Source organism: Linepithema humile, chromosome 2, assembly GCF_040581485.1.
Source record: "Linepithema humile isolate Giens D197 chromosome 2, Lhum_UNIL_v1.0, whole genome shotgun sequence".
NCBI classification, from domain to species: Eukaryota; Metazoa; Arthropoda; class Insecta; order Hymenoptera; family Formicidae; genus Linepithema; species Linepithema humile.
Genome location: NC_090129.1, coordinates 11,801,999 through 11,857,428, shown reverse-complemented (window position 1 = coordinate 11,857,428; position 55,430 = coordinate 11,801,999). Strand labels below are relative to the sequence as shown.

Here is a 55,430-nt window from a genome sequence, read left to right as displayed (position 1 = left end):
AGAATCAATTGATGTCGATGATCATACAAAGGCTCTTGATCTAAAATGTGATTATTATTATCTAAAATTGTATTAGGGAGTATTTTTAGTGTTTCTGTTACAAGCTTGTAATTTATATCTTTAGTTAATAATAAATGAATATGTTGACGTATTATTTTCTCAGCACTCATACAGATGAAAATTACATCTTCGCAGGGGAAATGCAAACCACCGCGATTTTTTAAAATTGTCAATTTAGATTTGACACTATCACCTCCTTCTAACATGTCTCTACAAATTTCGCAAATTATTTTTTTCTTTAATGAATATACTATTGAACCAGCTGTATGCTTCACAATTTCTTCAAGATAATCAGAAACATACCAGCCTGCATTTCCGCAATAATTGTGATCAAATATACTATGATTACTTTTCAAAAAAATCAAACTGAAAAATTACTATTTTGTTTTTGTTGTGAGACTCTTTCTTTTTTTTTATTATGAGTTTCTTTATTATTTTTTGAAATAGTTTTATTTTGATTATTCTTTATTGTTTTTTTTATTTCGACAATGTTTGTTACGTCTGAAATTATTAATGTATTGTCTTGCGGGGTACAATTCGCTGAAGCAGGCACTAAAACATTCATATTATTAGCCAATAATTTGGTGTAAGCAGATTGATATTGTACTGTTGTTGGATTATTATTATAACCATTCATTCTTCTTATTAATGCAAAAAACATTTCAACATGGTCTTGAGATAATTTATAAGTTAAGACAAATTGAACAATATTATTTTCTATCAAATCTATACAAAGACTATAAACGTTTTTTAAACAAATAATAAATCCAAAAAATCCCGTTTTAATAGATTCGCTTTCAAGGACTGATTTACGAACAATATTTTTTATTACTTGGTCATAAACTATAGAATTTTCTTTTTCTATTGTTACGTTTTTTTTTTTTTTTTATATAATCGTGACAGGCACATCTATTTCTAATTTTTCAATATACTGAATATATTCTTCAATTTTTGTTTTTAATTCAAATTTTTTAACTTTAAATTTAAGAAAATATAATGCAATTGATACGCTTGAACTCAATACTTGTGCCGCCAGTGACACTTTCATTTTCTCATTATAAAAATAAATATGCCTATCTCGTATCTTGCATGCACAGTGCAAGCCTTCACTAATTTGCTTGTTGTGTAATTTTTTAATATACGTCCAATTAACAATTTCTTTTTTATCATATATTATAGGTCCTTTTAACGCAATAATTTCTTACTAACTTGAGCGCATGACACGAATCGAAAAACACGTAGACAGGTCTTAAAGTATTTGGGTGTTCAAAATAGGGCTTAAAATTGCTCTTATTTCTGTAATTAAAATTAGCGCCTACTTCACATGCTTTTGCATGTGCTTTATCACCATCAAAAGTAATACTAACTACTTCAATATCATTTTGGCTAAGTTTTATCAATAGATCTTTTAAAAGTACTGTCTTTTCTTTGCCTGTTAAACAGTTAATTAAATAATGTGCAATGGGTGTTTTAAACGACCCATTAATGCTGACTAACATAAAAACCAATGCTTTAGTAGCTATCTTAAGTTCATTGTTATTGTTAACTTCATCCAACTGTCCACCTAAATCGACAACACCTTTCCATTTGTGAGCTTTTTTATCCCAATGTTTCCATTTATGAATGTTCATCTCATCAAACGTAAGGTTGAAAATAAGTTTCTTACCTTTCTGAAATTCTTGCTTTACCATGTTTGACACGTGTCTTATTAGTTCATCAGAAATACCTGGTTTATAATTTTTTGAAGACAACCAATAATTGAGTGTTTCAACGCAAGACAAATATTTGAGATAGCTGCGTCTCACAAATTCGTAAGCAGCTGGAGAGTGAAAATGTAAGGTTCTAGCAAAATTTTTTAACTGAGCAGGAAACGAAGCTGTAACTTTATTTTCTTTCATACGAAATATCAACTCTTGTAAGTGTTGAGGTTATTCCTAATAAAAAAAAAATAATAATTAAAACAATTTTAAATATTTTAAGCTAATCGCAATCGTTTTATAATGTATAAAAAAATTATTTAAATGTAAGTACAATTTAATTATTATAGTAAAAAAATTACATGAAATTGTTCATAATAAATTGATTACAATTTATACTATATGTACATAATTACGAATGAACCTGTAAATATTCAGCAGCTTCAAAAAACTGTTTCTTCTTCATAGTTTTAATCATTTCTTTCATATAATTAATTTTTTTTCTGTTCTAATCATCTTCATATGGGAAGCAGATTTTTTAGATTGTTCAGAAGTCATAACTCTTACAAACCGCTCCCATGCTTTATTTGAAGTGAAGTTCTCTCTTGAAAAAGACTCTGACTGATTTCCGACCATAAAACAAAATTTTTTTGTTGGGGAAATGTTGACAACAGATGATTTTCTAAACATACATTAATACATACAATTAATAGTACAATTATTTTATAAGATATTAAGCTATTTTGTAATATAAAAATTATTTTAAATAAAAGTTCTAATGTGCCTTTTAATACTGTTTCTGGAACTTAAATGATTATGTGTCTTAAAGCCACTAGTATCTGTATTTGTTGAAAATGATGTATTTTCAGCACTTGTCATATCTTGATGATTAATTACATCGCCAAGTACTTGAGTAGGTACATTGTTAATTTGTAAAGATAATTGATTGTCGTTTTGATCAAAAGGAACAGCAGTTGAGGTTAACCGTCTCAAAGTTGTATATCCATCAGTCTGTTGAAACGAATTATTATGGAAGTGATCACTACACAGTCTGGCTGAACTTGAAATTGTTGTCACATCAATAGCTTCCCCATACAGCACACAAACGTTGAATCAATATCTAAAAAACGTAGAATTGTAACATTATGAATGTTTCAGCAACGTTGCGAAATATAGATTCAATGTTGAAAAAATATTGAAGAAATGTCTAATGTCCGCTGAATTGCAATGTCTGCAAGACAAAAAACATTAATTCAATATTGATTCAACATTTATTCAATGCAGAATTTATATATATTATGCATTATAATAATGTTTTGAAAAATTGAACGAAATAAATGTTTAAAATTAATTTTTATTTAAATATATATATATATATATATATATATATATATATATATATATAATTATATTATTATTTCTTATTAATAATTATTGTAATAATTATTATATTATTTCAAAAGATAATAATTGTTAAATGTTGTTTCTACGTTATAGCAACATTTAACAATTAATATAGCAAAATCAACATAGATTCAATGTTGAAAAAACCTTTATACTTCAACATTCAACATTGCAACGTCTCAGCGACGTTATTTCAACTTTCTGTGCTGTGTGGGTTCCATCCATTTCTTTTTTAACTCAACATTATCAGGAAATCTGTAATTTGGAAATAAAGATAAAATAATACTTTGCATTTTCACATGAATTTTAGGTTAAGTGATATTTTGGTTATATCATAACTACTTAGAATAATGATAAATTTATCAATAATATTTGATTACTGATCCCATACAGCACAGAACATTGCAATTACATTACAGCAATGTTACAATCTTGCAAGTTGCAATGTTATATTGTTGAGACATTATTGCAACCTGTAATTGTAATATTTCATGAGAATGTGACAGCAACATTCCAACAACATTGCAACAGCAATATTCGGTAATCGCTAGTTCGTTCGTTTACCGCTATGCGACGCGCGTTGCAAAATCTATCTCGTATTTAAGTTTTAGTCATGATGATTATATGAAACTTGCAAAGAGTGGCTAGTAAGATTAAAGACATAGTAATTATTTTTATCAGTTTAATTTTTCTGACACGACCTCAACACAGGGAATTCAGATATTGAACTGATTGTTCAAAAATCGAACAGATAAATGTCCGAATAAATAAAAATATATGCAACATTATTCTAAGATTGCAATAACAATGCATTATTGCAAATTCATTATATTGCAATATTACTGTAATATTTTGTTACAATCTTCCTAAAAGCGGACATTTTAATGTTGCTGCAATCCCACAGCAATGATGCAACAACATTTTGCAGTGAATTTGCAATATTGTGTTGTGGGTCCAAAGAACCACAACCAATCATTTATTAATAAAATATATATATATTAATAAAATATAAGAATATCTATTACATATCAGGTTAAGATATCAAATATTCAGTGCGTTTCCGGCTCGTGCGAGACACCGGAAAATCGCGCAGCGAAAATTAAAACCTAATTCACTTTTAACGCAACAATGCTGACGAACTATCGAATTTCGTCAGCAAGTTCAATCGAAAAGACCGTTAAAACTGCAATCAAGTGCAGTTTCGCGAATATAAAATCGCCGTTGCGAGATCACGACGGCGGGTCGAAAACTATCAGTCAAAAGGAACGGACGTATGTCCGTCGAGACTACAAATCTAGAAGATTGTAAATTATAACAAATCGCTAAAAGCGAATAAGAGTAGCTTGAGGCTCCGTAATACTAAAACTAAGGCAAGGATTCCTGACGAAACTTAGTTTATCTACTAGTAAGGGAATTTGTAATGAATCAAGAGATCAATAAATATGTGAAAGATTGTTTTATTACGAAAAAACTAAAAAGGATTATTCCCGGATTCCCGGCCTAACTCCTTGGCAGATCCCGAACCCGTGCCCTATCACCAAGGGTACAACAATAATCTGGTGGCAGCGGTGGGATCTGCCTCTCCTTCGGGACCACGAACCCGGAACGTCCAGAGCCTGAAACAAAAAAAAAAATTTAAGTGAGTGAAAATTAGTCGGCGGACAAGTTTCAATACGGAGATTATTGAAACGAGAAGACCACGACCAACGCAGCAGTAAGCAGCCGAAAATTGAGTGCAAAATAGTCGGCGGACAAGTTTCAATACGGAGATTATTGAAACGAGAAGACCCCGACCAACGCAACGGTAAGCAGAGTAGCAGCGCAGCAGCAGACTATCCAGAGCCAAGCAGTGCCAAGCGGAGTCAGCGAAATAGGAGCCAGCCACAGAAAGCAGCCGAACGACCTACATCTACAACCTACGATCTACAGCCGGACAGCGAACCGCAGCTAAGGACGAGGCAACATGCAAGCGATCATACTACTACTACTGTAAGTCCGAACCATTATATAATATATAAAAACGCGTGTACAAAAGCGAAAGCGACCCCGGTCCCATACGAAATAGGTCGTGGCTATTAAGCAACCAAGCGCGACACGCGATCCGCACAGCGTTAAACCCGATACGCATTATCGAAGACGCGACTCGCGACATAAGCGATAACGTACGCCGTACTTTTTTTACAATACACAAACTCGGACAGTGATACCAACGACGAATTAGATGCAAACATAGAAAATAAACGAGATTACACTTTCGAAGATATCGATTCGAGTTTAATTCCTGCTCTTAACGATACCGTGATAGAAGTAAAAACTAAAAAGACTAGACTTTACATTAGTAAAACACCAAGCCGCGTGTCAGATTACAGCGAGTTTGAGCTAACATCATACGATAGTAGCATATTTGATTCGGACGAAATCCGTGAAAGAAGAAACGAAAAAATGTCTCAAAGAAGAAAGAGTGAGGCAGACACCGAAATAGAGATATCCGCGTTAATGGAGCAAAATACAAGAGAAAACGAAGCCAGCGGACTTCGAACAGGAACACGCCCAAAAAATAAAAATCAGAATTCAGCAATAGAAGAAGCATTGCACGAAATGCGCGAACAGATCACAACATTATTTGAGTATCTTCATGCGCACCATCACGAACGAAATCCGCGACAAGAACGCGAAACCGAAATTTCGTACGGTTGAACTACTGAAGACGTACGAAACAGACAATCCACTGACGCACAACGCTACATGACATCAAAAAACGCGATAAATTTAATACCTATTTTTGACGGTACGTCACGAACAAACTTAAAATCATTTCTAAGCGCTTGTACATGTGCAATGAAGTATGTAAAGCCCGAGTTCGAAGAGGAGTTACTCGACGTCATAATGTCGACTAAACTGCAAGGCAGAGCATTAATAAATTTTGAGATCAAAGATATCAGATCGTTTGAACAGTTAAAAAACGAACTGGAAAGCTTTTACTACCCTAAGAGAAATCCTACATCGATTCAAATTGAATTTAATCATCTGAAACAACGACCCGGAGAAAGTGCAGTAGAATATGGGGCACGAGCAGACCATTTAGCGATGCAGCTCTACGAATCTCTAACAGACAGTTAGAAAGACACCGCAAGATAAACGCGCTATATTAGATACCGTTAAACAGCTAGCGCTACAAAATTTTGTGTACGGACTGCGCGAGGATATACGAATGGTAATACGCGCGCAACGATATGCAACCCTGCAGGAAGCCATCGAAGGGGCCAAAGCAGAGGAAAAATTAAAGAGACCACGTGATTCCGCGTACAACGCGAATAAAAGTTTTAATAATCCTAAGGCAATTCAATGCCATAAATGCGGTAAGCAAGGACATTACGGTCGCGATTGCCGAACGAGCCGCTACGGTAATCAATTCACTTTGCCTAAACCGAGCGGATCAAGATTTAATACGCTGGATAAACATTGTAATTATTGCAAGAAATCCGGACATAACCGTACCGAATGTTGGATATTAAACGGAAAACTGGAATATACTAAAAATAAGAAAATAAATAAAGAATCAAACACGCGAAATACCATAAATAAAACTAATAAAGCATCGCGAGACTGAGGACGACGATGCAGAAAGGAAAACAATTAAAGCAACAGCTAAGACAGTACGAGAACATAAGGTACTAACAGCTGATGAGATAAACCATGCACACACTGAGCTCGATCTGATTTCACTACCCATGAATGAAGTGATTGACGATAAAATAAATATGTTGATCGACACAGGAGCTACCATGAGTCTAATAAAATTGAATAAATTGAAAGATGAAACCATAATATATGATAAAAAGATAACAATCATTGGCGCAACAGGGCACAAAGCAGATACTATAGGCGTAATGCAAGCAACTATTCCGTTAAAAACAAGAGATGTTAAACACGAATTAAACGTGATAAAAGACGACTTTCCTATTGAATATGACGGAATCCTCGGAGCCGACTTCCTACAAAAATATCAAGCATCTTGGGACTATACTATTAAAAAACTACGCATCGATAAAAATTTATTTACGCTTTTCCCATGCAAAAAATTTACTTTAGAAGCTAGAAGCGAAACTATTATAACAGCCATAACTAAAGAAAACACAGCAGGAATAATCCAAGCAGTGGAAACTAGACCAGGAATATTTATCGGAAATTGCCTAGTCGAGCCAAAAAATAATAGCCCGATTAGCATAATAAATACTACCGAAACTAAAATAGAAATGCAAGCTCCAGTAGTAGAAATTGAAGAAGTAAAGACAGAAGGAAATGCCGAGATATTAATAGCTCAAACGTATATACCGAAGGAAATTCCCTTGTCACGCATGCAACGAATTAAAGAGGCGCTTCGTCTCGATCACTTAAATAACGAAGAGCGAAAAATTTTACTTAAAATCTGCGAAGATTTCGATGATGTATTTCATCTAGAAGGAGAACCACTGACGGCTACCGCGGCCGCGAAACATGAGATAGCGACGCGTGCCGATTCAGCACCGGTCAACACTCGACCTTATCGCCTGCCCGAGAAACATAAGACAGAGGTAAATCGACAAGTGCAGGAAATGCTAAAAAATAAAATTATTCAGCCGAGCAATAGCCAATGGTCTGGAATGCTCCATTGCTAGTGGTACCAAAAAAGACAGACGCTTCAGGAAAGGCAAAATTATGTGTAGTCGTAGATTTCCGAAAACTAAACGATTTACTCTCTTAAAGTCAATCAGTGAAAATAACGCTGATTGAATCAGTGAAACAGTATGTCACGGACAATCAGTGAGTATTTACTGACATTTAGTAACAATACTCCCACCTTGGTTCTCAGACTTACAATTTACTGATTTTAGCCAGTGGAAGTAAGATTTCACTGCAAATCTGTAACTTCGAGCCAATAAGAGCTCAGTTTGTTGCTGCGCGATATATCCGTTCTTTTGTCTGCGGCGTCCGCGATATGCGTGTGCTTGTGTCGTGTGTCGTGCCGGTCGTGTCGTGCATCGTTCGTCGTACGTCGTAACTGATGCAACACGATACTGATTACAACACGTTAGCTGCTATCCGTCTGCATTGTCCGCAACGATCGACGGTATTTGATAAGTTCAACGCTTTTATGTGGCATTTTATTATATTATTATAATTATAACATTTTATTATATTCATTATTGTGTGTATTTCGTTATCATAACCATTCTTGTAGTGTTTTATGTAATACGTAGTCGCAGACACACACGTGAACTTTTCTCTTTTTATCTTTAATATTTATTTCTCAATTGCAGACTAAAATGAGAAAAATAACAAATTTGTCTATTCAAGAATTAGGAACAAAAATCGAGGAAATAACAGATGAGGAGACACGAAAAAAGTTTGAAGGTTAATTTACATATATATCTTTTTTTTACATTTTTTTAACAAGCATTATAATATTTAGAAATATGAAGCATCAAATAGCAAAATTTAACATTTTATTATATATTTATTGTTACATCTCGGAATGCTATCTCAGACTTTATTCTTTTTGCAAATTATTTATACGACTGCCACATTCCTAGAATATATATTTAAATAATTTAAGCACATGCTTTTGTATCTTCTACTCATATTAATATTTGTAATACCACACCAATATCAAATGTGATAGATAACACATCAGATACATAAATTTATTCAGCAGTTTAATTTTATTTTATAAAATAAATATTTATGTTAGTTGTTTGCAAAATTCTATAAATTTATGGAAAAAAATTATTTTATCATTACAATTTATGTTGTTTTTCTTAATAATTTTTATTTTTGTTAAAAATGATATACTTAGTTTGCATTTTATATAATTTAATAATGCATAAATTTTTCATTTTTATTTGATATATTATTTATTTAGTATATAGTATTCATTTATTTAGTACATCATATAACTTTTTTGTTTCAATTTTCTTGCATATGTTGAAAATAGTTTTCAACTTAAAAAAATTTTGCAAACAATAATATTATTTTTATATTCATTTATTAAAATATATTAATCATATGCCCATACAATTATATATTTATGTATGTAAAGAGACACGGTCGGTCTCGCTATAGTTCCTGCGCTTCGCGTGAACTTGGCGCGAGACACGTGTCTCTTGATTGATATACATTTATATTATTGAATTAAATGCATTATATCAGCAACTGAAATTACCTGTTCATATTCACTGTTCTATTAGTTAAGGTTTACTGATCTAAGCAGTACATATTCACTGTTTTATTAGTTAAGATATACTGATCTAAGCAGTACATATTACTAATTTTACTGTGTATAACAACCATAGACTTATAGAATAGACTGGCCCCTACCGTAAGAGGTAGCGTTGAAAGATCTAAAGGATAGAGAGATGATTCCGGGACTCTCTGTCCTTCTCTTTCGTCTCGTGGTGGGAACTGAAGGGATAATATGGAAACGAAGCGAGCATGCGTATACGAGATGAGGAGAAAGCAACGTGACATCGCCAATTTTATTCGGTTACTTCGTATATGCTGCGTATACGATTAAATAATATGGTACGTTCCTGCTGCATTTGCCATAAGCTCTACGGAGCAGAAGGTGTTACTTTTCATAGGTAAATATTTAATGTATATTTTTTATAGGTTAGAAGAATGAATGCTCGAAAAATTGCACACACACAAATTCATTTAGAAATATTATCACTTTTTATTAAGAAACATTATTACATTAATTTGATAAACGGTATCTATTTCTTGTTCTAGTATACCTACACGACAAGAGTTAAAATTAAAATGGATCGATGCTATTGGAAAAGAAGTTTCCAAATATGCTTGTGTGTGCAATCAACATTTTAATGATAATGATATCATGTTTACTGGTATAATAAATGGAAATATACGAAGACACTTGCACTCTGAAGCTGTTCCTACTTTGCATCTAACGAATGAAAAGGAGATTGAATATGAGTGAGTTTTATTTTATTTCTGTTTTTTTTTAATTCTAATTTTACACACGTGTATAAGGATCATTAAGAAAAAGTTGTTTCAGTAAAACAAACATAGATTTTGTGAAACAAGTCTGTGCAGATAAAAAGAATCAACATGAAAATCATATATATCCTAATCATACAAGTGAATTACAAGAAATTGAAAATATAGCTGAAAAATATTAAGAATAAAATTAAATGTGATATGTGTCGCCAAAGTTTAGAGAGTAAGGAAAATAATTCTTTATTATTAAAAATAAAAAATAGAGGAGGGTTATTACTTCCTAGTCCACAAGTTATTACAATTTGTAAAGTTGCTGAACGTGTACTTAGACAATATAAAGATCTATTTACAGTTAAAAACTTAATGACTAGTCTTATACATTGTGCAAAACAATTGTTACCTGATGATATTTTTAATCATTTAGATGATATCTCTCAAAACAATGTTATTGATAATCATAAATCTCAATTAATATATAATATTTTACACAAATATTGTCATATAAGATTATATCATGAAGGTAGGAGATTACAAAATTCTACGAAAAGAATAAGAATTTTGCATAATCGATTAGTTATATTTGCTAATCAATAATTTTATTTTATGAATGAATGCAGCTACTACAAAGAAATTTATTTATATTACACTATTTTAATTGATCATTAAATTTATTTTAATTTTTTATGTCTATGATATATATAATAATGTATTTTATTTTTAGTTTGGTTGTGTATGAGATCAAAATCTATTTTTTTTTTTATGCAAAATGTACAATTTAATTCATTATTTTACCAGTACGTAGAGTTTATATGTACCAAAGAGTTTAAATAGTATATTTAATAAAATATCTTAAAAAATATTAAAAATGCCTTTTCAGCTCAATCTATGAAATATCTTATTTATTAAACTTATTAATATATTAACCTATTTTAGAAATCAATGCTTTATGTTTTAAATAATCCATTAAATCTTCAAATTTTTTAATTTTTTTATTTCTACGTCTAATTATTCTTTCTTTCTCCTCATCTCGTATACGCATGCTCGCTTCGTTTCCATCTTATCCCTTCAGTTCCCACCACGAGACGAAAGAGAAGGACAGAGAGTCCCGGAATCATCTCTCTATCCTTTAGATCTTTCAACGCTACCTCTTACGGTAGGGGCCAGTCTATTCTATAAGTCTATGATAACAACTATTTTCAGCAGTCAGATATCACTGCTGGAAACAGTTACTGTAGTCAACTGATTTTATCAGTAGTATTGTACTAGTTTGCAGTGCTATACTTATAACTATGGTCATCAGTGACAATTCACTGATGTACAGTTATAATACACTGATTGACTTTAAGAGAGTAACAATCGGAGATTCATTCCCATTGCCTAACATTACGGATATACTCGATCAATTAGGAAATTCGAAATATTTTTTGACGTTAAACTTAGCGTCAGGGTATCACCAAATACCAATGGCCGGCAAAGATAAAGAGAAAACTGCATTCTCTACATCACATGGGCACTATGAGTTTAATAGAATGCCCTTTGGATTAAAAAACGTGCCCGCAACTTTTCAACGCCTAATGAATACAATTCTAACAGGTGTACAAGGAATAAAGTGCCTAGTATATCTCGATGACATAGTGATATACGGAGCCAGTCTCCAAGAGCACAACCGTAGATTAGAAGACGTGTTGCGAAGAATACGAACCAACAATCTCAAATTACAACCCGATAAATGCGAGTTCCTTAGGAAAGAAGTTACTTATCTGGGGCATGTAATAGCCGAAAATGGGATCATGCCTGACCCAGAGAAATTAAAGGCGATAAAAAATTTTCCGGTACCGCGGAAAATAAAAGACATACAATCTTTTATCGGACTCGCGGGATATTATCGAAGATTTATCGAAGATTTTTCAAAGATTGCTAAACCACTAACTAAGTTAACGAAAAAGGAAATAAAATTCGAATGGACAAACGAGCAACAAACCGCATTTGATATCCTTAGAGAAAAGTTAATAACAGCACCAATTCTTAAATATCCGGACTTTAACGAAGAATTTGTATTAACTACCGACGCATCAGATTACGCCTTGGGAGCTATACTATCACAAGGCCTGATAGGACACGACCGTCCTATAGCATACGCCAGCCGAATACTCTCTCAAGCTGAGCAAAATTATAATACGACAGAAAAAGAATTACTAGCTATAGTTTGGGCAGTAAAACATTTCCGACCATACTTATACGGAACTAAATTCAAAATAGTTACCGACCATAAACCACTCGTATGGCTATTTAATGTAACTGACCCGGGATCAAGATTAATCCGTTGGAGATTAAAGTTAGAAGAATACGATTACGAAATCATTCATAAGTCAGGGAAATCTAATACCAATGCAGACGCATTAAGTCGCAATGTGGCCGAGAAAATTTTTACGTTCCAAAAGTGTTTAAAATGCGCGCTTTTTCGCCACTAAGGCAAAGCGTGCAGCACGAGCGGCACTATATGCCGGTTCGTTCCCGATCCGCGAGTGGCGCTTACCGATGCGGGAGGAACGGCCGCGCCATGCCTGGATAGCATGCCGGCATCCGCCTAGACCTTGTCACGAGGCTAGTCGCTTTTTGTTGTTCGTCGCGCGTGTCGTTCTTTGTTGTTCATCGCGCGTGTCGTCATTGTCGATCGTCGCGTGTACGTTGCATCATCTTGCGCGTGCCGTGCACGAATCGAGTCTAGTCGCCGTCGTGTATTCGTCGCGACATAGAACATTGTTCAATCTTGGGATCTCGTTGAAGAAAGTTGCGGCCCTTGCTGGCCATAGAAAGTTGCGGCCCTTGCTGGCCATAGAAAGTTGCGGCCCTTGCTGGCCATTGAAAGTTGCGGCCCTTGCTGGCCATTGAAAGTTGCGGCCCTTGCTGGTCATAGAAAGTTGCGGCCCTTGCCAGCCATAGAAAGTTGCGGCCCTTGCTGGCCATAGAAAGTTGCGGCCCTTGCATGGCCATAGAAAGTTGCGGCCCTTGCTGGCCATTGAAAGTTGCGGCCCTTGCTGGCCATTGAAAGTTGCGGCCCTTGCTGGTCATAGAAAGTTGCGGCCCTTGCTGGTCATAGAAAGTTGCGGCCCTTGCTGGTCATAGAAAGTTGCGGCCCTTGCTGGCCATTTTATAGAAAGTTGCGGCCCTTGCTGGCCATTGTATATATAGTCACATCACAAGGTGAGTTGATCATTGCTGCGCAGAACACGCTTACGCGTGTTCCTGCCGATCGCCATTAGGCGCTGGATGAGATGTATTTATACAGCATTGAAAGCCTGAGTTAACCTTACAAGTTAACGCAGCACTACGTTTGCGGATTTCTAGACTGTGAGAAAATCTAAGTCTTTTCTTTTCTTTTCTTGATTTACAACAGGTTAGGATAGCCTGCTTTGTTTTTTTTGGAGACCTATCCCACTTGCATGTCCCTTGGAATGGACGAATGCTTGGCCTTTCTTTGGAACACACCTGCACACACATGCACGGAATAATTTGCCTTGACTGAACTATTTAACTTAATGTACATTTGCCTGTCTTGCGGTGAGTGTATCTTTTCCTTTATTTTGTAAAGGTCAGGTGCGGCCTTTTTATTGCATTTGTGAGCGACTCATTACCTCATAACGAAGAATGTGGAATGATTGAGATTCTTTTCTATCACCTTTATTTCTTTGTGACACAATAATATTATTATTGTATTTACGTTTGAACATCGCTAGACATAGCGTTTGATGTAAAACTTCTGCGATAGAGTCTTGCTGTGCTCTTTTAAGATTATTGCATTAATGTAATAATTGACGATCATTTGTATAAATAGTACTTAAGTATTATAGGTATTATCTTTTGCGTTTTGAGTCGACTCAAAAATTACAGTATAATATTAACCTTTTGCGATATGACTTTGTGTTAATCGAGAGATATTTGATTTATTATTTGAATGGTACATTTGACTTATAATTTGCTTTTCTTTTATTGTGGTTTGCTCATTGACGAGCATGTTTTTTGCAGAATAATACAGTCCACTAAGACGATTTTCATTGCTGATAACTCGATAAAAAGAGTTGAGTTTATTAACTAAATGATTTAGTTTCATGTTTTCTTTTTGTACACAAAACTAATATCTTAATTTCTGATATCTCTTGATTCTTGTTTATAGATATTATATCTGATGTTTATTTTGAGTTATTAAGTATTATTATTTGGATTATGTTTTCTTGCGACACATAGTTTCTTTTTTTTTGGGGGATATTAAAACCTTTTTAGACATTTGGTCCTCTCGAAGCCGGATATTTATCTTGTGTGGACAAGATGAGGTTGTCACACCTTAGGGCTCATCTTGAGCAACAGTTGGTTTTGAAGAGTTTAATATCAGAAGTATATGTTGGCTTGGTGGAGGAGGATTTTGACGTTTCAGTTTCTAGGGTCTCATTGCAGGCTAACATGCTAAAGGAATATTGGCACAAATTTGAGGTCACGCATGAGGCGATTAATGTCTCATTTAATAAACTGGATCAAGAAGATAGAGAGAAGATAAAGGCCCATGCTTATTTTACTCAAGAGGCGTATACTACTACTCAGAAAGAGTATATACGCACTTTGGAGAAGTTGAATGCTACAATGAGTTCAGAGAAGAGTTCAAGTAGTGGTTCTACATCTAATTATTTTCTGGACCCGACACAAAATATTCAGACGCAGATGACATATGCTTATGGTCTAAAACTACCAAGAATCGACTTGCCAAAGTTCAATGGAAATATGGAAAACTGGTTGACTTTCAAGGACTTTTTCTCAACTTCTGTGCTTGTCAATCCGACACTGTCTGACGTTCAACGATTGCAGTATCTTAAAGCTAGTTTAGTGGGCAATGCTGCTCACCTCTTGAAATATACAACCATCACGGCCTTGAATTTTAAACCGGCATGGGAGTCGGTAGTATCTTACTACGAGAACAAGAGACTATTGGTCAGCTCGACGCTGCAATCGTTTTTCAATATCAAAAAGATGACGAAAGAATCGGCAAAGGAGTTAGAGAATCTTTACACAACCGTCAATCAACTTCTAAAATCCTTAGAAACAATGGGTCGACCTGTGGCCCATTGGGATGACATCCTGGTGTTTGTCATTACTCAACGACTGGATTTGGATACCCTAAAGGCATGGGAACATCATCTCGGAGGAGAAAGAGATCCTCCTACTTGGAGCCAGCTCAGAGAATTTCTTGGTATCCGTCTAAGATCCTTGCAGGCAATAGATAAATCCAAATTTGATAAGCCTAAAGTAGCCGCTCAATCAGGAGCACTGAAATCTCATTTTCAAGGACATTCAAAGGAATCTTCTTCGAAGTCGATAGCGAGCATAACCTGTGGTATTTGTGGGACAAACCACCATCCAGCTACCTGCGCCCAGTATGCCTCCAAATCTCAGGAGGTCAAACGCAAGTTGATAATAAAACATCATTTATGCTTCAATTGTTTGGGGGCGCATAAAATATCCAATTGTACCTCAACAAGACGTTGTATTAAATGCGGACAAAAGCACCACACGTCCTTGCATTTGGAAAAGTCGGCTAACGATAAAAGGACGAGATCGGATAATTCTAAGGCCTCTGTGGCATCAGAAAAGGATAAGGAGAACAAAACTCCGAATGCAAAAGTGCTATTTGCCAATGCTGATCAAGCTGGGAATCATTCTCAAATACTCTTAGCTACGGCTAGAATCATAGTTAGAAGCTCTAACGGAAACTCAACTATAGCAAGAGCATTAATCGATCAAGGCTCGGAGATTTCGTTGGTTACTGAGAGATTAGCCCAACGACTTAAATTGCCTAGGATTAAATCTTCTATTCCCTTGGTAGGAGTAGGTGGTCAGTCAAGTAATAAAACGAGAGGTTTTGTGAGCTTCACAATAAGGCCACACTTCACTTCGACATTTGAGAAGGTCGTCTCCGCGCACATACTTAGTGCACTGACCACTGCAATACCAACTTTGAAAGTATCATCGAAATCTTGGAAACACTTGGAAGGTCTACAATTGGCAGACCCGTATTATTCTAATCCAGGAGAAATTGATTTGTTATTGGGCGCAGACGTTTATGGTCAATTGATTGACACTGGAATTGTTAAGGGCGGCTCAGATTCTCCTATTGCTCAACAGACTCAGTTAGGTTGGATAGTTTCAGGACCAACCGGTAGTGTAAGGCCCACTTGTCATATGCAAAGTTACTGCATTTCTCAGTCAGCCGATTTATATGATCTTCTCCAAAGATTCTGGGAACTGGATTCGATTTCTGTTAAGCCGGTTTCCTCATTGAATCAGGACGAACAAGAATGTGAGGAACATTTTTGTTCTACACATTCTCGTGACTCTCAAGGCAGATATGTCGTTTGTTTGCCTTTTAAGGCGTCCTCGCAAACATTAGGGGATTCCAAGCGTAAAGCGTCGCTTCTGTGTCATAAGTTGGTCGAGCGGTTTTCTAAAAACGCTAAGTATGCGGTTCAATATTCGGAGTTTATGGATGAATATCTACGCCTGGGTCACATGAGAGTAGTGCCAGATTCTACTTCTGAACCGTCTCATTCTTATTACCTTCCGCATCATGGTGTGTGGAAGGAGAGTAGTTTAACAACCAAATTAAGAGTTGTCTTCAATGCATCGTCTCCCTCTACCTCTGGTCGCTCTTTGAACGATATCCTTCATCCAGGAGAAAAACTGCAAACGGAACTTTTTGACGTTTTGATATACTTTCGACAATTTAAATATGCCTTCTCTGCAGATATTGAGAAGATGTTTAGACAAGTAAAGGTCTGTTCAGACGATTGGAAATTCCAACGTATCTTTTGGACAGGTGAAGGTCAGAACTTGGTTCCCTTTGAGCTCACCACCGTCACGTACGGTATGGTTTGTGCTCCATTCCTTTCTCTGCGAGTTTTAATGCAACTTACTAAAGATGAGGGAGAACGATATCCGAAAGCAATCTCTGTTATGACGGACGGAAGATATGTAGATGACTTATTTGGTGGATCGGATTCCATTATGAACACACGACTGATTATAGATCAGGTAAGCGACTTATGCATGGCGGGCGGTTTCCCGTTACGAAAATGGGTTAGCAATGAGCCGGCAGTTTTGGAATCAATCGCTTCGGAACATAGATTGGATGCTTCAATGATACCTATTGATGATGATCTTATCATACACTCCTTAGGCTTATTATGGCACCCGATGACGGATGAATTTTCCTTTGAGTTGAGCTTCCTTTCAAAAGATCGAATCACGAAGCGTTCCATACTTTCTACCATTGCTAAAATCTTTGATCCGTTGGGGTTTCTAGCTCCGGTAATCATTATTGGTAAGCTTATCTTACAAAGACTCTGGACGCTTAAATTGGATTGGGATCAAGATCTTCCAGATGATCTAGTCCACGACTGGATTAAATTCATTAATGATTGCGATACGCTGCCCCTTCTTACCTTTCCTCGGTGGATCGGTACTTATTTGAGCCGCAGTTTTGAACTCCATGGGTTTTGTGATGCCTCCTCTTTAGCTATGGCAGCAGTGGTGTTTGTACGCACCACAGATGATACGGGAAAGATTATCTCAAAGTTGATCTGCTCCAAAACTAAAGTGGCGCCTTTAAAAAGGTTGACAATTCCTCGTTTGGAACTTTCCGGAGCTGTGCTTTTAGTAAAGCTTGTGAAACAAGTTTTGCATGCCTTGCATCGTGAAGACGTCAGGCTCTACTTATGGTGTGATTCTTCAATTACACTTACCTGGATAAATAACCATCCGTCAAGGTGGAAAGACTTTGTACATAACCGGGTATGTTACATTCAGGAGACTTTGCCTTCAGCCACCTGGCGTTTTGTACGAGGTTCAGAAAATCCGGCTGACTTAGCAACCCGGGGTTTAACCCCAGCACAACTTTCCCACACTCCTTCCTGGTGGTATGGGCCTTCATGGTTATCGGAAACTTCAGATTTATGGCCATCTTTAGCCCTTTTAGAGACCTCTGGTGTAAACCTAGAGGAGCGCCCTGTGAAAATCAATGCAACAAGTACTAGTGTTACGCAACCGTGGGACCTGCTCCTGCGATACTCAAGTTTGCTTAGATTGTTGAAGGTCACTGCCACTTGTATGCGTGCGGTTGACCGCTTCAAACGTATATCGACTGCACCAGCCTTAACAACTATCACCCCTTTGGAATTACATAAGGCTAAGGCATTTTGGACAAAGGAGATACAAAGATGCTTTTTTCCGTCTGAACTTAGATTAATTTCAACTGGTCAAACATTGCCCAAGTCGAACTGTCTGATCCGACTCACGCCATTCATTGATGCGGAGGGAATTTTAAGAGTAGGCGGTCGCCTGCAGGCCTCCAACTTATCGGAAGTCTCCAAACATCCGGCTATATTGCCAAAACAATCTCCTTTCACATCTCTGATTATAGGTGATGCTCACATTCGTTCCTTACACGGAGGCACTCAACTCACTACTTTACTCATACGGGAAGAATTTTGGGTTGTTGGAGGACGAACTACGGTGCGTAGTCACATTCTCAAATGTGTTAAATGCCTTAGGTTTCGTCAGTTGCGAGCACGGCAATTAATGGGTCAATTACCTCCGGAACGTGTGTTACCTTCGAGACCATTTCTAAACACTGGAGTGGACTATGCTGGTCCATTTACACTTAAGACCTGGAAGGGTAAGAACGCTCGAACGTATAAGGCTTACATAGTCTTATTTGTTTGTTTTGCAACATCTGCAGTTCATCTAGAATTAGTCACTGACTATACTACCGAAGCGTTTCTTGCTGCTTATAAAAGATTTGTCAGTCGACGTGGCATCTGTGCCACTCTAATAAGTGACTGCGGTACCAATTTTAAGGGTGCGAGTTCTGAACTACAAAGATTGTTCGACGGGGCCTCTGCAGAAGCTCAGCGATTATCGGCCCTTCTAGCTAAGGACGGCACTACATGGAGATTCAATCCACCTTCGGCGCCTCATTTTGGAGGCAAATGGGAATCTGGAGTAAAGTCAGTAAAATATCATCTCAAGCGTGTAATGGGTGAAACTCTTCTCACTTATGAGGAGTTAAACACCTTGCTTACTCAAATAGAAGCAGTTTTAAACTCCAGACCTTTATGTCCTCTCACGGATGACCCGGATGACCTATCGGTCTTAACACCAGGACATTTCCTAATGGGATGTCCTCCCACTGTTGTGCCTGAACCTTCTTTAGAATTTGAAAAGTCTTCACGACTCTCTCGATGGCAACTGCTGCGACAGATGTTAGATTCACTATGGATCAGGTGGTCTTCAGAGTACCTTCAAAGACATTACTCTATGTATAAGTGGAATCAGAATTCTACCACGGTTAAGGAAGGTTCTATGGTACTAGTGGTAGATGAACGTTATCCTCCTGGTAAATGGCCTTTGGGCAGAATTACTAAGATCTTCCGAGGACCTGACGGTCTCGTAAGAGTGGTCCTGGTCAAGACTTGCACAACTGAATTGAAAAGACCTATTACTAAACTTTGCTTCCTTCCAACGGATAAAGACTAGGATTATGTTCGTTAAATAAATAATTTAACGAAGGCGGGCGGAAATGTTTAAAATGCGCGCTTTTTCGCCACTAAGGCAAAGCGTGCAGCACGAGCGGCACTATATGCCGGTTCGTTCCCGATCCGCGAGTGGCGCTTACCGATGCGGGAGGAACGGCCGCGCCATGCCTGGATAGCATGCCGGCATCCGCCTAGACCTTGTCACGAGGCTAGTCGCTTTTTGTTGTTCGTCGCGCGTGTCGTTCTTTGTTGTTCATCGCGCGTGTCGTCATTGTCGATCGTCGCGTGTACGTTGCATCATCTTGCGCGTGCCGTGCACGAATCGAGTCTAGTCGCCGTCGTGTATTCGTCGCGACATAGAACATTGTTCAATCTTGGGATCTCGTTGAAGAAAGTTGCGGCCCTTGCTGGCCATAGAAAGTTGCGGCCCTTGCTGGCCATAGAAAGTTGCGGCCCTTGCTGGCCATTGAAAGTTGCGGCCCTTGCTGGCCATTGAAAGTTGCGGCCCTTGCTGGTCATAGAAAGTTGCGGCCCTTGCTGGCCATAGAAAGTTGCGGCCCTTGCTGGCCATAGAAAGTTGCGGCCCTTGCTGGCCATAGAAAGTTGCGGCCCTTGCTGGCCATTGAAAGTTGCGGCCCTTGCTGGCCATTGAAAGTTGCGGCCCTTGCTGGTCATAGAAAGTTGCGGCCCTTGCTGGTCATAGAAAGTTGCGGCCCTTGCTGGTCATAGAAAGTTGCGGCCCTTGCTGGCCATTTTATAGAAAGTTGCGGCCCTTGCTGGCCATTGTATATATAGTCACATCACAAGGTGAGTTGATCATTGCTGCGCAGAACACGCTTACGCGTGTTCCTGCCGATCGCCATTAGGCGCTGGATGAGATGTATTTATACAGCATTGAAAGCCTGAGTTAACCTTACAAGTTAACGCAGCACTACGTTTGCGGATTTCTAGACTGTGAGAAAATCTAAGTCTTTTCTTTTCTTTTCTTGATTTACAACAGGTTAGGATAGCCTGCTTTGTTTTTTTTGGAGACCTATCCCACTTGCATGTCCCTTGGAATGGACGAATGCTTGGCCTTTCTTTGGAACACACCTGCACACACATGCACGGAATAATTTGCCTTGACTGAACTATTTAACTTAATGTACATTTGCCTGTCTTGCGGTGAGTGTATCTTTTCCTTTATTTTGTAAAGGTCAGGTGCGGCCTTTTTATTGCATTTGTGAGCGACTCATTACCTCATAACGAAGAATGTGGAATGATTGAGATTCTTTTCTATCACCTTTATTTCTTTGTGACACAATAATATTATTATTGTATTTACGTTTGAACATCGCTAGACATAGCGTTTGATGTAAAACTTCTGCGATAGAGTCTTGCTGTGCTCTTTTAAGATTATTGCATTAATGTAATAATTGACGATCATTTGTATAAATAGTACTTAAGTATTATAGGTATTATCTTTTGCGTTTTGAGTCGACTCAAAAATTACAGTATAATATTAACCTTTTGCGATATGACTTTGTGTTAATCGAGAGATATTTGATTTATTATTTGAATGGTACATTTGACTTATAATTTGCTTTTCTTTTATTGTGGTTTGCTCATTGACGAGCATGTTTTTTGCAGAATAATACAGTCCACTAAGACGATTTTCATTGCTGATAACTCGATAAAAAGAGTTGAGTTTATTAACTAAATGATTTAGTTTCATGTTTTCTTTTTGTACACAAAACTAATATCTTAATTTCTGATATCTCTTGATTCTTGTTTATAGATATTATATCTGATGTTTATTTTGAGTTATTAAGTATTATTATTTGGATTATGTTTTCTTGCGACACATAGTTTCTTTTTTTTTGGGGGATATTAAAACCTTTTTAGACAAAAAGGAAGAAGATAACGATGCACTTAAAATATATAGTGAAGAAGAAAAACGACGCATACTTTACGAATATCACGATGCACCTATAGAAGGGCATCAAGGAAAAGAAAGAACAATTAATCGCATACGCTTAAAGCATAATTGGAAGGGATTAATAAAAGATGTCGAAAATTACATAGCCAAATGTGGCTTATGCCAGAAAAATAAATTATCACGACGAACAAAGACACCGTTAATAATCACTGATACGCCAAAGAAACCTTTTGAAAAATGCGCTCTTGATATAGTAGGACCACTGACGATTACTGATAACGGAAATAAATACATCCTAACTTTTCAAGATAATCTGACTAAATTTAGTAAAGCTATACCAATTATTAATCAAGAAGCTAACACAATAGCTAAAGAATTTGTGACGAAAATAATATTAGAATACGGAATACCCGAAAAAATTTTAACAGATCAAGGTACCAACTTTGTAAGCGAAATATTCAAAAAGTGTGCAAATTGCTAAAGATAGAAAAAATACAAACAACTGCATACCATCCGGAAAGCAACGGAGCACTCGAACGATCATATAGAACGTTAGCAGAATATTTACGACATTATATTAACTCCGATCAAACAGATTGGGATGAGTGGATACCTTACGCGATGTTCACATATAATACAATACCGCACACCGCGACAACCTACACTCCGTACGAATTAATGTACGGACATCAAGCAACGCTTCCGACAGCATTAACCTATCCACCGAAAACTAGCTATACGTACGATAATTACGCCGCGGAACTAAGAGAAAAATTAAGAGCCGCACACCAAGTGGCAAAAGAAAATTTAAAGGTGAAAAAGATTAAAGCTAAAGATTATTATGATAAAAAGACTCAAGTAAGCACATTTAAAGCAGGGGATAAAATATTATTATACGACGAAACACTAAGACGAGGACGCTCGAAAAAACTTGACGCGTTATAGACAGGACCTTACGTAGTAATCGAGAAAAAATCAAGCGTTACTACATCATAAAAAAGGGGCGAAAAACAATGCTGGTGCATGCAAACCGCATGAAGCATTTTATTGAAAATTAAATCACACTTACTGCATCATGGAGAATCGGGATAATCCTCATTCTCACTGGCCTCCTCCTGGAGCCAATGTGCCCTGTTCAGGACACAGGTGACCTCAAGAATAGCCAACATCACACGTCGCCACTCCATATTGCTCACACGACGACGACGACGGCTAGAACGCCGAAACTGCCGAACTATAGCACGGTATAATCCTGCTATCAAATCGCGGCAAAGAATCGCCCTTGCCCGGCGAAGAGAACTACGCTCCTCCGAACCACTAACGATTACTGGAACGATCTCCTCCAGTAATTCGGCCGTTGAAAAGGGCCTTCTAATAACAACTCGATCACCGGCCCGCAACATTATCACTATGTTCTCGAACTCCATCAAAACTGAATAAACGCTGAACGACACTGACGCACAGTAGCATTCGCGAGAATCACAAGACCCTTCCAAAGGACGAAATGCAGAACACGCACATATAAAACAAAAAAATTATCTTAATACCCTACACTACTGATATAATATATCACGTAACATAAAACTTCCAGGTACGCTATACTGGAGGATGAATTAATCAAGGTGAGAACCGAAACAATATCCCCAGTCAAGATAGAATACTTCTCACGAGAACCAGGGCTATATTACGAACAAATAGGAGAACTAAATCTCATTGAAACAAAATGGAAACTAGTAATAAAATTAGATATTACGGCAATAAATATAAGATTTAAACGTATTAAGGAAAAAATACAAGATACGGATGAAATCTGTAATAAAATTAATAATAAATCTACAGAACAACCATGCCGAAACATGAAGTTGATAATCAAAAAGAACATTAATCAATTGACGGAATCGATAAAACAAATATAAATACTATTTATAAAAAATCTTCCGACAAACGACGCGGATTAATCAACGGAATAGGTAGTATCGCTAAAACTCTATTTGGAACCATGGACGCAGATGACGAGAAATATATTAATGAACAAAACGCAAATAAAAATATTAAACACAACGCTTACACACATAAATAAGCTAGAAGATATACTAAAACATAATAACGAATTATTAAAAAACGCTACAAAAAATATTTACAATCGAATCTCGGATGAAATTAAACGAGAAGATATATTAGAACACTTTCTAATAATAAACGCAATTTTAACTGATTTACAACGAGATATTCAAGATATTATTGACTTTCTGACACAAATACAAAACGGAATATTAAATCCAAAAATAACACCAATAGAAAAAATAATTTCTGAATTAAAAGAAGCGACACCTCATTTGCCTCAAGGAACACAATTTCCCTTTGGACTTAAAATAGAAGAATGGAATACCATCAAAAAATTAATTACCACAAGCGCATACTATGACAATACAAATATTTATACTATACTACAATTCCCTTTGATAACGTTTCCTAAATACAAAATAATAAAAATAATTCCTTTACCTATACATGACCATGACAATATTTTTGTTTTCACTGAAGTGAATCAACATATATTCGCGATAAGTACAGACGGACCGACATACATGACTATAACAAAAGAAAACTTAAATAAATGTATCAATGTACACAATACATATTTATGCGAACCCTATAGTCCTATTTATATTGTAAACACAAATTCTCTTTGCGAAATACAAGCGTACTCACACATAACAAAAAATACGGATAATTGCGATAAGCGTTATATTAAGAGTAATCAAACTTTATGGATAGCATTAAGAATGCCAAATACATGGTTGTACTCTACACTTAAGGAACAACAAATATGTATACATTGTAAAAATAATAAAGAAACTGTTGTAGTAATTAAGCGAACAGGAAAAATAACGTTAAAAGAAAACTGTAAGGTAATTGCAACAGATATGACAATAAAAACAAAAAATTCTGAGCAAACCGCGAATATACAAACTTATTTACCAAATTTTAATTTAATTAGTTTAATTTAATTTTATTTAGTAAAAATCAGAATATACAAAATAAGAAAAGTCCATTGCAAGGACTAAAATTCAAAAAAATTATATAAGATCCAGAAAAATTAATGGACCTCAGTAATAAACTTGAGGAAATAAATAAAGATGTTAACGACAATCTAAAAAATCTATTCACAGAACAAGCATTTGTCTATCCTATGACAACAAGTAGCATAGCTGTTGTAATTGCCATAATACTTGCAATTATATTAGGAATAAAACTATGGAAAGAGCGAAGTCCATTTTAGAATAAATAAATGGAGTCTCAAGGTTACGAAAACTCGTATCTCCTCCTCGTTTTCTTTTCTCAACGGGGGGGGAGGGGGGGATGTTGTGGGTCCAAAGAACCACAACCACAATCATTTATTAATAAAATATATATAACAATTTAGAATTAGTAATAGGCTCCAAAATTAACAATAATCAGGAATAAGAGGCGGAAAGAGCCGTTGCAAGGTGTTCGTGCATAAATTCAAATTATATTATGAATATAAATTACATTTAAAATCAAACGTTTCTGCCTATGTTAGGCCTTTCTCAGTGACATTACGAAAAATTACAAAATAAAAACATTGTCTTGATATATATATATAGTCGAAACATTAAAAAATTAAATAAATAAACTATAAGCTACGCAGTGATTTCTTCTTAATAATTAGAATCCAATGTGCGGAGATATACAATTGGAACTGTAACAATTATTGCCCGTGTAAATTAACTTTTGGTATTCTTTTATAAAATGTACAATGATAACATAAAAACTGATACATACTTCTAATGAAAGAGCCAGAGATAGGTTTTGCCCCATGATTCGGCTTCAACACTCATAATAAAATATTTCGTTATAACTTAGAAACCGAAGTGTTAAAACCATAAGGAATAAATGTGTCAACTTGGTCAAATGGTTGAAAAGGTAATGTGCCCAACGAATTATCCGCACAAAGTTGTGTGGAAACCCGAGGTGATGGAGGGAGTTCAGATATTACCAGAAACAGAAAAAGAGGGAAGAGGGAGAAGGAGGAAGGGAAAAAAGGAAAGGGGGGAAATAAACCAAAGAGAGTAGGAGAGAGAGAAACAGAAATCAAATTGATGGGAATAAATTTAATACTTGTAAATATGAACTAGGTAAAGATTCAGTGTCGCTCTGTCTGTTTAACCCTTCCTTTTGTCTTTTAATGTAGAGCATTTCTGAGGTGAGCCTTTTTGAATATGACGGTTCTTCATCTAATATGCGAACATTCTTCCAATCAAAATCATGGGTGGAGTCCAATCTATGACGGGAAATGACAGAAGGAGAGCCACTTTTTTTGTTGATATCAGTTCTATGTTCCTTAATTCTTGTGATCAACTGTCTTTTTGTCTGTCCTACATAAGAAGCCTCACACTCCAAACAAGAGATCTTATAGACCACATCACAATGGCACAACAAATCTAAATTATCTTTCCCCGTTTTGATGAATTTTTTTAGGTTTTTAGGAATTGAAAAGGCCAACTTAAATTCCTTGTCTCTAATAATCGAGGTAAAATCATTAGCTATAGAATCTACAAAAGGTATCGTAAAGAAAGTTTTTAATTTGTCATCATTGTTATTGTTGTGCTCAAGAATATAATTAATTCTATGGTAGTTGTGGATTAGGGACTTCGGTCGATTATTCATATGTTTAAAGATCACTGGTAACGGATAACAATTCATCATAAGTATGTTAATAGCAGTGGATAGATTCTTCTATATATATATATTAATAAAATATAAGAATATCTATTACATATCAGGTTAAGATATCAAATATTCAGTGCGTTTTTGGCTCGTGCAAGACACCGGAGAATCGCGCAGCAAAAATTAAAACCTAATTCACTTTTAACGCGACAATGCTGACGAACTATCGAATTTCGTCAGCAAGTTCGATCGAAAAGACCGTTAAAACTGCAATCAAGTGCAGTTTCGCGAATATAAAATCGCCGTTGCGAGATCACGACGGCGGGTCGAAAACTATCAGTCAAAAGGAACGGACGTATGTCCGTCAGGACTACAAATTTAGAAGATTGTGAATTATAACAAATCGCTAAAAGCGAATAAGAGTAACTTGAGGCTCCGTAATACTAAAACTAAGGCAAGGATTCCTGACGGAACTTAGTTTATCTACTAGTAAGGGAATTTGTAATAAATCAAGAGATCAATAAATATGTGGAAAATTGTTTTATTATGAAAAAACTAAAAAGGATTATTCCCGGATTCCCGGCCTAACTCCTCGGCAGATCCCGAACCTATGCCCTATCACCAAGGGCACAACAATAATTGCAACATTGCGATGAAAGATTGATGCAATGTGTATGCAATCATTGTTTTATTATGAAAAAACTAAAAAGGATTATTCCCGGATTCCCGGCCTAACTCCTCGGCAGATCCCGAACCTATGCCCTATCACCAAGGGCACAACAATAATTGCAACATTGCGATGAAAGATTGATGCAATGTGTATGCAATCTTTGTGTGCTGTATGGGATACTACATTATATCGTAAACATTTTTCTCATACTTACTTGTGAAAACTTCGAGATCTATCAAAGGGAATGGGTTGTTTTTTACATACAACACACGCTTTCGTCATAATTTGTTATAATTTTATAAATGTTGCGTAAGCCACGTTGAAGATAATAATGAAATAAGACAGAAATTTATCGTGCAAAGACATCTCTGTCTTCAGTAAGAACGAGCAAAATGATAATATTTCTCTATCACAGATCACAGCGTTTATTAAAGAAACTTCTCCTCAAAACTCAAAACAACGCGTCTCCCCACTCAGCTTTCGAAGTTCGATGCACGCGCAACATTAGACAAAGATAAAGATGGCCCTCTCATATTCTTTCTCTTTCTATTGTCTAACGTTCCTAGGCCGGTATTCATAGTCCGTTCTTATATTCAAGATCATCTTAAGCACGAACTTATATTTGCTCTCTTCGTCAGACACAATCTATGTGTGACGAAGAGAGCGAATATAAGTCCGTGCTTAAGACGATTTTGAATATAAGAACGGACTATGAATACCGCCCCTATTCTTTGTTCTTAGCTGACTTCTCTACTCTATCTATATAAGTAAGTAAGTAAGTAAGATGTGTTATGGCTCCGAAGGGTCTCCCCTCTTGCGGCCATCTGGTTCGGAGTGAGGGCAATAGAATGGAGCGGGAAATTTAAAGGAAGAGATTAGACTTTCTGAGGAAGAATTCAAAGGCATCCAAGATTTCGGCAGAGGGGTTTTTCAAGAGCGAAGTGGTTAAGTAAGGTGGATTTAGATTAAGTTTTTGGAGTTTGTTTTGTAATATGGTTCTTGCATTATTGTAAAGTGGACAATTCCATAGTACATGATCAATGCTTTCTGAGTGATAACAACAATTACATTTTGGAGAATCGACAATGTTGAAACTAGCTAACGAGGCATTTAAATTATAATGATTACTTCTGATACGATTTACGGAAGTAATGATCTTTCGATCAAGAGATTGAAAAGGGTGAAATCAATGTTTTCTAGTTTTATTATAATAGAATTTAAAGTATTGAACGCCCTTTGTATTTTTCCATCGTTCAAGAAAAGAGAAGAATCAATGATAAACTTTTTCTTGGAAATGACGATAAAAATCAGAATGAGGAATATGTATATTTAGATTAGTTCCGTGTTTGGTAGCCAGAATGGCTAGACGATCGGCTATTTCGTTTCCGAGAATTCCTGTATGAGCTGGGATCCAAATGATTTCGATGCTAAGACCTAGTTGATGGGCTGAGTAGAGTTTTTCTTTTAAATAAACAACCAGTTCATTTTTGCAATTCAACGGAGAGCAGTTGGCGAGGGATCGAACTATGCTTTGAGAATCTGTAAAGATAATAGAGTTACATAGTTTATTGGAGATGATAAGGTCAATAGCTAAGTCTATCGCTATGCTTTCAGCAGTGAAAATAGATGCTTTGGAGGTGATTCTGTAGAAAAGAGAATGATCTAATGAGGGAGCATAGACAGCTAAGCCTACATACAATCCAGATTCTTTCTTTGATCCATCAGTATAAAAGATGCTTTTTCCTTTGATTAGTCCACCATAGAACATTCTGAACGTTTGGTTGGGATCAGAGGAAGTGTCAAAATTAGATCTAATTGTGATCCTGGTGTTAGGAGTCCATAGAAGGGCTTCAAAAGGTATCGAGTAGCTAGGAACTCTGATTTTGGATTTGATAAGGTTTTTGAAAACACGTGTAGAAGAGAAAGCTTTGAGTAACAGAAAAGTATTAGAAATATTATGTCTAGTATTAATAGTGGTAGCGTTAGTTAGCTTTTCGAGTTTGGAGATGAGAGGGTGTTTTTCCAACGAGAAAACTCTTAGGAGATATCTATGAGTGAGATAAGAAAATCTAATATGTAAAGGTAATTCACACAATTCTGCCAGTAAAACATTAGTTGGTGTGGTGCTTCTATATCCAAGCGCTAGTCTTAAGGCTTGGAATTGTATGCGTTCAAGTTTTTGGCTTAGGTTATGAGAGAGTCCAGCAAAAATAAAGCATTCGTACTCGATGGAAACTCTAATAACCATTTTATATATGGTTAATAGGGCAGACGGATGAGAGCCCCACCATACCCCTCTTAACATTTTAATAATGTTTAGAAGTTTCCTGCCTTTAGAGAGGAGATAATTGACGTGAAGATATCCGGTGAATCTATAGTCAAAAAAATGCCAAGGAATTTAGCGTGATCAACTGAATTAATGAGATTTCCATTGACCTCGATAGAACAAGAGAAAGGGTCTATTCTTTTTCTAGTAAAGATGACGAGTGACGACTTGGAGGGAGAAATCTCCAGACCAATGTCTTCAAGATATGTGGTGATTTTTGTGGCAGAATTGGATAAATTAAGAAGAATTTCTTCAATTTTTTCTCCTCTTATGTAGATAATTGTATCATCGGCAAATTGAAGTAATCGACAATTGTTGGTTATTTGCTTGCTTAAAGCATTAATATATATGTTAAACAGAATAGGACTCAATACAGACCCCTGTGGCACACCTTTATAGGTATGATAAGGCTGTGATAATTCACCATTAATAATAAAATGGAGGATGCGAAAAGAGATAAGGTGAAAAATGAATCTGCATAGTCTCTCTGGGATCACGATGTTTCTCAAAGTATGAAGTAGAATGTCAGGAATGAGGTTGTCAAAAGCCCCTTTAATGTCCAAGAAAAGACAAGGAGTATATTGTCCATATGCAAGTCCAAGGCAAATTTCTGTAGAAAGTAGAGCCAGGTTATCATAGCATGATTTACCTTTCCTGAAACCAAATTGAGATTTAGAGATAATATTATTATGCTCGCAAAACCATTGAAGTCTAGAAGAGATTATTTTTTCTAAGATTTTAAGCAGGCAAGGTGTTAGCAAAATAGGTCGGAATTTACCCGGAGTGGATTTGGGAATTAAGTACACTAAAGTTTTCCTCCATTCATTGGGATAGGTTCCTGTGGTCAGAATACTGTTGAATAGGTGACAAATAAGTTTATGCATAAATATAGGGAGATTTTGAATCATTCGATAGCTAATGCCATCCAATCCCGGAGACGATCGAACACCAAGTCTGGCAATGACGTCGGATATCTCATTGACGGATATAGATCGAGAGAATAAAGATTCATCCGGAGAGAGTTCGGAATTCTCAAATGAGATGAAAGGGGGACAAGAGTCTGAACAGAGAGTATGAATAGTACTATTGAATTCTTCTATTTTATGATTTGTGTTGAAGTTATTGTGAACACCGACTAAATTTTTGTTTTTAAAGCATTTGATGGTTCTCCAAATTTTTCCAGGGGCAGTTTTAAACTCAATCTCACTACAGAATTTCCTCCATGATTCTCTCTTGGCTTTATGAAATACCCTCTTGGCCAGGGCCTCTTGTCTTTTAAGATGACAGTAGTTCAAATAAGAAGAGACTTTCCTGAAGTTAGACAGAGCCAATTTCCTTTCTATTGCTGCAGAGTCACAGTCGTGATTCCACCACGGGGCCGGAGGAGGTCCCTTAGATGAGTGATGGACTGAAAGGGAATCAGAGTTTGAACGAAGAGGATGGCCATTTGCAGATTCGATAGCTGAAATAAAAAGCGAAGTGAGATATTCTATATGATCAGAAGGATTGATGTGAGGATCTAGAATTCTTGAGGAAATTTCTTCTTCTTGAAGAATGAAGAATTTTTTAAAAGTTAGCCAGTTAGTAGATTTTTTATCTATTTTGTGACAGAATCTTTTTGAATATTGAACGGTAGTGAGTATGGTGGTCACGACAGGAAAGTGATCACTATTCATAGAATCATCCAGTACCTGCCAAGAACAGATAGGTGCAAGATCAGGATTAATTAGAGTAAGATCTACAGCGCTCTTATTTTGAGAGGGGGCTGTAAGTCTAGTTGGTGAACCGTTGTTTAGAATTACCAAGTCGTGATCTGAAGCGGCTTCTTCCAACGATCTGCCAGCCGAGTCAATAATCGAACATCCCCAGGAAGGATGGTGCGAATTGAAGTCACCCAATACAACAACATTTTTGAAATTAACAAAGGTAGAAAATAACTTATCCCAATGTTCATATTTTATGCGAAATTCTGTGTGTTTATAAATTGATGCAATTAGTAATTGTCCTTGAGAGGTGGACAGTTTTACGCCTAGGGTGTCAAGTGAACCTTCTATGCAATTAATGACAGCATCGATAGCTGAATGAATATCATTCCTGACAATGGTACACAGACCACTGGATTTTATGCGTAACGAATCTCTTTGAGATCTATACGAAAGATAGTATAGCCTGGAATTGAGAAGTGAGTACTTGAAATTAACCAAGGTTCGGAGATCACGATTACGTCATAATCTTTGATGATTTTTAAAAGTTCTCCCTTCTTAGAAAGAAGACCTCTGGAGTTCCATTGTAAGATATTGATGTTAGGACGTTGAAAAAGCTTATACATTGTGAGAATAATAAGTATTAGCTGAGGAAGAATTTTGATTAAGTGGCGGAAAAATTGAGGAAGATCTATCATTTGCTAAATTTGAAAACGATGGGTTGATTTGACTGAATGCAGCAATTAACTGCGTAAAAAGTTGGAAGATAAACTTCATTTGATTCTCATAAGAACCAAAAGAGGTGGGTGAAGAATGAGGGGAATCGGGACTCCCTGAGGGATAAGCGCACCCATTCGGAGGTATGAGAAGGGGCCTACCGTTAGGCTCGAGAATATAGTCGTGACCAGAGCCACGTCCATCATAATAACGGACAGGAGGGGATTTAAGGGTAGATGTTTCCTTGTTAAAGGTAGAGGAGGACGGTTTAGAACTAAGATTTTTGTAATTGGTAGATTTTATGCCAGATCTACTAGCCATTTGGGCGTAAGTTACGCTCCTCTGATTAGGTGGGGAAGTGTAGTTGATAGGGGGCGATGGCAAGAGAAGGAGAGAGTCCCTGAGAGAAAATATTGGATTCTGGGGAAGAACTTTTCATAAGGGGGGGGAAATTGAAGATATCATTCTCCATATTGGAGAATGAGTTTTTCCCGGAAAGGATATCTCTGGCTTCCTTAAGTGGAATATTTCTCTCAGCCGCGAGAAGCTGAACGTTTTTTTGAATATTATATTCTGGGCATTGAGGATCTAAGGGGGAGTGTTTTCCTTTACAGTTAGCGCAATTGGGGGATGAAGCGATGTGTGGACAAGGAGGGGATAATTCATGGTCAGAGCATCCACAGTGAGGACATCGAGGTTTGCCTCTACATTGTGCGGCTGAGTGACCGAATCTAAAACAAGAAAAACATATAGTAGTTTTTGGAATAAAAAGGACTACTTCATATCTAACACTAAAAATATTAATAAATTTGGGAAGTATTTGGTTTAGAAAGGAAATTACAATGGATTTAGAGGGGACGAATTGAGAGGTTTTAGTGCCTGTGTCATCCTCTACAGTGATTTTTCTGTTGAGTCTTCTCACGGTCATGACCTCAGTGGGACACTCAATTCCTAGTTTAATTTCGTCAGGTTCTATATCAGTAGGAATGTTGCGAATAATGCCTTGTCGAAATATTCTATAATTTGGAATAAAGCAAGTCATGTTGCGGTCCTTAAGCGGTTGTTGGGAGACCAAAAGATTGGCCGCTTCTTTTGTGCGATACTTGACAGAAATTTTCGAGAATCCCAATTTTTTTACCTCAATGGTTTCTTTTTTACCATGTTTATTGAGGAATCGACCTATGAACAAAGGGTGAATAGGTGAGAGGGGAGAAGAGGAAGATTGTATGTATACGTAATACGGTCCCTGATTGTTATGAGCATATCTATTGCTTATTAGTTTGTCAAGAGAACTTATTGATTCGTTTGGACGGCTAATTTGAGTATTTAAGATGGAATTGTTATTGTCTTTATTATTATTTGTCTTTTTGGAATTGATATTAATAAAGCCCTCATCGTCGGCAGATCTTTTCTGCCTCGAAGGGATCGAAGAGCCAATAGGGGGTGATTCATTGTTTGGGTCAGACATAATAGTATTAATGCCAATGATTTCCGAAATTCTCTTAGGATCGTTATCATTGTCTATGGACGGATATAATTTCTTAGAAAAGGAGATTAACTGATTATCGACATTCATATCAGAATCAGAATCGCTAGAACTAGGGATAATAAGATTCGTGTTTTTGCTCACTCCATTGCCTTTGTCAAGGTTACCTTTATTGCCTTTGATTCGGAAACGTGAACGGGATCGAGAACGAGGCATGATGCTCACGTGGGTGGGGCTTCCCCGAGGGGAAGCCTTATTTTGGGTTGTCTGATTTAAGACTTTTTGTAGATAGTTTTTTTCTTTTTTTTTTTTTTGTTCCAAGATGAGAAAATCTTCGAAAGACACCCTGTTCCGGACCAGGGTAGTGCTGGATTCGACCGAGACTTGTATCAGGACAATCTCATCATAACCGATAAGGAACATCTCTCCGGCCTGACCGGATCCGACAACTCATGCGGGCAAAGAGTGTCCGATTCCTAGGAAGGACAAAAGAGAAGACGAACCATCAACCATGAGAGAACCCGATAACACATCTCGACCGCCTACCAGCTAAAAACTCACCTCATGCCTTTCAGGCCCTAACGTGAGAGAGAGACAGGCTTACTGACTAGAGCATATCTCTGTCTCTCTCTCAGGATTGCCCTCAAAAGGGCTCTAGACAAAGAAAAACGGGAAAATACTAAGAAGAATAAACTACATTATAAAAGGCTACTATAAAAAGGTAGCATAGCCAAGACCAACAAAATATAAGAATAATATCGCTTAATAGAAAAAAGGATAACTACTGAGAAGCACAACACCAGCATCCATATGCTTATACACATATAAGCATAACAAAATGCCTGAGTTGCTCTTTACAAGTATAGTATAATATATAATATTATTCAACTATAATATAATCAAATCTAATCTATTTTTATATATATATAAAGTATACGCAATCGTTATAAATTTTATGATCAGTCTTATTCGGAGACTTCGGAATCAATGTGTCCAATCACCTGATTTCTGCTCGCAACCTATCTCGCCCTTTCGGCCGCTTCTTTGCAGGTCAATACCTTAGAACAAAAGGTCGAGAAGGCCCTCGATTTGTCTACATTATCTAGAATCGAAGTAACAACAGAGAGAAGATCGAGTTTATCTCCAATAATCCGTGTCAGATCGCTCCTTTCGGAATCCCAAGAACCACAAAACTGGAGGGTGTGTTGTGCGGTATCAATCTCGATGCAACAAAAATAACAAAATGGAGAATCTACTTTCTTAATTTTATACAAAAACTCATTAAAGCATCCGTGACCCGTTAGGAATTGGGTCATGTGATATGTGACCCAGCCGTGGTTTCTATTTAACCATTCATTCAATTTGTCAACTAAAGCATCGCGCAGTCTAAAGCTAGGGTGACTATCATTCATGTCCATTAGACACCCCCTCTAGTCAAGTAGGGCCTGTTTTTTCGCTTCAATTTTCCATTTCACTATAGTACTGGGAGAGTTTTCTTCTTCATCGTTTATGGCGGATCTAGTCTTAAAGTAAAGAGCCGCTAACCTACGCGCCTGGAACTCTAACGGGGGAGTCCCCGGGATGATCGACGCCGCGACGAAGGATACCGTTCGGTATGCGCAACAGACCCTTTGGGTGATCCTTCTCATAAGCCTGACCATTAAAGTCTTCGCTCTTCGATTCTCTTCAAAAGAGACCGACCACACGGGAGCTCCATAGAGGATCATGGAGAGAACTACATGTAAGTACAATTTCCTCTTCTTTTTATTAGGTCCTCTGCAATTGGGCATAATTTCCCTGAGATAACTTATAATTTTATTTACCTTTAAATATAGCTTCTCAAAATGTTGAGTAAATTTCCAATCACTATCTAAGATAATGCCAAGATATTTCAATGTTGAGGTTATAGGAACCTCCTTGTTTTTTATTATCAAATTGTAGGAACCATGCCCAATCGCAGAGGCCGGAAAAATTATAGCCTCCGTTTTCTGTGGTGAGATTTCGAAGCCAAGCCTCTCGATCTCTTTCACTACCGTGCAAGCAGTCATCATCGCAAGGTGAGATGTCTCATCGATGTTTTCTCCGAAAACAACTAAAATAGTGTCATCCGCGTACTCAATTAAAAAAAAAGCCCAACGGAAGTGTGAGGCTAAGTACCCTGTTGTATCCGATATTCCACAGAGTCGGTCCAAGGACTGAACCCTGTGGAACACCACGATACACACCTCGCGCTCGTGTGACACCCTCCGAGTCGGTGTAAACTAAACTTCTGTTAGATAGGTATTCGGAAACAATCCTACATAGGTAGCTCGGGAACTCCATGGAGATCATGGCCGAGTGAATAACGCTCCAAGGCAGTGTATTAAAAGCATTTTTGATATCAAAAGCTACTGCAATGACAACCTATCCTCCTCTCTTTTGACAGAGACCATACGTCTAAGTGTCAAAATTGCGTCTATGGTCGACCGCCCCCTTCTAAAACCGAATTGATTCTCAGAGAGGAATCCAGACAGCTCCAAATGATCATTTATTCTCGAGACAATAATTCTCTTGAACAACTTGGAAGACTCATTAAGAAGGCAAATTGGCCTATAGATTCTAGGGTCAAAAGAATCCCCCTCCTTCTTTTTAAGTAATACAAGTTTCGCAGTCTTCCAGACTGTAGGAAAGATACTCTCTCTGAGACACGAATCAAAGCATGCCCGCTAGATCTCCATGAGAGATCCCGCGCTACCCGCGATAACCCCCCCCCCCCCAGAATTCCATCCGGACCGGGGGCCTTTCTTTGCCATGTAACTTCTTAAAGGCGCAATTCTGCTACACTGATGGAAAGATCTCCATGCCAAACAAAATGAGAATAATAATCAATAAAGCTATGCTCATTATAGTCCTCTGGAAAAAGGACATCAATAATATCCACTATCGTAGAATGAGGAAGTGTCTCGCAAACTGAATGAAAAGTAGGTTTTAACTTTTTAAGAACAATCTTGTAAGGAAGGCCCCAAGGGTTATCATTTAGGTTATTGATCAACTCGTTCCACGATCTATTTTTAGCTCTAATAATACAAATTCTATACTTGCGAAGACAAACTCTATAATTTCTATATTTAATATTTATCATATTATTATTACCAGAGAAGCCTGAGAGACGCCACGGCTAGGTTTTACGTGATCCGCGAAAGCGATACGCCACCTGTGGACCTAAAATCTGAACATTAGAACTACGTAGCCATGTGCACAATTTTTGGTTTCATTCCGTGCTATGTCCACGAAGGATCGATAATATAGAGTAATGTGCACATTAATGTATATTATACATGTATATTATACATCAATGTGCACATTACTCTGTATTATCGATCCTTCGTGGACATAGCACGGAACGAAACCAAAAATTGTGCACATGGCTACGTAGTTCCAATGTGCAGATTTTAGGTCCACAGGTGGCGTATCGCTTTCGCGGATCACGTAAAACCTGGCCGTGGCGTCTCTCAGGCTTCTCTCTGTTATTATTACCCTTTTTCCTAGTTCTAGAAAGATCACGACGTGCCCTAGTGACCTTCCGGCGAGCGGCCGCCGCCTCCTCACACCACCAATAGGAAGACTCTCTCTTAATTCCTCCATTTCGTGGCATAGAGATATCAGAAATCTCCCTCAGCAAATCGCACAACCAACGAACATGAGTCTGCGCAGAGGCCTCGTCCGACAGGCTAAAAAACCAGGCCATGCCGATAGAGCTGGCAAGTAACTTATCTGAATTCAATTTGTAGTAATTCCATCTAGGAAATTTTTTATTAATGGTCTTAAATTTAATTCTAGCCTGACATGGTCCCACAACCAATCGTACCAACTTGTGATCAGATAAAGTAACCGTATCAGTCTCCACCACACAGCTTCTAATCACAGCCTTGGCCGATCTATTGGCGAGAGCTAAATCTATGACCGATCTGCCCTGCCATCTCACGCAAGTATAAGTAAACTCCTTATTTAATAAATGTAGATTAACCTCCTCCATCCAATTATTGAGCAAAATACCACGATTATCCATTCGTTTCGGATCCCAGTTTACGTGTCTGGCATTAAAGTCGCCGAGAATTAATATCGGGCAGTGTTTATATTTATTAATAATAACTGATAAATCATCAAGAAAACCATTGAAAGTTTTATCCAACATATTACGTGTATAATAGCAGCTGAAAATTACTATAGAGTTCCACTTAACAGCGCAGAAACCGCGATCGCGTTCTAGTGACTGCATAGGCAAAAACATACCGTGAACTCTACGCCAAAAAATAGCAGATGTAGGAGGGTCATCTAAGGAATGCACCCACCTGTCGTCGTTATCCGGAATAGAATGTGGTTCCGTCATTCTGTAGATAGTTACTATCCTGGGCTCAGATTTATCGACTGCGAAGATTTATGTTCCTGCTGAAAGAATCACTGAATATATGCAAATGCGAATAAATTTTTTTTTTTAGCTTTAACAAAGAAGGACCATTCACGTTCGCGGCGCACATTAATCTATATAAGCTCTTTGGTTGTGACCACGGAGTAAAATAGGAAGGAGCAAAATCTTCATAGACCTTTTTGTTTTAAAAACGGTCCTTAATTTTTTTCACCGGTAGAGATGCTGTTATAGATGAAGACCTGACCGTCTTCCGTGGCGCGAATATTTGAATGAACTAAAAAGATCGAATATTTAAAGAAGAAATTTAAAAGAGTACAAAAGAATATAAAAATATATTATTTATTTTATTGACACAATATAAATATGTTTGAAGTAAAAACAGTAAAAAATAACAATTATTCCTTAACTACATGTAAAAAATTCGACAACATAAATACTCTATTATTGTAAGTTAAAAAAAAGTTTTATAACTTAAGCTAGCTTAGATTGCTTTCTAAAGAGTTTTGATTTTTCTCTTTTAGCAACATTTATGTCATTGAATTTTTTGCATGCAAAATACATCCGGATTGTTAAATAAAAATTCATTATAGCCACGGTTAATGAATTTTTATAATCAAGGCACCCAACTTTAGGAATATCAATGATTTCGAGCATATCGAGTACTTCGAATAAAATATTTTTATTTAAATCTCTTGATTCCAAGACTTTTGTCACCGCATCTTCTAATGCAGAGCATAAAGTAAACATTTCATCAGAAGGATGCAGAAGCCCGCCTCTGCTTTTTACAATAATAAGTTTGTCCCTTTCTACAGATTTTTCTGCCATTATATTGAGAAGAGAATGCTCACATTCTATACAATTTGTAAATGTTTTTGTCTTTCGCGCAACATAACCTGCTACATACGCTTTCACAAAATCAGAAGTTTGTTTATTGGTATAATCGTGATCGTATGAAATCATTGAAATATATACCATACTGGAACGAGCACGCCTTTGTTCTCGACCGGTCAGATGGAGATAGCTGTTCGGACCCGGATCTCTCTATCTAACCAACAGTCTCGGTCACGTGTTTACAGCTACTATTAGTCGAGAGTAGACGAGATAGAAAGAGAAATCCGGTACCGAGTCACTGCCTTGTCTGACCGTTTTGTCGAATGGAGGGGGTAGCCTGTGCGCCTTCCAGTATGGTATATATTTCAATGTATGAAATACATCCGGAAAGATGAGGTTGTCAGCGACAGAAGCGCCACGAATTTTTTTTTGCCGCTGTGGAGTCAAAACTGAAATACCATAGACATAGGAATAAGGAGACGGAGTGTAAGCTGCGAGGGGTGAAGCCGCTTTCGGGGAGCGGGGACTACGGTCACATGGTACTTTGGTGCTACATTTATGCTACAACTAATGCTAATGTGGCACTAAAATATCACGTGACTGCTATTCCCCGCACCGCGGAACTGGCTTCACTCCCCTCGCCTAAAGTAAGATTTTATGCTCTGTCTCCTTATTCCTATGTCTATGTGAAATACAGAGATTTTACTCCTTCTGTTTACTCCGTGGTTGTGACACGCTACAACCATGGAATTATACAAATATATAGAAAGCCGCACAAGGCTTTTGTTAGAGTCCGGGACACCGAGTTACATCATGCTTAGCCAATCAAAAACTTTTTCAAAAGTAACAAAATAAAATGCGATTGGCTGTCGTAGTGAATATATGAACATGCGGTAAAATCAAATATGTTAACTTCATTAGTGCACACTCGCACAGTCGCATCTTTTCTATACCACAATTTTTCTAATTGCATTATTTGACAATAAATTTTATTAAAAAATTAATTACACACGATATACATCAAAAAGAACTATAAAAAAATATGCTTACATATAAAAATTATATGATAGAGGAAAGGCTATAAATTTAAAAAATGATCCATTGATGCATTGGAATGACATAAAGAAACATATATTTGCAAATAATAATTTTGAGAATCTTTTACTACCAGAAAACTTTCACACATAATAAATTTGCAAAGGTCAACGCAAAGTCATTTTTCTGTCACTAAACAGTATACGATGACATCAATTTTTCGTCACGCGGAAAATACGTGACCATTTCGAGTCAAAATAAAGTCATTTTGACTTTTTCTTGATTTTAGTGTGTTCCTTGGATGGGTGCTTTGTATTTTAATTATTTAAGAATGGATGTAAGCATCTTTTATTTCTTCTGCCATAACCAAATTGTTTGAATACGCCATCATTAATTATTTAATAACAAAAATATTTACATAAGTATTTGAATTAATGACTCTAATAATGCACTCTTCACTCCGCAGCAGTTCCGCAGCCCAGTTCCGTACAGAACTAATGCAGAACATACGGAATAGCTGTGATTAGCTGTCTCAATGGCTTAGTTTATACCAATTGTTTAGTACGCGTATCAAGTACTAAATCTGCTTCTCCGATAGGTATAAATCGTTTAGCGTAAAATCTACACCAATCAAAGAAGCAGATTTAGTACTTGATACGCATACTAATAGCGTTTTTCACTGAGCCGCACTGAGTGCGCACCGAAAACTTGTTCAGTAGCAGCAGCACTGTACGAGGTTACCGAAAGTGCGAGTTTCTTGCACTCCCAGCTAAACAATAAACTACATGTGTCAAGTGCCAAAAAGTGCAATATTTCTGGATTTACGAAAAATGATGGAACAGTCAGAGGAATTAAACATTTGCTTTAAAGTCAATAATGACATGCTGTCATCAAAACTTCAATCAAGTGAAATAGATTTATTCAATAAATTGATAATGTGTCAAAAATGATAATATGTCCAATTCAGCAGAGATAGATTTACTACCTCCGTGAGTTTTATCAGACGGTTAAAATTGTAAAATTGCGTAAATATCAATTATTTTATAAGCTGTTGCTCTTGCAACACAAAAATGACTTTTGAACTGTAACAATAATATATAATTATTTGTAGCACTTATATACAACACATGTATATATTTTTTCACATAATACAATACCAATACAGCACAATAAACAATACCTGTACAGCAACAATTAAATTATTAATAAATAATAAATATATAATCACAACTTACGTCCTTATCCGTAAGATTATGTACAACATTAATAAAATTTTCGATTTTTGGAATTTTTTGTGGATTTCCTTTTGTTATTTCATCTTCATCACTGCTAGATGATGAAGAAGATAGCAAATCTAGCAATTGAAAAGCATTAAAAATATCGCGCGCTGCCATCTTGCATTCAACCGACACCGTCTTTTAGAGCTCGTGTCGAATTTATGCACTAACGTGCAAAAACTCGGCACTCAACTTCTCACTAAAACAGCGCGCTCCGTCTCCGTGCGCACCGAAACGCCCAGTGAAATACGTTGCCCTCATCTAGTGCGCACCCAGTGCGCACCAGTGCGACTAGAGAAAAACACTATAAACAATTGGTGTAAACTAAGGCTGCGTTCAAGATCTATAGAGAGAAGGTTACCTCATGCGCAAAGAGGGACGAGCGGCAAGAGGGGCAAATGCAAAGAGAGACGAGCGGCAAGAGGGGCAAATGCAGAGAGGGGCGAGCGGCAAGAGGGGCAATGATGATCTCATCGGCAAACAGAAGCTATCTCAGACAGCTACTGTTTGTCGATGAGATCATCATGCTCTCCCCTTCCTTCATCGCCCCTCGCTATCAAGCTGTTTCTAGCTCCCCCCTTCCTTCATCGCTCCTCGCCATCAAGCTGTTTCTAGCTCCCTCCTTACTTCATCGTCCCTCGCCCTCAACCGGTTTTACTGAGGTAACCTTCTCTCTATAGATCTTGGGCTGCGTTCCCATTTCGTCTCACTCAGTGCAGTATCCAGTGGCCGCAGCTCTTTTCCGTATCATCTGACAGAGAGAAGCCTGAGAGACGCCACGGCCAGGTTTTACGTGATCCGCGAAAGCGATACGCCACCTGTGGACCTAAAATGTGCACATTAGAACTACGTAGCCATGTGCACAATTTTTGGTTTCGTTCCGTGCTATGTCCACGAAGGATCGATAATACAGAGTAATGTGCACATGATGTATATTATACATGTATATTACATGTTCTATTGGTACAATTGACCGCAACGCAGCAAGGCATTTATCTTTTTTTTTGTTCACAGTCGGATACACGCAAATACAGAGTTCGAGCAGCTTAGAAACCATAACCTAATTATCATAAACTTGTCAGCTCAGTGACAGAGGCATGAGGGCAAGGAGTGGGGAAACGGAACAGAAATGGCGGAGACCAGAGCAGACGGTAGAATACCTACATCTTTAGTGCTCTAGTTATATATGTCTATGGTAATGGCCGACAATTGTCAACTGGTCATAACGTGAAAGTCGGATATCATAAGTTACGTGTTATGTGTATGAACATTATACCAGAGAGAAGACTGAGAGTGGACATGCCCGCATTTTTCGTGTTTCTGTGGGCTAGCGCCTCTATGTGCACAAAACGTGCACATTGAACTACGTAGCCAATGTCCACGAATCCCGTAGGTAATGTCCACGATCTTTTGGGTCTCTTCCGTGCTATGTCCACGACTTTTTGGTTCCGATATGTGCTATATCGGAAATATGGCTACTGTAACGTCCCCATATTTTAGCGAGTAGATTTCCACTCGTAAATTTTTGTTTTAAACTTTCTAGTTTATCACCTCTTGGAATTATCGCTCGCTGTATCAATAGTGCCCGACACATGTCGCCAGAAAGGCGCAACACGAAACCTTTCGCGTAACGTAAACCCCTTGTTGCGTTTCAAAGCGTACGACTGTAAATTATCTGTCGTCACTCTCAAAACTTAGGTTCGGATATCACCTATGGTTTTATGTTAACCATACCACTCTCAAAACTTAGGTTCGAGTATCGCCTGCAGTTTTATATAAACCATGCCTCGAACATCCGATATTCAAAAGCGAGATTACATCCATGTGCGGTCCTATTGCATAGGACAAACCTTTGTCTCTGAAGATCCAGAGGAGTATAAATACGGGCCCTGCGAAGCCGCCGAGTCAGTCAGTATTCAATTTTTCAGTAAGCCGTCAATATTCAGTCAGAGAGTCAGTTTCGGTCAAGTTGTTAGTTTTCGCAGTCGCAATTTCAATTCTAACTCAGTCTCGGTCTAATTCTAATTCTAATTCTAATTCTAGTTCTAGTTTCGTCCTAGTTCAATACGGTTAATTTAAGTTCGGTTTATCAATTTTATACGTTCAATTACTTAATCCGCGAACTGCGCGTTCCATTTCTAGAACATAAGTGCTTATATGTTTGTAAGAATTCTTATCTTATAAGTTCATTTGAGTGTAATTTCATTTATTAACCAATGTACTCTTATTTTCATTTATAATTACATTTATTTGGTTGCTTTGAGAATTTTATCTTTAATTTCAAATCCTTAAACATTATTCCAATTTAGCGTGCGATCCTTAAATTCCAACGAACAATAAAAGGTAAAGACGTGTCGCGAAATAACTCTAGTGCAGTGATTCCTCGACCGCAAGATAACCAGCAACAATGACGCATCTGAAGATTCATCTCTACACGACTATCAGCCTGCTATTGGAAGATCGATCCTGGAACCGATCGGGCGCCTTACAATTAGATTGAGTCATCACTGACTTCAGGTACCATACAAGTCGACACCGGTGAGTCCGTTCCAAATTTATTTGCATGGGAAGGTTTAAAGTTAAAATCTGAGCAAGAGAAAATGCCAGATACCGAAGTAACATCTTTGCGCCCAGACTCAAATTGTAATTGTCGTTTCGTGTACTGTATCTTGGATAACGCGTGCTTGAATAGAAATACTGGCACGATATTGTGCCTCAATTGTTATCACGATTTATCAGAACCAACGCGCAATGATTTTGAACACGTCCTCGGATATCATTTGAATATCGGTTCTATAGTTCCATTAGCAAAGTGTCGTGTTTGTGGCCAGAACGTATCTCAACCTTTTCCAGTCCGTCACTGTCTCGCGTGTCTCAATCATTTTATAAGCCTAACAAATCAATTAACTCGAGAAGGACGAAGTGTTGTTAATCTTCTTGACCCTACCAGCGTTCTACTTGGCGGAGGCCCGGAATACGTACGTTAGTTATAACCAGCTTATTAAATCAACCGTCTGATTAATCGAATCCTAAATAATTGATATGTGTGTGGGGAAACGTTACGCTTGTCGGTCGCCTCGATTGGAATATCTTTATAGGTACTCCTTAGCTAGTTGCGTTCGTGAAACCAGCTTCGTGAATCCTACGGCAAAAGAGCGTCTTTGCAAAAAATGCATCGCTAGCGAACCGAATATAAAAGTTTATTCGTAGTTTTAAATGATAGGCATTACGCATCCGTCGGGCGTCGCCGCCCAAGATTACATTGCATTATTTGCCATCGCTACCTCGCGTTGATTCAACCGATTTCCGAGTGTCACGAATGCGAAGACAGGTACCTTAATTATATGCAAAATCTCGCTGAAAACGGAGAAAGTTTTTATGATCAGCGAGACCCAATGTTACTCTCTTAAATTTTCGGTCAAAATACATTTGATGCATTCTAATGGTATTAAGCGATTCTTTTATTTCAACTGCAAGATAATAAAACTTAAATAATTACACGTCAGTCACAATGGTTGATTACTATTTCTTACTACGTTGCTGTATTATTATCATATTCATTTTCTTGTGGTCTTACTCGGATTCATTATTCGTCTCTATCTAAATTAACTATTCATTAAAATACGGTCCTAATTATTACTATACACGTTGTTTTGCAGAGTCGCAACAAAATATCGATGCGATACTCTGCTTTCCTTAAGATTTATTATTTGAATTTATTATTCATTAGAATACGGTCCTAATTATCGTTCATATACGCTGTTCGTGTAAGGAGCAACAAAATATCAATGCGATACTGCTTCCCTTACGATCTCTCATTCAAATTCGCTATCCATTAGAAAGGGATTTTGGTTACGATTTTTATATTAAACACAACATTTGTGTTTCACGTTCTTTTCTGATCTTTTACTTTTCATTGGTTCGTGAATCTTACCGATTGAGTCTCGCGTAAAGGTGCGAACACTACGTGTTACCGCCAGGTCTATATAGTTGCCCCCCCCCCCCTAACGCAAATCGTAAAAACATTTATATATTCGGATTGTACATTGTTTGTACATGAATGTACTATGATTTTTATTGTTTGTACATTTTTCGTTAATTTAAAAAAAAATTACAAAGTTTTCGTAACTGTGCCAATGATAGTTAGCCCCCTCTATGTCGCAATTACGTCACGTAAACTATAACTTATGAATTTATCGTGCTTAATCGTTTGTACGTCGTTTGTACATTATTAATAATCGGTTAAATTTATAATTCCAACATTTGTTTTTGTTTAAAACGCAAGATAAATAATTTTTATTTGAATATGGCGGGTACGGAGTACGGAGCGGGTGCGCATGCGTGTGCGTGCGTATGCGCGCCTGTGCGTGCATATGCGTGTATGTGCGTGCGTGTGTGTGCTGCATGTATCGTGTAGGTGTGTATGCGAGTGAGTGGTGGGTGTGTACGCGCGTGTGTATATACACAACACAGCATATACCCACACATATGCACACATCCACTCACACACACAGCATCACATTAGACGGCATTATATCACGGCTATGTCATCACAGCATAGCAAAAGTTAAAAGTTAAAGGCCGGCGTCACATAGAACCCGTAATCCGTAATCCGCACCGAAAGTCCGCAAAAGTTACTAGGGATTGCGTCCGTAACGTTACGTGTGTTTTATCTCCTTGTGTCCCATGGAGCCGTAATTCCATGAAATTTCCGTAAAAGTTACTAAAAGTTACTAGTTATTACTAGTAATGCTTTTTTTAATTTTATTTATTTAACTAAATTTGACGATTTAATTAAAATTTTTGTTAAAATTATAATATATTCTGTAGTTTTCTTATGAATAAAATACAAATAAACAATTATAATTTGTTAAATAAAAAATAGTAATACCGTTACGTGTGTATTTACGGCTCCATGGGACACAAGGAGAAAAAACATACGTAACGTTACGGACGCAATCCCTAGTAACTTTTGCGGACTTCCGGTGCGGATTACGGATTACGGGTTCTATGTGACGCCAGCCAAAGACTTTTAAAATATCTCTAGACGAAAAACTATTAATTTTTAAGCTTTGTTTCCATTGAGACTTTCGATCAGCACCCTGGTGAAAATGAAAAGCTTTACGAAGCGTCAAAGAAGCGTGAATGAATAGAATTTACGCTTCTTAGAAGTTTCATTGACTTTCCATTAACTCTTCATGATTTCGAAGCTTTATACACGTTTCTTAAACGCTCCATAAAACATGTATGAAGTGTTTTATTACATTTTCTATACTCTCCAATAATTCATGTTTCTTTAACGTTTCCTGAACGTTGCACAAAATGTATACGAAGCATTCCGATACACTTTCTTTACACTTCAAAAATTTATATTAAGAAACGCTTTGTTTACGCTTCTCAAACGTTCCACAAAATGTATACGAAGCATTCCGATACGCTTTCTTTACATTTTAAAAATTTATATTAAGAAGCGCTTTGTTTACGCTTCTTAAACGTTCCACAAAATGTGTATGAAGCATTCAGATACACTTTCTTTACACTTCGAAAATTTATATTAAGAAACGCTTTGTTTACACTTTTCAAACATTCCACAAAATGTATACGAAGCATTAAAATACACTTTCTTTACACTTTAATAATGAATATTAAGAAACGCTTTGTTCACGCTTCCCAAACATTTCTCAAAGAATATACAGAGCATTCCGATACGCTTTGTATACATTTCTGAGATGAAATTTTTCATTTATGTTTTTAATTAATATTTTTTTAAATTGTGCGTTAAGCGTTTTTTTACGTTTTTTTTTTTTTTTTTAATTTGAAGCTTTAGGAACTTTACTAATTGCTTTAATTTATAAAAAAAAAAAAAAAACCGGAAGTATTTCAGATAATTAAGAGCAAAATTTATCATATAATGTATTATTTAAAAGATTTATTTAAATTAATAACAAAATTATAAAAGTGAAAGTTTAAAAACTTTAGAAAAAAGGAAACAATTTTATTTCTTCTTTAATTATTAGTTCTCATGTACGATATTATGTTGGAAGAATATTTTTGTAATTTCTTTATTTTAACCCGTTTTTATTGAAAACTATGCATTGCTACTATTAAAAAATGGATTCAAGAAAATGTTTATAGAACTTTTATTGGGTTAAAGTAATCAAGATTTAGAGTAATATTTTTTTCAATTTATTATTACATTAAGATATACATATTTAAATATATAGACATGAAATGCTACTTAATATTATGTGACAATAAAATGAAATGCGTCATCATTAATCACCATAACAACCAAATGGCATTTTACATAGATATTTATCGTTTATAAGATCTATAAATACGCATTGAGCATCTATTTCAACAGGTTCAATACAAAAAAATTTACCATAACCTGTGAATCGTTTAACTTGAGTATATTTAAAATCTTGATCAAACAACAAAGGTTCCTTTTGCACCACAACCTCTTGCACTAAAATTAATACTTTTGAATCGGATACATATATAATTTTTTTTATAACGGCAATTATTTCATAACAAGTCAAAATATATGAGTCATTATGTTTCTTATTAGCTGCATAAACTTCAGAACAAAATCTTACACCATTATATAACATTTTTTTAAACAATGTACAATTTTCTAAATTAAAATTGTATTCTTTAACGCATATATATTCCTCAGATGAAAATGTACATATTTCTTTTTTACCTAAAAGAACTACTCCTTCGCATCTTATAAAATGTTGCAATTTAGTTTGAATAATATTTTCACAAAATTTTATTATTGATTTTGTTGATACTAACTCATTGCACAAAATTGGTAAATCACTAAATATCAAAAACTTGCGAGCTATTTGCTTTACAACATAACGTGGACTTTGTAACAATTGCAGCAGATGACGATTCTGTCCTTCATATACAAAAGCATTATGAGTCCAAAGAGGACCCCAATTTAAAACATTTTGTGCAATGTGAGTTAAAAGATGTACATTTAATACCATTGATGTAACACCAAAATACTTGTTAAATAAGAAAACATAAGTCAAAAATAATTCGTGTGCCTTTAGCACATTTTGTTTTGTAACAGACTTTTGCAAAAGTATATTTGTAGATTTTGATAACATAGCAAGATGCTTCAAATATTTTTTTTTTAAAAAACCTTTCAAGCACGGTATACAATAAAATATTAGCCAAGATCTCCATTCAGACGCTTTCCAAATATTTATTTGTGAAAGAGAACGAACAGATCGGGTGATAGAAGTCAAAGCACATATGTTAGTGAAACGTTCATCAATGGCAGATATTAAATGCTTCATAGCTATTTCATCATTTTCCATGTTTTTCCAAAAATTTTTACGAGAAGAGTCAAAAAGTAATTCTGTATGTAATCGAATCACACCCAAAAGAATACAATGCATATAATCGGGCACAAATCCAGTTATCAAATCAAAGAAATGTAATTGTAATAATACTGTTGGCCCCTTTACGCCTTTCACATATCGTTTCCTATCATTACGTTCGTTTCGTTTTTCATATACTTTCTCGATATCTTTTATAGTAGACTCTGTTGTTCGATCAGGTGCTCTATATGTACATAAAGGGAATCTCTGCCCTTTCACTGTACGTTCAGCTTTTTGATAACAAAATGTACATGCATAATAAGAATTGATCCCAGACATATTTAACATTTTAAATCGAGCTACCGAATCAACTATAGCGCACAAAGGAATCACTTTGCTTATTACATCTTTTCCATTGTGATTCCAATGAAAGCCATAAAGAGATAATTTATTAGCTTGTTCAATAAAAGGTTGTAAAAAGACATTTTGGTTTGGATCATTTTTACCAACATACAATCCAGCAAGTAAGATGTGTTTACTCCTTTCTTTTGGCGGCAGTTCATTTATCGTAATATAAATGGGCCATATTGTTTTGCCACAAGATTTACCCATAGGAATACCATCAGTATTAAACGAGTACGAGAAATTATAAAGATGTGAAAGAATATTTCCATTATCAAAGTGTTTTCTATATTCTGCTCCATCATAGATATCTTCTAAAGCAATATCGTTAATTTTTGAACGATTAAATCTATAAGTTAGAAGGGAATCAACAATTGTTGTATTTTTAAGAAGTCTCTTGAATTGAGATTCTAAATCTATGGATAAAAAATAATTTGAGGAGTTAACACTGATAACATTTCCACAGTTGCAATCGATAGATTCTGTTAAGTTATTCTTATTTCCATAATATTTTTCACATTCTGGACAAAAAATGTGATATTTGAAAATATCACCTGATCGATCTATATGATTAAAATACATGTACTTGGAGCTTGGAATTGTTTCATATCCATACATTGTATTTATCATTTTTAAAATGTCTACTTGTGCTAGCCACGATAAATTATATCTTAATCCTAGAGTCAAACACATAAGCATAACGTCTTCTGCAGTTGATTTTGTACACGGACAAATGGTACGTTTCTGATGTGATTTTTCTTCCCAAAAATTTTGTTCTTTATTAATGCGACAAAATTGTTGACAGAAAGATGCTTCAGATTCTTCCTCTCCTCCAGAATGATTATTTGTTGAAGAACATAATTCAGATTCCTGAAAAATTACAGAGAGGCATAAATATTTTCATATAAAATTAATATCAATTGTGAAATATAAAAAATAAATGTTATAAGCAAAAAAAATTTTTATTTCTCTTCTAGAAATGTTACAGTTAATTTGGTTAAATGCACTAATGCAGTAAAAGCTGTATAAATGTACAATTATAATAATAAGATTGATAATTAATTATACAAGTTATTATTTTTTTAAGAAATTTAAGTTTTACTTATTTAATAATAAATAATTAAAAAAGTAATTTGTAATATTAATAATCTTGTTTTATTTATTTATGTTATTATAAATTTGTACACAATAGTACTTTAATATACGTGTGCACTAATACATTCAAAATATTATTTTGCATATTACATTATTACCTTATCCATCACATTCACAAGAATTTCTTTAGAACTGTGGATGCTGTTAAGACAAGTATCATTTTCATTTAACATATCATCATCATGTTCACTAAAAATAATGACATCTTCACTTGACATAATATCATTTTCACTTAACATAATTTTATCATTATTTTCACTTGACATAATTTCATCATCATGTTCTATATGTTCCTGAAATAAAAGAAACAGATAATAATTAATATTCTTTTTTTACAAAAAAGTTTTTACAAAACTTAGAGTTTTGGTAGAATGACTGACTTATCAGTATAAGTGGAAAAAAATATTATTAGTTTATTGCTTTTGTAAAAACTTTTTTATGTGAAAAAAATATATCAAAACAAATTCTTTTTTAAAGAAATATATATACTTCAAATTACTTGAAATATTATACTTAACCTGCACAACAGTCTTGGTAGTCCGATTTTTCTGTCGATATGCAGTACTACGAGGAATAGGAACATCTTTGAAAAGATACTGCTTGTATTTCATGCTTTATGATATATGTATATATATATATATGTTTTAAATAATTTGTAAAGGGGGGTGGACCAAGAAAAATTCCATATAAAACACCCACTTTTATAATTTAATAAAGACTGGCGTCTAATCGTCCCATCATTTCTATTGATACCGCATGGCATGCGCAAAAGAGACTAACCTAACCTAACCTAACAATGAAACACACGTTGCTTACGTGGCTTACGTGTTAACACGTGCAAGTGCAAGACGTGCCAAGTGCCAAAACGCGCCAACAAAGTGATAACCTATCAAGAAAATTAAATTGATTTGTGTCAATCATTTAAATATTACAGAAAACATTACTTTCTCTGTAAGAAAATACAAAATAATAATACGTTTTGTTTAACATCACGTGTTTTATTGTGTTTTAATATAATGGCTTCCACGGATTATAAAAAGTGGTATGCCAAGGTTAAATATTACAATGGTGATGTGGAAGATATTTTGGTACGTAAAATTAAAACTCAAGAGGGCAATCAATTTTCTCCCAAGCACTATAAAGACTTCAACAGCAATATTTTATATTCAGTTAAAACTGCAATGAATGATGTAGAAGGAAAAGAACAAAGATATTATGCCTATATTGGCAAGTTAGCAGGTATGATCTACAAAATAATTCTTAACACAAATTATTTTTATAAAAAATAGTAAATGTTCTGTAACATTTATAAACTGATATATATTAATTCGTTATTATATTCTTATTTCATAGGAAGTGTCACAGAATTAAATCAGGACAATAAAAGAATTGGTTGGCCTGCATGGCCTTCAGATATACTAGACGAACCTGATAACACTTCCCAAGATGAGAGACAGCAAAACGCATTTTCTTCAATTACAGCTTATCGTGAAAAAGCAGTAAGTAAGTTAATCATCTGGACATCGTGAGATGTGAGCACTTGTTATAGCTATATATATATATATTTCGAAATCTAAAAGCAACCTATGTCAAAATGTAAGGAATAGTTAAATCTTTTCTGTCAACAAATATATATAATTGAATTCTTTGCGTAAACTTTTATATATATATATATATATATATATATACATAAGAAAGAAATAACGGGAAAATTTAGTACTACCTGAAAAGTTGACAAAAAGGATTCAACTATTTCTTAAATTTTGACATAGGACGCTTTTCGAAATATAAACATTTAATGTTTAAGATGTACCCACTAAAGCATGGACATTTAATACATTATATAATTAAACATATTTAATAACTTCTTTTCTTTAAAATATATTTTATGCATATGCAGACACTAAAAAAAGGGAAGAAAAAAGCAGTAGCAGAAGAATATCAGAAAATTTTATGTAATTATAATATCGAAAAAAATATTGATGAAAAAGATTTTTCTGAAAATATAACAATAGATTCTAGTGGACCTACTACTAAGAAATATTCACAATATCAAGAAAAATTATCAGTTGATCGTAATGTGTCTGTTGCACTTCAAGAATTGAAAAGTCTTTTAAATGAAAAAGTGCAGAAAATGGAAGAAAAAATAGAAGAAAGAATAGAAAACAGTAGCAAGATTATCGAAGAAAATATTATAGGAATTGTAAAAGAACCACTTTCACAAGCGTGTGAAGCTGTTTGTAGAATGGAGGAAATGTTGAGTAAGTTTAATTCAAACACTTCAAATAATATTCTGTATGTTACAGAATGGTTACATAATTCACAAGATTATTCTGAATGTTACGACTTAATTCAATTATTATTAGGTGAGTAGAGTTAGTGAAACAATTAATTTTATCTTACATTCATAAATAATGTATTTGACATTTATAAACAATGATTTTAATTATTAAAATATTTGTGTACAATACAATAATCAACTCTTTCAAAAAAAAACAAGATGATAAAAATTTAAACTTAAATATAAAATTAATAATATAATTGTATTCTATTTTTTTATTATTTTTTGTATATTTAAGTTTAAATTTGAATTGCACTATATCTTTGAAAGAGAAAACTTATAATTATTGTACGTAAATATTTCGACAATTAAAACCATTTGCATGTAATACATATTTCTTTTAATAATAGCTGTCATTAAAAAAATGTTTTCTTATTAAATATTTTAAAGTTTTTTGCGAACAAATCATGTTCATCAAGTTGTTTGATATGTCTATGCATGTCAATAAATCTGTCTTTTTAATTACATTCACTCATAGTTTTTAAAAAATATTAACTTTTTATTAATATTTTTCAATTTTTTTCATAAATATTTCACATTATTGTTCAATGTTGTGTTACAGTTTATTCAACTTGCTATTTGTGAATTATGTGCACACTTAGGCTGCGTTCCGATATTCACTGCAAGCAACTGCAAGTACTGAAAATCTATAGTATACGTAACGTAGACTTGCAGTGAATATCGGAACCAGCCTCTAGTTAAAAGCAAAAAGCAATTACAAATATTCAGCATTGCTGAAGAAACGAGCATTTCTATTTATTCTAGATTAGAATACATTTAGCAAGCTCTTATTGAGCACTTTTAGTGAACAATTGTTTGTAATTAATTTAAAGTCTAAAATCTAAAATCATATACTAATCACGAACAGCTGTTCAGTATGCTTTCAATGAGCTGTTGTCATACTAAATGCATCCATTATAAGAAGTTCATAAATCCAAGCAATTTTTTTTTTTTTTTTTGGTAATATTGATACGTTAGTTTCTAAAAAATAATCCATCTTTCTAGGATATTCACAAATTGCTTTTAGCTTAATCGTACATAATTTATTCATAGGCATTGTTTTAACACTAATTGTTATAATAAATAAATATAAAATTGATTATAATTTTACAGAAAAGATATGCAACTTTGGAGATAGACTCAGCACCAGCAGTATGTCTTCAGAAATAGAAAATAAGGTAAGTTAATTTTTTTGTAGTAGTTTTTTTTATAAAACATTTTGCAACTAATTATTTTATTTTATCAGGTTCATCTTGGCAGTGGTTTCTATTGCACAAATGCAGGTTTCGCAGCTATGAAAGCAGCAAAAAATGATTGCGACTGGGCTGCAGCCCTTCTTATTGGAGTTTTCGGCGAAGATGCTAAATTAATGAGGATTTATCCTAGAAAAGAAGGATTAAAAAAATTTCCACTTGGATTCCTGATGCTAGCTCAAAGTAAATATTCAATTGTTATGAAAGAAATACTATCTTTTTCTTATTATTATTTATCTCTTGTTTTTTATTTTATAGACTTGTTCAGAGAGCGATTGAAAAATGATAATTATGAAGGTGACATTGATCAAATGATCAAATCACTGCCAGCTTATCTCTCAGATCGAGCGCTAGATCTTGGAGGAGGAAGAAGTACATCCTCTCGTGCAAAACACTCGAAGAAATATAAATATAAAAATATATCGCAGAGGTCAATTAAAATTTCAGATTTTACTAAAAATATAAATAAAAAAGCAATACAATTTTTGGTAATTATTTCATAATAATGACCAGAAATTGTGTAATTATTTATTTCCATAAAAATATAAGTAAAAAAATTTGTTTGTTTACTTTATTTAGGACAGAAAAGGAGACAACAGTAGCAGATCCATCAATAGTTTCAACTGTTACATCTGTAACTTCAACTGTTTTACAGAAGCCATTGGTATTTAAGAACAAAAAATCAAACTTTGCCAAATTTCAAGATATCGATTCAATTGAAAGTAATAATAATTTAAACATAATAAACTTGATTTGTACTTTTTTTAAAATATTTATAGTTTTATTCTTTGATTAATTGCTCGTTCTTTTTTTTCAGATACATAATCATATATGAACACACATCAAGACATCTTAAATATCTTAAATATAATCAGACTCGGACCGGAATTACTCAGAACCGTAATCGTTTTGTAGTAAATAAACAAACACAAAATGTTTTCTGCAGTTGACTATTTTTTTTATCAGTTAAATATTATTTGCAGTATTTTTTTTTACTTTTTTTCCGGTTCCGGTCCGGTCTCTAATTCTAACTAAAATATATATATCAATAAAATATTTTACAAATATTGTAAAAAAAAATAAAATATAAAACAATAAAAATAAAAATATTTTTATTTATTATTATTTATTTACTTTAATTTTTTAAGGCTCATCTGTATAAGAAGCAGACGCGGATCGCAAATCGCAAGATTAGACGCAGCAAATTGGGAACCTCAAAACTTCTGTGCGTCCTGCGTATTGAAGCCTGCGACTGTAAACTACCGAAAATACGTCACTGCGTCTAATCTTGCGATCTGCAACCCGCGTCTTGCATCTTATATAGATGAGCCTTTTTACTTTTCAATAACGTTTTAATAACGCTTCAATAACGCTTCATTATTTTTCGTTCACATTTGCTAAGAACCTGCCGGGGACCTCGATGACCCTTTGTTAACACTTCCTCAGGAGCTCGATAACGCTCCGTTTACATTCGAGAATGTTTTGTTCACGTTTGTCGAAGAGTTTAATGATACTTTGTTAACGCTTTTTTAACGCTTAATAACCACTTTCTTTACGTCCCGATGTCTCAATTTTCGCTTATTTGATATTTCGTTTACGCTTCCATCACTCTCCCTTTACATTAGATTTACTCTCCAATTTACGCTTTGTTAACGCTTGTTTTACATTTTATTTTCACCAGGGCATCAATAAATGATACTGCAATTTCGGCGAATTTAACCACTTTTCATAATGTTTGTGCGGGGTCCTTTTATAGAAATCTTTTAATTATGATTAAAAATTATTTGAATCAATTTTGAAAAGATAGATTTCCTCACAATGTTTTTAGTTCGTGCTTTACGAAACAAATAATTATCGCTAGCCAATCAAAATCTTTGTCGTTGCGACAAATGTAGACATCTCTCGTCAATGCTGCTCTATGTTTTTTTCACAATGTTTTGTTCATCTCCACTCTTTTAAGGTTCACAGTAGTCATATATGTAGTCATCTATGGCTTAGTTTACACCGATTGTTTAGTACGCGTACCAAATACTAAATCTGCTTCTCCGATAGGTATAAATCGTTTAGTGTAAAATCTACACCAATCAAAGAAGCTGATTTAGTACTTGGTACACGTACTAAACAATCGGTAAATATTCGCGCAC

At 35.6% G+C, this 55,430-nt stretch overlaps 3 protein-coding genes and 1 pseudogene across 10 annotated transcripts; 2 read left to right on the top strand and 2 right to left on the bottom strand.

Annotated features, from left to right (window-relative positions):
- The first annotated feature begins 13,170 nt into the window (after positions 1 to 13,170).
- Positions 13,171 to 20,525, top strand: LOC136998210 (uncharacterized). Its single transcript, XM_067350656.1, has 2 exons — positions 13,171 to 13,361; positions 13,555 to 20,525. Exon 2 carries the CDS (start codon positions 14,484 to 14,486, stop codon positions 19,734 to 19,736), a length of 5,253 nt encoding a protein of 1,750 aa, XP_067206757.1. The 5' UTR covers positions 13,171 to 13,361; positions 13,555 to 14,483; the 3' UTR covers positions 19,737 to 20,525.
- A 7,352-nt stretch (positions 20,526 to 27,877) lies between these two features.
- Positions 27,878 to 32,082, bottom strand: LOC136997637 (uncharacterized; annotated as a pseudogene).
- A 14,886-nt stretch (positions 32,083 to 46,968) lies between these two features.
- Positions 46,969 to 50,460, bottom strand: LOC136998211 (uncharacterized). 3 transcript variants are annotated; one of them, XM_067350658.1, is made up of 4 exons: positions 50,392 to 50,460; positions 50,211 to 50,256; positions 49,791 to 49,985; positions 46,969 to 49,407 (listed from the first exon to the last, which is right to left on the bottom strand). In XM_067350658.1, exons 3-4 carry the CDS (start codon positions 49,956 to 49,958, stop codon positions 47,074 to 47,076), a joined length of 2,502 nt encoding a protein of 833 aa, XP_067206759.1. In that variant the 5' UTR covers positions 49,959 to 49,985; positions 50,211 to 50,256; positions 50,392 to 50,460; the 3' UTR covers positions 46,969 to 47,073. The 3 variants fall into 3 exon arrangements, with proteins under 3 accessions (XP_067206759.1, XP_067206760.1, XP_067206758.1); XM_067350659.1 differs by having other exon boundaries at positions 46,969 to 49,985; XM_067350657.1 differs by having other exon boundaries at positions 50,211 to 50,438.
- A 20-nt stretch (positions 50,461 to 50,480) lies between these two features.
- LOC105670000 (uncharacterized) lies at positions 50,481 to 54,224 on the top strand. Of its 6 annotated transcripts, none has more exons than XM_067350664.1 (7): positions 50,481 to 50,931; positions 51,046 to 51,191; positions 51,593 to 52,058; positions 53,147 to 53,211; positions 53,280 to 53,716; positions 53,866 to 53,950; positions 54,104 to 54,224. In XM_067350664.1, exons 1-7 carry the CDS (start codon positions 50,709 to 50,711, stop codon positions 54,119 to 54,121), a joined length of 1,440 nt encoding a protein of 479 aa, XP_067206765.1. In that variant the 5' UTR covers positions 50,481 to 50,708; the 3' UTR covers positions 54,122 to 54,224. The 6 variants fall into 6 exon arrangements, with proteins under 6 accessions (XP_067206765.1, XP_067206766.1, XP_067206764.1 ...); XM_067350665.1 differs by having other exon boundaries at positions 50,482 to 50,780; positions 50,863 to 50,931; positions 53,866 to 54,224; XM_067350661.1 differs by having other exon boundaries at positions 50,486 to 50,931; positions 53,866 to 54,008.
- Positions 54,225 to 55,430: the final 1,206 nt, after the last annotated feature.

What these genes read in the sequence shown, in the direction of transcription:
- LOC136998210 (XM_067350656.1), top strand. Translation starts at nt 14,484, where the DNA reads ATGAGGTTGTCACACCTTAGGGCTCATCTTGAGCAACAGTTGGTTTTG.
- LOC136998211 (XM_067350657.1), bottom strand. Translation starts at nt 50,303, where the DNA reads ATGAAATACAAGCAGTATCTTTTCAAAGATGTTCCTATTCCTCGTAGT. An exon ending in CTACCAAGACTGTTGTGCAG is followed by an intron (nt 49,986 to 50,210) that starts GTTAAGTATAAT and finishes CTTTTATTTCAG; the next exon opens with GAACATATAGAACATGATGA. An exon ending in TTGTGAATGTGATGGATAAG is followed by an intron (nt 49,408 to 49,790) that starts GTAATAATGTAA and finishes GTAATTTTTCAG; the next exon opens with GAATCTGAATTATGTTCTTC.
- LOC105670000 (XM_067350660.1), top strand. Translation starts at nt 50,709, where the DNA reads ATGGCTTCCACGGATTATAAAAAGTGGTATGCCAAGGTTAAATATTAC. An exon ending in CTATATTGGCAAGTTAGCAG is followed by an intron (nt 50,932 to 51,045) that starts GTATGATCTACA and finishes CTTATTTCATAG; the next exon opens with GAAGTGTCACAGAATTAAAT. An exon ending in TATAAAAATATATCGCAGAG is followed by an intron (nt 53,717 to 53,865) that starts GTCAATTAAAAT and finishes TACTTTATTTAG; the next exon opens with GACAGAAAAGGAGACAACAG.